The sequence below is a fragment of the Streptopelia decaocto genome, assembly GCF_964273445.1.
Source record: "Streptopelia decaocto genome assembly, chromosome: 1".
In the NCBI taxonomy this organism is placed as follows: domain Eukaryota; kingdom Metazoa; phylum Chordata; class Aves; order Columbiformes; family Columbidae; genus Streptopelia; species Streptopelia decaocto.
In genome coordinates, this window is record NC_138663.1 from 210,754,165 (window position 1) to 210,815,112 (window position 60,948).

A 60,948-nucleotide genomic window follows, 5' to 3' on the forward strand; every position below is an offset into this window, starting at 1 on the left:
CTGCGAAATCTCTTTTGAGGGCAAAGAAAAGGACACGTTCGGCATGTAAATGTAGTTTTTTTGTGGTGCAGGCTCGCTTGGAGAGCCCAAGCCTGGCTTAAACCCACCCAAGCGCCGTGAGGAAGAAGGGAACGATTTGGGGAAGTTTGATCTGGGCTGAAGGGATTAACCATGGAGAAAGGGATCTGTAAAAAGAATTATACATCTAAATGCACTTGAGAAGCACATGTTTTACCTCCAAATATTGAGAGAAAATGGCAAGAATTGTGAGTAAAGCTGTGGGTTTTCCTTCCTGAGCTTATTTCACTGCGAAGGGCCGATCCAGACCCATCGCTCCTTCTCTCAGTTCTGCTCTTCTATGTCTGGTCAAAGGCCTAATTATTTAATTTCCTTCTAATTAACAGAAACCCAACGAGGCTGCAGCATGGGAGAGGGCACAGAAAATATGTGGCCCACAAGCCGCAGTGGCCGGACAGCGCAGGCCGGGTCTAACCGGCCCTAGGTCCGACTTAAACCATCCAGTAGTTTGTGTGTTAGGGAGATACAGAGATAGAGATATATATATTACGGCATCATCGCTATAAGATCTCTCAAAATGAAAGTGTCAATTTGTTGAAATATAGTATTTAAAATATATAAATTTTATCCATTAAAATATAAGATTTCTTTTTTTTTTTTCCTTAAAAAAAAAATAAATCCAGTTCAATTAGGAAAAAAGCACCAGGGTCCTCGCAGAATGAAAAATAAAACCAGTTCCTGGCTTCTTTTTTAAACATTTAAGGTGGAGGGAGAAATTCAACCATTTATTAGATCGAGGAAATTGGGCAATGACCGTTCTCTGAGATCAGCTCCACCTGTTTAAACTGTGGGGACGCGGTTAAATTGCAGAAATTACCCCTCGTTATCAGCGAGATCATTAATACTGCAGCGAGCACCGAGCGTCCCCAGTGAATACTCTGCAAGGTGGCTTTCAAATACCAAGCTGAGTTGATAGTTTTTGAGTCTGATTACTGGAAATAACAGATAAAATGGTGTTAAAAATGACAACGCCGCGCCCGGGCTCTGAGCCAGCTCTGGTCCTTCCGATTTCACGCCTTTTTAAGTGGGAATTATTTTAGTGCATCGTTCACCTGAGCTTTTTTAGTGGTTTGAAGCTGAGGCCAGGCGGCTCGGAGCAGGGGCAGGGCTGGGATTCTGGCCCAACTCTTCCATTGCACGCCCAGGACAGGATGTTGGACACCTTGCGATGCCACCTTGGGATGCTCTGGGATGTGTAAAACCAGGTTTTAGCTGTGCCGAGAGATCTCTCAACCCAGCAGGAACGTGTCAGCAGGGAGAATCTCATTCCCTAAACCACCCGGACAGCGTTTCCCTTTCTACATTTCAACATTAGTGAAAGAGAGGCAGGGACCAGCTAGATCACAGCTCTGCTGCCCAAGAAACTCCACGTTCCTATAAGGCTTTTCAGCAAAAAAAATCCTTATTTTATATCTTTCTTCACTGCATTTGGCTTTTTACTTAAAGCAAGTAACCTGTGATCCGTACGGCCGGTGCGGAGAGCGAGATACATTCATTTGTAAGTACTACGGGTGGATCTATTTGGTATTTTTTAGCAGAAATACAGATCAACCTCCCAATGGCCATCGAGTCAGGTCATTGGAACCCGCTGCCATCAGTGACGCTCTGAGCGCCACAGCCAGGGAGCAAACGGGGCAGGCAGAGAGGAGGAGACTCTTTAGGACAGAAAAAGCCTATTTTCCTCTCCGCGGGTTGATTTTTTAAGTGGGAAGGCACGGAATGGACAAGGTCCTTATCCCGCACCCCACACAACCCAGCGTCCCTGGCTGCGTGTACGGGCGTTGCAGTGTATTCATGGGGACGACGGACACTTCTCTGCGAGAAAAAAGCTGGACGGGTTTGTTTTTCCCCATTCTCCTTGTTTTTGTTAATCTGAAAGGACTCTGGCTTCTCTCTGAACTGGGCCTGCAAATATCTCACCACCAAAATGAAAAATAAAATAACAAAACAATTGCTGCGGGTGGAAGTATGACAAAAAAATAAGTTTTCCTCTAAGATAATTTGATAAACCTCATCGTCCTCTACAAAGGCAACATCGTCCGGCGGCGCTACTTGGCACCCAGCGTGCTCTTGGAGCGCAGCAGATACCGATCGACTCGCACTTTCCGCCTCTCCACTGTCCTGTTCTCGCTGTCGAAAATGCGCTGCAGGTGCAGGGCCAACCTCCTGTCCTCCTCCTCCTGCTGGAGCTTCTGCTCCACCTCCCGCACCAAACGATCCTCCGGAGCCAAACCCGCCTCTCCCGCCACGTGCCGCAGTCTTTTGACGGAGCCGTTGTGCTCCAAGTGCTTCGTTTTGCAGCGTCTTTTGCGGCCTCGTCTCAGCGACGGGGTTTGCTCGCCGATGATGTTCTCCACGGAGTTGCAGGTGTTGTTCTGCACGTTGATCAGTTCGCTGTTGTTCAGGTATTTCAGCTGCTTTTTTCCTGACGTTTTGATGGGGACTCCCAGCGTGGTGTTGTCCGGCAGCGACGCGCTGACGCCCATGAGTCTTCTGCTCAGCATTTTTGCGCCAAGACCAAGACAGGATTTGTCCATGAACGTGTTCACTTTGAGGTCAGCAACTTCGGACACTCGCACATTTAGGGAGGTGACATTTGATCTCATGTCTGGTTCGGCAGCGCTGTCATCTGTTGTTAAGGCTTGTGACTCTCTGTTCTTCTCGCTCCCCCTTCCCAACTTGGTTTCACTGATGGAAGGGAAGAAATCCAGCTCGGGGCGAGCGTCTGCTGTGGTGTCAGGCGGAAGGTGATCGTCCCGAATTTGCAGCTGCTCTTTAGCGCAAGTGCTGGAAATGGTGACGTCAGGAACTAAAACGTCATCCCCAGGCTCCGAAGCCAAGGACGTAAGAGTCGCTTTTGAGAGAGTCTTTTTGATCTGGCGCTCCTGAAATATCTGCTCCCATTTTTTCAGTATTCTAGGACTGGCCTCGTAGGTGGTTGGTTTCTGCAGGCTCCGGTTTAGGTTTCTCGGGGTGGATTTGATAATGAGAGGGCTCAGGACTCTGCCGTCGGGGAGCCTCTTGGGAGGAGTACACGGGGAGCAGACGATTGGCTTGAAGTGGTTGAGCTCTTCCGAGATGCTGTCGTTGCTCTCGGGGCTGATGGATCGTTCTGGCTTGTGCAGGGCCGAGAGGGACGAAACGGGGTTGAGAACGGGGCGCTTCTCCGCTGTCAGGTCTGGGGCTGAGAGGCAGCGGTTGTTCTGGGTGGACGACAAAACTCCAACCAGCGGCGTCGATGTGCTGGTGATGGGTGGGACCTGCATGGATGCATAGAATCATTTTGGTTGGAAAAGATCCTCAAGATCATTGAGTCCAACTGTTCCCCCATCCCTGGCACTGCCCCATGTCCTGAGAACCTCATGTCCATCTGTCCAACCCTCCAGGGATGGTGACTCCAGCACTGCCCAGGGAGTGAGCCCAAATCAGAGCTTGAATGTTTCTGTTACAAACAGCAGGGCCTGGGCATGATTTAGGAAATGAAATGCAAAGACACACAGTACGCAGTTAGCACAATGGATTAATGAGATATTTGTTAAACGAGCAATATCCAGTCTGCGTCCTGCTGAGGAACTTCTCGGAGCTGATGGTTTAAGTTGTGCCCTGAGGGCTGACACTGCAGGGCTTGATATACCCGTGAATGAAGATACCACAGAATCATTTAGGTTGGAAAAGCCCCTCAAGATCATCGAGTCCAACCATTTCCCACCCCCGGCACTGCCCCATGTCCCTGAGAACCTCATGTCCATCTGTCCAACCCTCCAGGGATGGTGACTCCAGCACTGCCCTGGGCAGCCTGTTCCAATGCCCCACAGCCCTTTGGGGAAGAAATTGTTCCCCACATCCAACCTCAACCTCCCCTGGTGCAACTTGAGGCCGTTTCCTCTGCTCCTGGCGCTTGTTCCTGGGGAGCAGAGCCCGACCCCCCTGGCTCCAAGCTCCTTTCAGGCAGTTCAGAGATCAGAAGGTCTCCCCTCAGCTCCTGTTCTCCAGCTGAACCCCCCAGGTCCCTCAGCCGCTCCCATCACACTTGTGCTCCAGCCCCTCACCAGCTCCGTTCCCTTCTCTCAACTCGCTCCAGCACCTCAAGGACTTTCTTGGTGTGAGGGGCCCAAAACTGCCCCCGGATTGGAGGTTTGGCCTCCCCAGTGCCCAGCACAGGGGGAAAACAGATGGTGAATTCACTTGGTTTGCTGGACACAAGATGAAACAAGACCAGGGCAGCTCTTCCCATCGTGTGGAAGTGCAAAAGAAAGTGTCCTAAGATCAGGAGAGCAGTGAGTTTTGCTCTGTTTAAACAGTTTCAGAAAGAAAAGGAGAGAAAAGGGGGAGAAAGAAAGGATTTTTTTCTCAACTTTGAAAAGATTTTTCTTGAATCGGCTGGGGGATTCAGCCTTGAAAAGCAAATTAATTAGAAAACAAAAGCATGATGAGTATCCTTCCAACTTCCAATTATCCTCCGGTGCTAACGAACATCTCGGTAGTCTACTTTTCTGCTCGGTAATTTCTAACCCGGCAGGTTTTTATTGTGAGCTGCGAGGAAGCGATTGGCCCCACGGCGATAATGCAGCACCTGCAGCGCCGCAAACACGGTTATTTCATATCTCCAGATTACCGGCGCTGTGTAACCTCAGATAAGAACATCTATACATCGAAACCTTTTGTCGGTACCTTTGTTTTGTTGGCTGGGGCTGATCTCTGCCTGCTCTTTGATCTCTCCTGAATGGTGTCGTTGCAGCTCCGGCTCCTTTCCACCTTGGTCAGGTTCCTGAAAAGCACAGGGGTTAAAAAGGGGAGCAAGAACAACCAGCCCAATGGAGTTGGCAGGAGATACCTGTGGGGGAGGCAGCGTCCTTGGCATCTTTCCTCTGGAGGAGATTCCTCCTACACCCTCGGGGTAAAGGGATCCAGGAATTTTGGATCTGCCGCAGCGCCCCGGGCTGTGTTCATAAACACAATGACGCCTCCGCCTCGTAATTAACTGAGGTCAGAGCTAACGATGACGCTACGGAAACCTCCGCGCTTCCCAAGCGTAAACGCGATTCATTATTCCAGCGCGTCGTGCAATGGTTTTCACTGAGAAGCGGTTTTGGGGCTGATGCGAACTCTGAGCATCTGTGCTGGAGAAAGTGGATCCATCGCACAGAATTCTATATTTTAACAATTTCTGTCATTTAAATCTACAGGCAATGATTTTTCTGCCTCGTGGGATGAACACTGACTTTGTTAATGTTCAGGGTTTTAGAACAGGTCATCAGGCAGACGCTACATTCTACCAATTAGTTCTAAAATTCCATTAAAAATATTACTTATTTTGGATCGGGACAACCATTTTAACTTAAAGCATCTCAGGTATGTTTAGAAGAAGAGTCAAAAGAACATATATAATGGGCTTAAATAAAACCACAGCATCTTACCCTGAAAGGAAAGCAAAGGAGTAGGCGCTGGTCTTGGAAACAAAAGCCGAGCGATGCGTTTGCTTGCCCTGGAACGGTTCTTCGTTCTCCGAATCCGAGAGACGTTCAGGAAACTGAAGCCAATGAAGGGAGAGTTAGCTGACACATATGACAAAAAGAACCGCTTGGAAAACAAAGCTCTTTTTTGCAAAGATATTCAAGATTCCAAAGGATTAAACCTACAGGACATCAACTGCTCGTGTGGCTCCTTCGCTGGAGCTGTGACAGCTCAGAAATTTGGCCAAAAGCATAAATAAAGCAAAAATAAATATAGAGTTCCTATGTATAGCTGTCAGTCATCAAAGAAAGTTAATTTATTGATTGAGGAACGGGGAGAAAATCCTACATGAAAGGTACTATGGGATGTTATTCAGCACCCATGCGTCAGCCCGTCAGTCTTTAAACGCTAAAACGCGTTTCCTGCTGAGCTTCATGACTGAAATGAGAAACAGGCCAAGCTCAGCATGAAGAATCTGTTGGGCTACAGTATCGTACGCTGCGGAAGACTGGTGGAGATATGAAGACCGAGGATGCGCAAAGCACAGCGGTGACCTCTCCAGATGTAATGGATACGTTTGGAAAAGCTGCACCTTCAGCCACCAGTAAAGGGGGTAAAAAGGGGGCAGAAACCTCTAGAAGAACATCCACAAACCTCAGAAGACAGTTCTCATTATGATCTGTTCACTCGCAGCATTCGAGGGCTACGACAAAATCCATTAATTAACCCTAGAAAAGCTCCCTGTGTCCAAGGATGGAAGCTCAACGAGCAGGAAGGGGATACTCAGCTAGTCAAGGTCTTACAAAAACCAGTTCTAGCAGTGTTTCACTTGCCAGTGCCTACGACGCGGAAAAGGAAACACAATCTTACTTACACACTCTTGGTTCACTTTGAGCACTAAAGATTCATCTTTTTTCTGCTGTTCTTCCATTTTTCTTTTGCCTCCTTCCATGTCATCGAGAACAAACTTGTGAATCAGATCCTCAGAAGTTTTTTCTTCTTGTAATTTTTCTTCTCTCAGCTGGAAATAATGACAAAAAGAGACAGCGTGGTTAAAATGTTTTCAAGTCCTACGCTTGGTTGCCAACAAGCGGTTTTCCAAGAGTCTGGCCACAGCATTTAATTTCGTGTCTTCATTTCTCTGCTTCTCTCTGCAGCAACAATGTGAAAACCGGTTTGTTCCTACAGCGCCTTCACGTTCGTGCTCTCCACACAAATACCGTGGATATTTTCCCCTTGGCCAAACAGCGAACGGTCCAGGGTTTGACAAAGATTTCTCCGCCACGCTCTCCTCTAACACAGAGACAAAAGCTTTTGTCTACTTGTAGATAATCACGCTACAAATAAAATCATGCAAGCTACAGTGTTTCAGTTTTAGGCTTCAAATGGAGTTAAACACAGTAGACACAATTTGGCGGACATGTAGACTACATTAATAAATTAAATTGGTTAGATACAGCAATTCTCACATTGAAACCTACATAATATAAGAAATCTGAAACTGTTGAAACAGAGCAAAACTCACTGCTCTCCTGATCTTTTCAGCATTTTTGGTATCGCCTCCGACTAGCAAGGCTTCCCCTATGTATCTGATGTGTTCTTAGATGTTTTCTTGCTACATTTTACCACCCTGGCAATTAAAAGAAAAAAGCTGCGATGCTGCACTACTGGACCTTCCCAGCAGATCCTCTGCCCATCCTGGAGCGTGTGGAACTCCAGTAATATGGAGAGTGGGGAATGAGAAAAGTGGATTTCAGAGAAGTGCAAACACTTTGAGACCTTCAAGACCAGGCTGGACGGGGCTCTGAGCAACCTGAGCTGGTGAAGATGTCCCTGCTCATGACAGGGGGGGCACTGGGGGAGCTTTAAGGTCCCTTCAACCCAAACCATTCTGTGATTCTATGATTTGCCTTCCTTCCCTCACTCCAAAAGGCACAATCTACCATGTAGCCATCCCTTTTGAGTAACCAAGGTCAATCTTTAGTCTCCACAAGCTTCCCCTGGCCAGGCTCTCCCTGCAGAAACTTTTCTTCCTGAACTACAGGATCAGCCTGGAGAAGAGAAGCTCCGGGGAGACCTTAATGCGGCCTTTAAAGGGACTGAAAAGAAAGATGGGGATGGACTTTTGAGCAGGACCTGATGTGATAGGACAAGGGGCGATGGTTTTAAACTAAAGGAGGGAGATTCAGGCCGGACATGAGGAAGAAATTGTTGCCCTGAGGGTGGTGAGAGCCTGTCCCAGGTTGGCCAGAGAGGTGGTGGCTGAACCATCCCTGGAGACATCCCAGGCCAGGCTGGACGGGGCTCTGAGCAACCTGAGCTGGTGAAGATGTCCCTGCTCATGGCAGGGGTGGCACTGGGGGAGCTTTAAGGTCCCTTTAACCCAAACTACTCTATGATTCCATGATTCCACCCTCCTTTCCACCCCTTTTCCAAAGGAACAGGCTCTGCCATACGTACCTCAGACAGTCCCATCCCAGGACATCGCCCGGCTCCCTTCTCCCTCAGCTTGTCTTTCAGCTCTTCCTCAACTTCAGACTTGCACAAAGGCCATAAATACTCTATACGTATATACACCCAGTTCTTCCTTCTTCCTCCACCCAACCCCTGCGCATAATTCTGGGCCAACAAGCGTGACCTTTGATTGATAGATCTCCGTCACGCTGATGAATCACCGCTCGGGACAAGCACTAAGAAACCAAATCATTCTGTTTATCCCTCACGTTTGGGTGTAGAGATCCCAGTTGTTTAAAAAGCTGCTCTGTTACACTCCCTCTCTTCTCACACAATGTAATTTCCCCCTTGATTTCTGGGACAGTTTTGCTGTGGGACCCTCCAGGAAAATTCACGGCAGCGTTGAAACAACTCATCCTTCCAAAAATATTGAGTATTTATCTTCTGTGCCGCAAGATGGGGGGAAATAAGAAGCATGGACATGCGGATGACAAAGAAAACAGAGCTCACGATGAATTCCACAAAAAGCACATCGTTATTTTCAGGCTGGGAAGAACACAAAAGCTACTGAACCCAAACCCCCAGAGATGATGAAGAGAGAAGGCAGAAACCAGGAAAATTCCCCCTGATTGGCTAATTTGGGTGATTAGCAAATATTTTCTGACTTGTCTGACTTGTTGTTTAGAATTGTTTTAAAATGTATCACCTTGGAATTCCTGATTTATTAATAATCTCAGGCAGTAATGACGACACAAGGTCTGACTAATGCAGATTGCGGCCACACGATGCAGACATGACGAACAGTCCGCTGCGCGTTTCGTGAACAATATTTAAAGAGACTTTCGAAAGTATCATCTTAAAAACAAGTTAACATCAAGATTTATCATAAAGATCACAGAATCACAGAATGGACTGGGTTGGAAAAGACCTCAGAGATCATCCAGTCCAAGCCTTGGTCCAACTCCAGTCCATTGACTAGATCATGGCACTAAGTGCCATGGCCAATCTCAGCTTAAAAACCTCCAGGGCCGGTGAGTCCAGCACCTCCCTGGGCAGCCATTCCAATCCTGACCACTCTCTCTGCACAGAATTGCTTTCTAATCTCCAGCCTCAATTTCCCCTGGCAGAGGTGAAGCCCATGGCCCCTTGTCCTATTGCTGATGCCTGGGAGAAGAGCCCAATCCCCACCTGGCTAGAACTGCCCTTCAGGTAGTTCTAGAGAGTGCTGAGCTCAGCTCTAAGCCTCCTCTTCTCCAGACTAAACAAGCCCAGCTCCCTCAGCCTCTCCCCATAGGGCTTGTGTTCAAGTCCCTTCCCCAGTCTTGTTGCTCTTCTCTGGACCCGCTCCAGCACTTCAATCTCTTTCCTGAGCTGAGGGGCCCAGAACTGAACACAATACTCCAGGTGTGGCCTCCCCGATGCAGAGCACAGGGGAAGGATCACTGCCCTTGGCCTGCTGACCACGCTGGTTTGGATACAGGAGAGGACACCATTGGCCTTCTTGGCCACCTGGGCACACTGTTGGCTCATGTTGAGCTTCCTGTCAAAGATGACTCCTTTTGGCCAGCTGAGATACTTCTGTCCCTTCTGTATTTCTCACATGGAAATAAGCTCTACGGAAATCTTCACTTTTTTTGCCTAACTTATAAAATTCTCAGTTCTCAAATCTAAAGGCACAAGCATATGTAACAAGACACGGGAATATTTAAGGATTTTAGGCCAGGACACGGCACCGTTAACGGGAGGTGCAAACACAAGCTCTGCTGACAGTGGCAAAAGCAACAACAGGATTCCTAATTAACGAGATACGAAAATTCAGGTGCAGAGTTCAGGCTGTAAACAAAAGCTAATTCTAATGGTGACATTTTTACTAATCAAAATCATTTTAAGTAGCCTAATGGAAATTATCTCCCGCAGGATTTACTTACAAACGTGGCAACATTGCATTGGGACGTGAGGATGAGAAACTGAAACAAGCTGCTATGAAACATGAAGAAGCATCTTATATTATCTGAGCAGCATCTTTAAATCCTGGACGCAGCATCATCAGGTGTGTGATTATCAGATAATGTATTTTAACTTGTCTGTAGCCTTTCAGAGCTGCAGGAAAAAACACTCCACAAGCAATCCCTCATTTAATTCGCGTAAGAAATGAGAATGTCAGGAAGATTGTGCTTAAGACTAACATATATTTCCAACAATGCGCTGAGCTCACGTTTGGTACCTTCTTTTTGCTCAATAAACCGTGTGGGTTTGCTGGCTGGAAAGCTGCATGTCAGCACATGCCCAGGTAGGAGTTTCCCTCCTGGTTGCGTGTGGTCATAAGCAATAACACGGCTCGCAATAGAAAGACGCTTTAATGAGGCTGAGTGAGGCTTTTTAGGGGATATGGAAACACCGTGAGCGTATCGTCGGTTGTCAACAAAAATCACGTCGCCCTTTTCTCTTGGGTGATGACTCAGAAAATCCCCAGCTCGTTAAAACAAGGGTCATAAACAGCGAGTTTAAGTCGAAACGGGCAAGAAATCTTATCTGCCAGTGAGCAGAAAGAAGGAGGCAGCAGCCTGAACAGGAATGACATAAAAACCATGTCCCAAAATGCCAGAAATATGTTAAAATATTGCCTTTTTGTGGGGAAGTGAGAAGTGTTGGCACGTGGAATCTTTTTTTCCTGAAGCGGTAGATGCAAAAAACCTCTTCAGCTGCTTCAAATGTGCTTCATTGGACTTTATATAAATTGCACTTCAAGTTGGTTTAATGAAGTGATGGGGATTAGCAAACGGTGACAAATCCCTGCTTTGTCCTGCATGGATGCGATGCTCCTATACATTATTTAATGGATCATGGGAGAAAAGATGGTTTCATCCTTCCAGAAGATGCAGTTTTGCATCAGTTTGGAGACACTTGGAAGAACCAAGGAGTTCAAGGGAAATTCTGGATTGAAGATGTCGAGCGACAAGTCCAGCAGGAATTTGCTCCAATATCATAATGGAAAGTCTTCCGCTCACAGGGAAATCTATAAAACCCTAGCGAGGTTTATGGTTAATATCTATATAAAAAGCTTTATTTCTTTACGCCAACAATACCTTGAGTATCCTCATGAAGGTTATAGTGAAAAAAATATAAATGGCCAAATACAGTGATGCACATTTAATTAATAAACTAGATTTTTATACTAATAAGATTCCTGTGTGCTTAAGACTTATACCACTGCCCAAACCATTTCTCAACAAATGTTGCTAAAAATGCCACAAATCGCAAGACTTTATGCGCAAAGTACATGGAAGACACCTCGATCAGAGAAGTGTTTGCATTTCTTAAGACCAGTTAATGAAAGGGGACAAACTTACCCTAATGACCCATAGTAACACTGCCCATCGCTGTCGCTTTTAATTCAGAATGTCAGGGGTTGGAAGGGCCCTGGAAAGCTCATCCAGTGCAATCCCCCCATGGAGCAGGAACACCCAGATGAGGTTACACAGGAAGGTGTCCAGGCGGGTTGGAATGTCTGCACAGAAGGAGACTCCACAACCCCCCTGGGCAGCCTGGGCCAGGCTCTGCCACCCTCACCAGAAACAAGTTTCTTCTCAAATTTAAGTGGAACCTCCTGTGTTCCAGTTTGTACCCATTGCCCCTTGTCCTGTCATTGGTTGTCACCGAGAAGAGCCTGGCTCCATCCTCCTGACACTCCCCCTTTCCATATTGATCCCCATGAATGAGTGACCCCTCAGTCTCCTCTTGTCCAGCTCCAGAGCCCCAGCTCCCTCAGCCTTTCCTCACACGGGAGATGCTCCACTCCCTTCAGCATCTTGGTGGCTGCGCTGGACTCTCTCCAGCAGTTCCCTGTCCTGCTGGAACTCAGGGGCCACAACTGGACACAATATTCCAGGTGTGGTCTCACCAGGGCGGAGTAGAGGGGCAGGAGAACCTCTCTGACCTACTGACCACCCCCTTCTCATCCACCCCAGGTACCATTGGCTTCCTGGCCACAAGGGCCCAGTGCTGGCTCATGGTCACCCTGCTGTCCCCAGGACCCCCAGGTCCCTTTCCCCTACACTGCTCTCCAACAGGTCATTCCCCAACTTACACTGGACCCTGGGGTTGTTCCTGCCCAGATTCAAGACTCTACACTTGCCCTTGTTCTATTTCATTACATTTCTCCCTGCCCAACTCTCCAGCCTGTCTCCAGCATTCCAGAGATCAAGGCTTTGAAAATTGATTAAATCTATTGACGGACATGATGGCATTCCTGCACGAAATCCAGTTTATTCTGGAAGAAACCCCACGATTACGCCGAATACCGTACCTTCCTTAGCTGGCTTTCGTATTCTTCGCGGAGTTCCCCCGGTTTGCTTAGTTTAATGGGTGCTCTGAATATAAAGTCTGCAAAGAGAAGGGGAAATAAAAAACAAAAGGAAATACATTTTAGTGTATGAGGATCAGAGTTGTCCATTATTTCCCAAAATGGGCAAGTTCTCCAGGGACTGCGCGAGAGGTTATGCAGCATTTTTTCCAGCACATATATTTATGTGACGATACTGCTATCAAAGCTCTGTTTAACACACAGAAACGCTCGGAGGAGGGCGGCCAAGTATTAATAACACCATTGTGCGCTTCTAGAGTTTCTCTGGAGATTCTCAAGAGCTCTCGACGAGCCATCGGGGGAGTATTTAGGACGTAAACACAGATGTTAAGTTACAGCCCCGAGATGTCACAGGAAGTCTCAGTCCTAGAAATAAAACCAGGCTTAATGAGTCTGCTCCAGCCAGACACCCAGGAAACGCGGGCTGAGAGCAGCAACACCCCAAATCCACACCCTGCTGTTTAAGCCATCATCTTGAGAATATTATTTTCTATATAAATAACATTTTTACTCCTCCGTTTGCCGTCCCGCAGTGTGGCGGGTGCTCTCGACCCTCCCAGCCGAACCAGCAGCAGTTTGGTTCAGGTTCCAGAGGAGGGAAAGGCCTGAGCTGCAGTGGGGCCAAGAAATCCTTCCAGGAGACCCATAGGAAGCAGAACGGGAACCGAACCCCGATAACTTGTGGGCACGGGGAGCGTCGTGCAGACTTTTCCTACTGTGTGCAATCTGAATACAAGTCAACCTCTTCATTCTATAAATACGACAGCCTGGATGAGCCACTTTGAGCTCCCCCTGCTAAATAAGGGAGCTGCATGGCGATGGTTTTACTACTCACAGGTCAGTGGATGAGCCCAACTTAAGTTCAATATTAATCATTTAGCTTAAGTAGATGCACACTAAATATAATGAATTATTTAGAGATAAAAGGTTGTATGATTTTTAATACACTCTTTCCTTCCTGGATTTGCTAAAATTTTAAGCTGTAAAGGTCTGCTCATATTTACCAAAAGCAACTACTGAACAATTTTAAGATAAGGCCTATTTTGCACTTTGCTAAGAAAGGATTTATCCAGACAAAACAGCACCTTTAAGGCCATGGACCAGAAACAATGTCAACAGCTGAACAAAACAAAGGCCCACGTGGAATCAGAGAAAAAGATCCAACGAGAAGCAAGAAGACCCCAAAGTGAAATTTTGCTATTGGACTGAATCATGGTGTGAATGGTTTGTAAAGATATACAAGTCTGTGGTTTTCTATGCTCGGTTGGACCTCTGCGCAGGTTCCCAGTTGGATCCAGCCCTCCTGCTATTCTCTGCATTACATTTCTTATTTTTTCCTAAGAATTTTGTCTCCTGAAAGTCTGCTCTGCAAACAGTTATCAGGGAGAGAAGAATCCTGACAGTTTGCTTGGTGAACCGATACAAACACCTGGAGAAAAGTTCAGCAGCATTCGGTTTGCTGTATTTCCTCCATGCAGTAATAGAATGAACCCGCAACCGAGCTCTTTCAAGTCGTGCTTCTCTTCCTAAGGTTCTGAGCTTCCCCGAGGTCGCTATTTGGGAGCGGACGGGCCGTTCTGTCCGGCAGGAATTCCCCATCCTGCTCCCGTTTCCTCCCGTCCCCCTCGGGAATCCAGAAACCAAAAAGCTTCTTGGCACCGGGTTCTAGTTTAACCTCCATTGCTGGAGTTTGTTACTCCCCAAGCGACTCTTTCTATTTTCATCCTGTCGAGCTCCCGCTCGCTTCTGTGCAGCACAAGTCTGGGCAAGTTGTGGTACAGTCGGAGGAGCCTGGATGGAATAAGGAACAACCGGAATAAAACAATAAGCCCTGAGCAACCGTCTTGGCTCAGCTCGTATCCAGCATCGCTCATCATCCCAAACTTTGGGATGAAACAGGTATGAACAAGAAGGAAACAGCCGCTGTATTTGCTCTTCCCAGCTTGCTAAAATTAAGGGATATAACCTGGCAGATCCATCGCACACGTTTTGTTGAGGGAGCGTTTTTATTGCTCAAACACGTCGGCATGAAACGAAAAAGTTCACGGTGGGGTAAGGAAATCAAACAGACCGACTGCCCCGCGGGCATCAGGTTCACGGCGGCGTTTGCCTCCTCCCTGGGGACGCGTCACAGCCCCGGTGCCAAAACGTCCTGTTTAAACCCTCACAAAATCCTGTTTTCACCCATCAGACCTCCCACTAGTTCAATTATAAAAGTTCTTAGAGAAGAGCTGCGTAATTTCAGTCCCTCCCCACTGGTGAGCGCAGACTCGGGAGCTTCCGAGGAGCTGCGGAGAGGGAACGCCGGAGCTGAACAAATCATTGAATATTTCACAGAATCCCAGAATGTCAGGGGTTGGAAGGGACCTGGAAAGCTCATCCAGTGCAATCCCCCCATGGAGCAGGAACACCCAGATGAGGTTACACAGGAAGGTGTCCAGGCGGGTTGGAATGTCTGCACAGAAGGAGACTCCACAACCTCCCTGGGCAGCCTGGGCCAGGCTCTGACACCCTCACCGGGAACAAGTTTCTTCTCACATTTAAGCGGAACCTTTTGTGTTCCAGTTTGTACCCATTACCCCTTGTCCTGTCATTGGTTGTCACCGAGAAGAGCCTGGCTCCATCCTCCTGACACTCACCCTTTCCATATTGATCCCCATGAACGAGTCACCCCTCAGTGTCCTCTTGTCCAGCTCCAGAGCCCCAGCTCCCTCAGCCTTTCCTCACACGGGAGATGCTCCACTCCCTTCAGCATCTTGGTGGCTGCGCTGGACTCTCTCCAGCAGTTCCCTGTCCTGCTGGAACTCAGGGGCCACAACTGGACACAATATTCCAGGTGTGGTCTCATTTTTCCCCCGCCAGGGTAATAAAAGCGCAGGAGCTAAGCCGAGGGAAACACGCAGCGATAAAGAGAAGCCACATCAACTGCTTTCATTGCTTATGTGCATTCGGCAAGCCAGAATAGAATTTAAATAATGGAATAACATTTATCTCTAAAGTTGTGCTGGTTTAGCTAGTGGTCTAACATCAGGTAGACACATTTTTATGTATAGTGTCTTTATATAGAGCATATTTATGCAACCATTATAGATTTTATAGATGGGTCATAAGACAGAGACCCCAAATTTCTAACTCCACGTAGAAGAGATGAAAACATAAATGTCTGCACAACTGGATATCCATGCTTAGAACATCCCGTTATAGTTTCTGGGTTACAGCGGTGCAAATGGAACCAGACCAGTCCTCGCACTGGGATGCAGCTAGAGACGAAGAAAATGTGATCAGAGCATCACCTGTGATCCTTATGTGATCAAACATAAATACTACAAGTCTACTCGGCTGCTTTGATGCACGCTATGGCCTAGGAGAACAGCGGGAATGCGTAAAATGATGGAAAAAATGGCCTTTACTTGATTTTTGCAGCTTGCTGTGTGTCCACAGAAATGGTTTCTGAACAAAGGTGACTCAGAAAGGTCGTCGGGAATGTTGGCTCCTTCCAAACAGGGCGATGGCACCAAAACAGTCGCAGCGGCGGCGGCGTCAAACCCGACATCCTGCTCTTTTGTGTTGGCAGACGAGAGCTTCATCCTATTGTCCTCAATCTCGGATAAAAACAACTGATTTCTACGCTAGTGGAGAGGCCAAAACATCCTCTAATTATTTAACGCTGCTTGTCTTTATTAGAGACTCGTAGCCTTGACCGACTCCATCCACATTCAACGTTCGTGCACAGACGTGTGTGTTACACCATTAATCCACGCTCCCGGCCACCAGATTTTATATTTACCCGTGAAAGATTCAGAAACACCCATCTTGTGATGGATTCAGTTGAATAAAAAGAAGCTGAACTTGATTCAGAAACACTTCGGTTCCCCTTGTGTTGTTCAGAGGCTCCTGGGTTTCAATAAACTGATGCCATCCGGTGAATCAAAGCTCAAAAATCAAATCAAATCCTCCTCGTCCCCAGCAAACTCTGTAGCTCCCTCCTCTATTCCTGGCAGGGATGATCAAAATCTTGAGGTTCTCACTGTTCTTTTCATTTTAACTTCCAGCAGTTTGTGTTTATACTTGCAGATGAAGACGAGATCTTAATGTTTTCAAAACACAAACCAACAAGTTAGAAGTTTTCTGACGACTGAGAGTTTTGGAAACAGTTTCCCAACAAGAGTAGCTCCTCTAGTTCTTCTAAAAGGGTGTTAATTAAATTACGTTAGATTATGCCAATGGAAAATTACATATATATATATATATATATACATATATATACTTTGGCATCAGGGCATTTGTGGAAACAAGAAATTAAAACTTAGAACCTTCTGGCCACAAATCTGTAAATTTTCATAAGTGAAAGAATCAGTAGGGTTGGAGCTGTAGGAAGATTTTGGGCTGTCACATATGGGTACGACAACACGCGGCATCGCCAGCCCCATTTTCCTGCCCTGCACCTGTGGTCCAGCAAACGGGACACGGGGACTAAGACAAGCTAAGAATAATCTACTGATTATTCACCACCCTCAGGGACAACAACTTCTTCCGATGTGGGAGAAGACACAGCCACAAACTCATCTGCTTCTCCTTTTCCACAACATCCTTTTGTCTTGATTCTTAGGCTGTTCCATCTTCCTTGGGAGAAATGTGAATGTGCTTATTTTCTTACAAATCAGGTTGAGCACCTCACCGTGAATATGTTTGCTCTTTCTTCTTCTTCTTGGCTGGCTGAATCCTCAAACACGAGCCTCCCATCTGCTGCACCTATCTGCCTTCCAAGACTTTCACCAGGCAACTGTTGGAATGTAAAAAATCATACTTAGCGAAGTCTCACAGCCAGTATTGCATCTTGAGCTCAAAATCTGGTTTTACACCAACATCTAGGATGCTTTTCCAAGTGCTTCAAGATGGTTGGAGAGGAGGCAGAGGGGACGTGGGACCTATGAATCTCAAAGTGAATGACAAAAATTGAGACTTGAAACCGTGATTAATTAGCCAATTTAAGCTGTTATAGTCAAGGTACATCAAAAGGTCGTCCCAGGTCGTTTTTTAAGATTTTGAAGATTTCAAGCGATTTAATGAAATACATCAGCTTCTTCAGTGTTTGGTAACAGAATGGTTGAGGTTGGCAAAGACCTCTGGAGACCAAACCCATCTGCTCAAGCAGGGTCACCAGAAGAAACCTGGTCAAGTCCATGTCCAGTTGGGTTTTGAACACCTCCGAGGATGGAGACTCCACAACCTCCCTGGGCAACCTGTGCCAGGCGCCATCGCTCTCCCAGTAAAAGTCTTTTTCTTATGGAAAGCGAAACTTCTTGTGTTTCAGTTTGTGCCCATTGTCCCCTGTCCTGTCATTGGGCACCACTGAGAAGAACCTGCTTCTGCTGCCCTTACTGCCACCTCTCACAGATCTATAGACATTGACAGACATTGTGGTTGGACTAGATGACCTTTGAAGGTCTCTTCCAACCCAAACTATTCTATGATTCTACGATAATGTCCTCCCAGGGCTTCAAGAGGGTGTCAGTGTGGTTGTACAGGAGACAAGAGTCAAAAGGGTGGAAAGCAAATGGACGTGATGGACAAGAAAGCCTTCTACAAGGACATCAGCACCAAAAGGAAAATGTGGTTCTGCTGCTGGGTCAGGAGGATACCTGATGCTAAAGGGCACAGAAAAGGCTGAGATGTTCAATGCCTCCTTTCCTCAGTCTTTATGGTGACAGCAAGTCCAGAGAAGGCCACATAGATGGTCACAAGGCTGGAGCAGCTCTGCTGGGAGGACAGGCTGAGAGAGTTGGGGTGTTCAGCTGGAGAAGAGAAGCTCCACAGAGACCTTAATGTGGCTTTTCTAGACTTAAAAGGGGCCGAGAAGAAAGATGGGGACAGACTTTTGAGCAGGGCCTGTTGCCATAGGACAAGGGATGATGGTTTTAAACTAAAGGAGGGGAGTTTCAGCATAGATATAAGAAATTGTTGCCCTGAGGGTGGTGAGAGCCTGGCCCAGGTTGGCCAGAGAGGTGGTGGATGAACCATCGCTGGAGACATCCCAGGCCAGGCTGGACGGGGCTCTGAGCAACCTGAGTGGGTGAAGATGTCCCTGCTCATGGCAGGGGGGAAACTGGGAGAGCTGGGAAGGTCCTTCACACCCAAACCCCCCAAACCCTTCTGTGATTCTACGACCAGCTTCAGGAATCCCAAGGAACAACAACTCCTGGAAAGCATTTCCAGACTCATGAAGGAGGAGAAGAAGGTGCTTGGGAGGTGGTCAGCATAGATGTATGAACAGGAAAGCACACTTATCCAATGTAGCAGTCATCTGGGATGAGGTGCCTGGCTCAGTGGGTGAGCAAAGAGCCACGGATGTTGTTTATCTTGACCACCAAAGGGCCATGAAGATCATTAAGTGACACAGGAGAGGTTGACCCTGCTTTGAGGAGTGGTTGGATCTCCAGAGGTTCCCGCCAAGCTCAGCCTTGCTGTGGTTCTTCAATAAGCCTCACTAATGTCACAATAAACCACATCCACAGCTCCCTCTCTGCATGTAGCAGGTCACAATTTGTCACAGATCAACCAACTTTGATTTCCACACTATTAAGCCCAACTACAACATAAGTGGTCAATTACCTTCACAGCTTTTAGCCCGACGCAGCCGCCCAGCGCTGCTTAAGGACAAGCTTGAGCCTAGACTAGGAATGCCATTCAAGATTACAGATCATTTTAGCTTATCTCACTTTCTCTCACCTCATCGACTGCTAAATCAACCACTTTAAGCGCGATTTTACGGTGGCGAGGTCTATGGTATGAACCGCAATCACAGTATGTGCAAATACGGGTTAGTCCAGCTCAATTCAGAGTGCCCGTGACAAAGCTGTAATCAAGACTACAAGGTGGCACTGGAGTACAGGTGTCTGTCCGCGTTTGGGGGGCACCTCTCAGACACCCCACGATTCTCTTTGAGACATTTCCAGAGCTTTAGGAAGTTTGGGCAGGCGGAAAATTACAACTAACATGATCACCTTGCTGCAAAACACACCCACCTCAGACAAATCAAGACAAGCAGAGAATTAAAGTTAATTTTTCTTTCAAAACCACCCACCAAGGCACTGTGTACTGGCCCAGGTTGGCCAGAGAGGTGGTGGATGAACCATCCCTGGAGACATCCCAGGCCAGGCTGGACGGGGCTCTGAGCAACCTGAGCTGGTGAAGATGTCCCTGCTCATGGCAGGGGGGGCACTGGGGGAGCTTTAAGGTCCCTCCAACCCAAACCATTCTGTGATTCTATAAACATTCCAGCAGCATGGCTGGATATTCTCACCCAAGCCAGCCTGGACCAAGCTGAGTCTATTTAAGCACGACTGATACAAGTACCTCGGAGCGCAGATCGACTCAGGGAATTTTTGCTGTCCCTCCTCCGGCTGGCTCAGGGAGGAGGATCCGCTCCCGGCTCCCTCCGGCCAGCCCGTCTGTTCATCCATTCAGCAAATCCTCCTGCGCGGAAACTTCCCACTTCCCTCCCAGCAAAGGTCAGCGGGGTGAGTTCAAACCACCCATTTAAGCCGTTTAAGCTCATCCTGCCAATTTTTTCCCCCTAGCAAATTAGAGGGCGCTGACTCAAGCATGAACCGGCAGACCAGTAACACGCTGGAAAAGGGATGGTTAAGGCATGCCTGGGTGGCTAAAAGGACATTTAAGCCTTGCTTAAAGCCTCGGCTGCTCTGCGGGGCTCCAACCAACACGCGCCGCGGAAGATCCCGGCGTGCTGGGAGTTTTGACAGCGGTGAAATGGGCATCTCACGCGGCACCTTGGGAAAAACCAGCGTCGCCGGCTCAAATGAGGATTTATTCAAAAGGAAATAGTTTTCTAGGAGTCGGGGAAGGCTGTTGGGTTTCGAGACGGGGAGGAAATGCGTGACAAAAAGCTGTGAACTCGGGAACGACGGGGCTTTTTTCTGTGTGTTGACTAGGGAGCAGAATTTCCCACGGCACAGGAGCTTTGGCCTCCCACCGCGGCACAAACCAGCCTGACTTTTACCAGCCATCCAGACGGGTGGCACCGCCGCGACCGTCAGCTTTTTGGGCAACGTTAGTATCAAAATAATCATCCGCTCGCCATTTTGGGGTGAAGCAGAGGCCAGAGCTGCCCCGGGCGGGGTGTTTTGTTAAAACCTGCCCTTTACACCACTCCAGTGCTCTGTGGATTGGGGGGCAGCAGGATGGTGACCTCCCCTCTTCCCATCGGCGAGGGGAGCCCGAGCACACTCGGTGTGTGCAACAGATGCTGAGTGGAAGTGGGGAAACAAAACCCATCTCCCAACACTGTAATTGAGGGCGGGATCACACCCCCACCAACCCCGTAATAGCGGCTGAGCCCCCGCAAACTCAGCGCACAGCTGGCCACGCCCACTGAGGGGGCGGAGCCCCACCTGGTCACGCCCCCTCAGGGTTGAATCCGCCGCTGGCCACGCCCCTCAGGGCCGAGCCCCCCGCGCGACCCCCCCCTCCCCCTCCCGTTCCCCTCAGGCCGCCGGTTGGAACCGGGAGGGGGGGATGGGGAGGCGCCCGTCGCTGCCGCCGCCGCCGCACCTTGGTCCGGCGGCCGCTGCTCCCCGCCTCCTCCGGCGGCCGTCGTCGCGGCGGGCTCGGCGCGGGCCTGCTGGCGGCGGGCCCAGGTGGAGAGGCGGCTGCGGCAGAGCGGGCAGTAGAGGCCCGGGCCCTGCAGGCACCGCTGGAAGCAGGCGAGGCAGAGCGAGTGGCGGCAGGGCGGCGTCACCGCCTCCGCCAGCGCCTGCCGGCACACCGGGCACTCCACCAGCACCGCCTCGTCGTCCTCCTCCGCCGCCGCCCCGGCCCGCCCACGCCGCCGCCGCCCCCGCCGCGCCGGCAGCGCGGCCCGGCCGCCCAGGCCCGCCGCCGCCATCTTCTCACACTTTGAAGGGACAGAGCGTCGGGGCGCGCGGCCCCGCCCACCACAGACATAATTCATGAGGGGGCGGGGCCTTTCTGTGCTTCATGTTAATGAGCGCTGAGCGGCGTCGGCCCCGCCCCGCGTTGACCACGCCTTCTCATTGAATATTAATGTAGCCTGCTTATATAAAGAGGGGCGGCCCCATCGTTTCCTCAGTAGACGTGAAGCTGCTGGTTGTGCCGGCGGCTTCGCTCAGGGAGCTCAGACACGGTGTGATGGGGTGTATGGCTGGGTATGGGCTCCTTGCGGAGGCTCCCTGGTGCTGAAGGAGCCCTGCACCCCCTCCATTACTGCGGGGGGTGTGTGCTCCTTCAGCAAACTGCTGCTCTCTGGGCGTTTTGGTTGGAAAAGCCCCTCAAACTGGAGTCCAGTCGTTCCCCCAGCCCTGGCACTACCCCATGTCCTGAGAACCTCATGTCCGTCTGTCCACCCCTCCAGGGATGGTGACTCCAGCACTGCCCTGGGCAGCCTGTTCCAATGCCCCACAGCCCTTTGGGGAAGAAATTGTTCCCCGCATCCAACCTCAACCTCCCCTGGCGCAACCTGAGGGCATTTGAAACACTCCCCTGGTGTGTTCATCTGTTCTTTAGGTGTGATGTTGGGAGGTGTTTTGTGTCCCAGCGAGGCAGGTGGTGTGGATGCCCCATTGACCATCAGAACTAAACCTCAGAGGGCTGGACACAGCGATCCAGGTTGCTCCTGTGCTTCGATCCGGGGTGAGATCAGCTCTGTGTGCTGACAGGTACCTTCAGCCTCTTCTCGAAGATCTCCAGCAGTGGGGACCTTCCCAAATGATACATCCCAATCTTTTAATATCTCACACTTTTACCTGAATTTATCTTCTGGAAATTTAAGCCTGGGATTTGTCCGGTCCCGCTGGGATGTCTTCCCCCTACCTACCACCCTGTCTGCAAAAATATTTCTTTCTATGAAGTATCTCCATGATAAGTAGAGAAAGAAACCTCAAAATTGTGTTTCTTCTCACAGGGCTGCCCAAGCCATGGTCCAGCTTTGGTGCTCCTGGTTCCTGCCCCTTCATTCTCTGTGTTCTCCAGCCTGTCTTCTTCAGTGGCTTCTCCCAGGACGTTATTTTCTACCAGATGCATCTTCAGGTGGGCAAGAACTTCTTTCTTAGCCTTCAGTTTGGCCAGGGTGACTTTCTATCTCTCTGTTTATCTCTCTCTCTATCATCTCTTTATCTCTCTCTCTATCATCTCTCTATCTCTACCTATCTACCTACCTACCTACTTATCTATCTATCTACCTACCTACCTACTTATCTATCTATCTATCTATCTATCTATCTATCTATCTATCTACCTACCTACCTACCTACCTACCTACCTACTTATCTACCTACCTACTTATCTACCTACCTACTTATCTACCTACCTACTTATCTACCTACCTACTTATCTACCTACCTACTTATCTATCTATCTACCTACTTATCTATCTACCTACTTATCTATCTACCTACTTATCTATCTACCTACTTATCTACCTACTTATCTACCTATCTATCTATCTATCTATCTATCTATCTATCTATCTATCTACCTATCTACCTACCTACCTACCTACCTACCTACCTATTTTTTTTTCTGGGAGGACCAAAGGTGCATCAAGTCTGTGCGTGACTATTTTAAAGCCCTACAGAGCTTTGTCTTTCTGTGTGTTGCCTGAAACACAGATGTTAGTGCTTGGGCTGATGTCACCGTGATGTCTTTTGTACTCAGGGCTCTGAGAACATGACTTGGCTTTGCAGGTTTCTACACTCAGGACCTTGAATCAGCTTGATGAACTGACTTTTCGTTTTTGCATTTGGGTTCCGAATCCCCCTCCAGAGGACCTTGGTGCTTCCTTTGGCAAAGGAGCCGGTGCAGGGGGGTCTCTTTCTGCCTGGCTCGATTATGTGCTCACCGCATCTCCTTGGAGGCCATGGCTTTCCAGCAGGGTCAGTGATCGTACCAGCACCCTTGGGTTGTCTATGCGTAGGAAAGGTGAATCAGAGAAAATCAGAGGAGGCACGAGACTGTGCACTGGTTGCTATGGAAATCTATGTGCTTCTCTTCTATGTTCCATCTGTTTACTGGGGCACTAAAACAATCTGTTTTTTCACCATATTTTAGTGTCAGGTCCCTCTCTAATAATAGAATCACAGAATGGTTTGGGTGGGAAGGGACCTTCAAAGCTCCCCCAGTGCCATGAGCAGGGACATCTTCACCAGCTCAGGTTGCTCAGAGCCCCGTCCAGCCTGGCCTGGGATGTCTCCAGGGATGGTTCATCCACCACCTCTCTGGCCAACCTGGGCCAGGCTCTCACCACCCTCAGGGCAACAATTTCTTATATCTAGGCTGAATCTCCCCTCCTTTAGTTTAAAACCATCACCCCTTGTCCTATCACATCAGGCCCTGCTCAAAAGTCTGTCCCCATCTTTCTTCTCGGCCCCTTTTAAGTCCAGAAAGGCCGCACTAAGGTCTCCCCGGAGCTTCTGTTCTCCAGCTGAACACCCCAACTCTCTCAGCCTGTCCCCCAGCAGAGCTGTTCCAGCTTCGGATCATTCCTGGGGCTCCTCTGGCCCCTCTCCAGCAGCTCCATGTGTGTCCTGTGCTGATGAAGGCTCTCGGCTACCATAGATGTTGGGAAGACAGCAGAGAAAATGTGGCTGCAGAGGTGGAGGTGAAGCCCTAAACCTTTGGGCCTGCTTGGAAGACCTGCAGTTGGAAAGACGAAGGGAAGATCTGTGCCCAAGAAATAGCCTCTAAATATGTGCCAGGAACTTGCTAGATGTTATAATTTACTTCCTACCTCACCCACACTTATGTCTTTAGTAGTCTCTAGTTTAGCTGTTGAATGATTAAAAGGATATCATATAATAATTTTGGTTGGAAGAGACGCTCAAGATCATCGAGTCCAACCGTTCCCCAGCCCTGTCCTGCCCCATGTCCTGGGAACCTCATGTCCGTCTGTCCAACCCTCCAGGGATGGTGACTCCAGCACTGCCCTGGGCAGCCTGTTCCAATGCCCCACAGCCCTTTGGGGAAGAAATTGTTCCCCACATCCAACCTCAACCTCCCCTGGCGCAACTTGAGGCTGTTTTCTCTCATCCTACCAGTGCATGGATCCTCTTTGTCGTGGGGACCCTACCCGTGGGACAAGCTGCCGTGCAGAGGTCCCTAACAACAGCAGATATGGAAAAGGATGGCTGCCAGGTATCCTGCCCAATTACTCTTGCACATCCAGCCCATCCTGGACAGAACTTGGTTTCTGTATCTCCAACTTGTCTTCCAATCCAAACCCCTGCAAGGGGCAATGGTTTTAAAGTGAAAGAAGGTAAGTTTAGGTTAGACATAAGGAAGAAATTCATTACAGTGAGGGTGGTGAGAGCCTGGCCCAGGTTGGCCAGAGAGGTGGTGGCTGAACCATCCCTGGAGACATCCCAGGCCAGGCTGGACGGGGCTCTGAGCAACCTGAGCTGGTGAAGATGTCCCTGCTCATGGCAGGGCTGGCACTGGTGACTTTGAAGTTCCTTTCCAATCCAAACCATTCTGTGATTCCGCGATTTGGGATGTGCTGAGCTCCGCGCTGGCCTGCAGAGGGTATCCTAAGCCCATGCAAGGCTCCAGCCTCTCATCCCATCATCCCAAGCCAAAACCTCTGCCTTGCCCAGCCTGCTGGGGATTGTTTCTCTGCTTCTCACCTCTCTGGAGGAGCCGGCAGGGTTTTGCCACGGCCGTTTCTCTTCGTGGCCATCCCAGTGACCATGCTGGCCCTGGCCAGTCACTTGCCATGAGGTGCAGCTGGGTTGTTCTGCAGTGGCAAAGGGGGATATGGACAGGCCCAGGGCACTGTGCTCCCCCTTTTTCCTCTCTGTCCCCCCTCCTTGCTTTGTCCAGCCTCTCTTCACCCCTCTCATTTCATTACTGGTCTCCATCCCTGCAGGGGAATCTCTTACTCCTTGTCCTCTCTATATCACTGAGTGTAAACTATTGGCAACATGCTCAGACAGATTTCCCATTCCAGATTGGACTATGTGGTTCCATAGGTAAATTATCTTTTTAAGTCTTATAAGTCGTTGCCTTAAACCCCAAAACGTGCAGCTTTAGAGCTCTTGAAAGTCCTCCAGCACTCAGATTAATGCAAAAGCTCGCACTGCCTGCAGTATTTATGGCTGTTTGCATGGGGAACAGACATTCTCAGATGCTGGAGACCAAATGCTGGCTCATGTTCTCACAGGGTATGACCGGATCCTGTTGCAGCTCCACAAAGGGCTTAGGAACACACTTGGCATTCAAGGTGATGGAAGAAATTACTTTGCCTCCAGCACGAGTCTTGCAGGTTGTTCTCTCCCGTGGTATTTAGATCACTGTAGGGTGATAGATGTAAAGGCTTCTCCTTCCTTTCCCTGGAGCATGAGTCAGGAGATGCAGGGTGATGTCCTCTGCAGACGGTGTTTGCAGCTCGAGATGTGATAAAGCTCCTGAACGAAGCTGTTTCACGGGTGGTGCATTGGGCAGAGCAATCTCCAGGACTGTACCATGGTGAACGCTTTGCTTTAACGTCCTCCAAACACAGTTACCTTCAAGAGACCTTCAGGAGAAGCTCTCTTGGGCTTTAATTAATAAATCATAGAAGCATTTTGGTTGGAAAATACCCTCAAGACCATTGAGTCCAAGCGTTCCCCACCCCTGTCCCTGCCCCATGTCCTGAGAACCTCATGTCCGTCTGTCCAACCCTCCAGGGATGGTGACTCCAGCACTGCCCTGGGCAGCCTGTTCCAATGCCCCACAGCCCTTTGGGGAAGAAATTGTTCCCCACATCCAACCTCAACCTCCCCTGGCGCAACTTGAGGCCGTTTCCTCTGCTCCTGGCGCTTGTTCCTGGGGAGCAGAGCCCGACCCCCCTGGCTCCAAGCTCCTTTCAGGCAGTTCAGAGATCAGAAGGTCTCCCCTCAGCTCCTGTTCTCCAGCTGAACCCCCCAGGTCCCTCAGCCGCTCCCATCACACTTGTGCTCCAGCCCCTCACCAGCTCCGTTCCCTCCTCTGAACTCGCTCCAGCACCTTAAGGCCTTTCTTGGTGTGAGGGGCCCAAAACTGCCCCCAGGATTTGAAGTGCAGACTCACCAGTGCCAAGTGAAGCTGTGGCATGAAGAAGTTTGGATTTTCATAGAGTCATAGAATTATATATTTTGCTTAACTTAGTTATACCCCATGCAGTATGGTGGAGAGATGTCATCCCATTTCATGTCCATCTTGCTGGGATGGGAGGGCTCAATCTTCACTGACTCTAGCTCAGACCTCTGGCATGCTGACATGGGATCCATTGACTCCTCCTTCAATGTATGCCAAAAATAAAGGCTGAGTGTCATAGAATCACAGAATAGTTTGGGTTGAAGGGACCTTCCCAGCTCCCCCAGTGCCCCCCCTGCCATGAGCAGGGACATCTTCACCAGCTCAGGTTGCTCAGAGCCCTGTCCAGCCTGGCCTGGGATGTCTCCAGGGATGGTTCAGCCACCACCTCTCTGGCCAACCTGGGCCAGGCTCTCACCACCCTCAGGGCAACAATTTCTTATATCTATGCTGAATCTCCCTCCTTTAGTTTAAAACCATCACCCCTTGTCCTGTTGCAACAGGCTCTGCTCAAAAGTCTGTCCCCATCTTTCTTCTCAGCCCCTTTTAAGCACTGAAAGGCCACACTAAGGTCTCCCCGGAGCTTCTCTTCTCCAGCTGAACACCCCAACTCTCTCAGCCTGTCCCCCAGCAGAGCTGTTCCAGCCTCGCATCATTCCTGGGGCTCCTCTGGCCCCTCTCCAGCAGCTCCATGTGTGTCCTGTGCTGAGGACCCAGCGCTGGGCTCAGTGCAGCAGACACAGAGATCGGTGGGCTGAGCTGGCTGCGGGGATTGAACGGGGACTGTGGTTTTTGCTGTGGGATGGCTGATAATCGTGTCCACTTCTCCTGGTCCACAGGCACACTCTGGATCAAACGTCAGGGATGATGCTCTACAGACTTCCAGGGAAAGGTGCGATGTGCAGCCGGCTTCTCCAGCCTGGCCAGCTCACGATCTTGCCACGAGGCTGATGTGGTGGGCAATGTCATTGGAGTCCACGCTGTTTGTTCAGTAGTTTGTAGGAGAATCGCAGTTTTTATTTGAAAAAATCAAAACCAGGAATTATCTCATCTTCACCATTGCAAATAAAAAGGATCCAAGTTTTATTAATATTTGCAAGCCAATCCCCCGTTTTTTGGAGCCTGATTCAGGATCGCAGATGGGTCAATGCTGGCAGTGTCGAACTGCCAGCCAGATTCCTTTGCAGATGAAGATAAAAAGCCTCATTTTTTGCCAAAGGGTGAATGTATTCGTTATGAGACGCAATCAAGATGTAAGACGGCACCTTGCTCCCGTCAAGGCTGGCTTTTATTTCCCGGGTCTGCTCTTAGGATGTGGCTGCGCTTTCCCATAAGTTTGCGCCCTGATGTGAGGCCAGGATCTCCAATCCTGAATTCAGCTGTTGCTGTTGCAGCAGAGATGCAAAATAACTTCATTAAGTTGAGCTTTGCATCCCAATTTTTCTAAGTGCTTTCAGAGCTTGCCCACAAAACCTGTGTTACAAATGGGCTTTTCAAGCCTACCTTGTGCAAGGAAAGAGCTGGGAGTGGAGGTACCAGCTGCTCCTGGTGGGAGCTGGAAGGGACCTGCTGTTTAGCCAAACCCCTTTAATATATTTATTGAGGCATGAAGAAGAAAATAGAGGGTCATTGCTAGCAAAATTTGCAGGGAGCTGGAAATGAGCGGAGCAGCAAAACAAGGGAAGCTGGTTGGAAGAGACCCTCAAGATCATCAAGTCCAACCGTTCCCCCACCCCTGTCCCTGCCCCATGTCCTGAGAACCTCATGTCCGTCTGTCCAGCCCTCCAGGGATGGTGACTCCAGCACTGCCCTGGGCAGCCTGTTCCAATGCCCCACAGCCCTTTGGGGAAGAAATTGTTCCCCACATCCAACCTCAACCTCCCCTGGTGCAACTTGAGGCCGTTTCCACTCATCCTGTCGCTTGTTCCTTGGGAGCAGAGACCCTAACCCAAAGAGAAATGAAGGTTCCCCAACCACAGCTGACATCCCCATCCCAAACCTACATGGAGGCTGCAGAAGTGCCGACCCATCGCTAAGAGTAGAAGTGGGAAGTGTGGGCCGTCCCCCATCAGATTTTGTAACCCACAAGGGACATTGCTGCCTTCTCTAAAATCCCGCTTTGTAGTTTGTCCGGAAGATGTGTGGGCATGTCAGAATTGCCCTGAAATGCAACAGCAATTGTGCTTTCTGCCAAACGATGTGCAGAGCAGACCAGGGTTTTGGGCTCCTACGTTACCCCATAGTGACTCGGTCCTTCGGCAGAATCTTGCTTGTAATTCTCAGGAAAGGGCACTGAGCAGTGAAATTATTTTTAGAGCTTGTAAACAAGTAGACCGGTGCTGAGCCCTGCAGACGCCCCAGCTCTGTCCCCTGCGCTGTGCTTCTTGAGGATCACAGATATTCCCTTACAGGAGAGTCAAGCTGGGGTGAGGACTTGCTTGCATTTGCTAACCATGGTTTGATGATTGCCACCTTCTTCCCAAAAGATGCATCCAGCCCATGCGTGTGCAGAAATGCATCTTGACTTCTTGTGCTCAGCAGCTTAAAGAGAAAATAACAAAGCTGATAATATAATGTGTTATTTAAACAGGCTTTTTTATTACAAAGATTTCCCTCTCTCATGTCCAGCTCAGCAACAGGCATCTGCAGACGTGGTTGGGTACAGGGGGATGTGTCTGCCTCCTAGGGCCAGAAAAGAAGAGATGGATGGAGAGAAGAGTTTTTGCTGCAGAAATTCCCCTTGGCTGTTTCCTCCCCAAGCCTAACGAGGCACAAGCCTGGTGTGACCAGCATTAGGGGTTTGGGGCCACCTTGGAGCTGTTGGCAACCTGGTGGCTTCGCACCACTCCCAGGTGCGTTGTCATCAGGCACAAAGATCTCACACTCTGGAAAGCCCCATGCTAAGCTTGAATTAATGGAAGAAAACAAATAATAAATTGGCTGATGGAGATCTCCGGTTCATCGCAAGTGATGACAGTCTCTCCCTGGCCGGTGGTGTGAGTAAGCTGAAGGACATGAGGGTAACGGAGAGAACCCGAGATGTAGAGATGAAGCCATTTGCAAAGGAGAAACCCAGGGCTCCTGGGACCTCCATCCATCTTGCTCGATGGGAGAACATGGGCATGAAGGTGTCCAGCACTGTGTTACAACCCGTATTTCTTGTGCTAATAAAGTGTTTGGCTCTAAGCACCCCTGCAAGTATGAGATATGAAGGTGGAGCAGGAGGAATGGGTAAAAAAACAGGCAAATCTGTCCAAGGAAACTGCAGGAACCCATCTCCATGATGAAGTGGTGGCCCTGGGTTATTTTGGCCATGGGAACCAGCACCGCCCAACTTCTCCGTGAGCATCCTGAGCCACACGGACAGGCAGAGCTGGACCATTTTGTGCAGGATTTGGGGAGCAGCAAGAACGTGAGCAACGTGTCTGGAGGTGAGGTGGCTTCTCCAGGGTTGACCAATGACCTTCCAACTGATGCCGTTTCATGCCCAGCAGCTCCATTGAAGACGAAGGGTGGCCGAGGTTTGTCCCCACTCTTCTGGGGTGGCAGGGGGAGGATTTGGGAGGGTGGCTGGGGGCTGGAGGGGGGTTCCTGCAGGTGGGGGCTACACTGGTCATTTCAGATGGGTTTATGCAGCTGGAGGAATGTAAAGCAGCAGATGGGGAGAACAAGCTCCACCACTGTGTCTCGCAAACCTCTGCAGGTACACAGGGGATAGGGAAGGAAGGAGCCTCTCCATGGTGCTGGGAATGGAACTGGGATTTACTGGGAAGGGTCTCAGGGCACTGGGAGACCTCGGTGATGGAGCAGCGCCCTGGGAGGGGATGCTGCAGCCCGGATTTTTGCCTTGCCCCACTCGGAGCGTGGGATGCTCAGGGCTGTACCAGGACCGGCTTTGCATCTGCGTGGGCTTAACCCCAGCGCGGGGTGTTAAACCTCTCGCAGGGGGCGGCTCAAGCATCTCAGAGCCGGGTGTCCAGATGGGGTTTAAGAGGGAGAAAGGGAGCGGCCGGGCCGTGTGTGGGGGGTGACATCCCATTAGTGTCACCCCCCATCCCGGCAGGTCCTTCGTGGGCTGCAGGGACGCAGGGGTTAAACCTGCGGCTCCCGCACCCCCTCCCCGCCCTCCCTCCCTCCGCCCTCCCGCCGCCGAGGAATTTCCTACAACACCCCCAAAAAGTGGGAAAATAATAATAATCATTAAAAGAAAAAAATTAAACCAAGCAACAACCCACCACTCTGCGGGTCTATTCTCCCCCCCCGCCCCCCTCCATCTCCGCCTTTAATACCAACAAACAAACTCCTCGGCTCTCCCTAAAGGAGGCGCCTTTGATCGGAGCGAGACGAGCCCCGCCGGGCACCGGCACCGCGACACCCCCGGGAACCGGTACCGACACCTCCGGGAACCGGCACCGACAGCCCCGGGCACCGACACCCCCGGGCATCGGCACCGCGGCACCCCCGGGATCCGGCACCGACAGCCCCGGGAACCGACACCACTGGCACCAGCACCCCCGGCACCGACACCCCCGGCACCGGCACCCCCGGCACCGGCAGTCCCGGCACCGGCAGTCCCGGGCACCGATACTCGTGGCAACCGGCACCGGCACCCCCGGGAAGCGGCACCGCAGCATCCCCGGCACCGGCGCCCCCGACGCCGGCATCACAGGGCACCGACACCCCGGGAATCGGCACCGACATCCCCGGGCACCGGCACCGCTGCACCCCCGGGCACTGTCACCGGCCCCGGGGCATCCGACACCGGGACCAAGACCGCGGCACCGCCGGGCACCAGCAGCGGGAGCGAAGACCCCGAGCACCGGGACCGAGACATCACTGGGTGCCGCACCGAGAGCAGCACCGGGACATCGCGGGCAGCGACACCGGGACCAAGAGATCCCCGGGAGCAAAACACCGTCGGTCTCCGGGACCAGAACACCCGCAGGCATCGGGACCGAAGCCCCCAGGCGCTGACCACGGGCTGCGATGCTTCCCGGGGCGAGTCCCCTCGCCTTCCTCCTCCGGTGCCTGCTGCTCCTCTTCGCCTCCGAGAGCCGAGCCCGGGCTCGTAAGTCACCCCCGCTCCCCTCCCGGCTGCTCCGGGCCCCTCCGTGCCTCAGTTTCCCCATCATCAGCGTCCCCAGGAAGTTGTGGGGGGACTTTATGGGTACGGCTAAGGATACGGGGAGGCTCATTGCCATGGCAGGTGCTGGTCCTCCCTGGCCAGGGTGTCCCAGGCTATGTTGCAAGCTGGGTCACCCATCCTATGCTGTTGGCCACATGGCTGTGTCCCCGCTGCTTTCTGGGGATGTACAGCACCAAGTGTGTGCTGGTGAGAGGGCTTTGGGTTTTCGTGAGCTGGTGGGGCCACGCTGAAGGTCTGGGACCCCTCTCCCATGGGCTAGAAATTGCAGAGGGCAGGGGGTTGAATTGCAGCCCTTCCCCTGCACAGATCCCACCCCACACGGGTGCATCTTCCCTCTGAGGGTGGATGGGGACATGGGCACTTTGGGGAAATGACCCCCCCCAAACCAAAGCTGGGGACTTTTCTCCATCCCTTGTGCACCCCTTGTTCTGTCGTTGCTCCCTGTGGACTGACTTGGACAGATAAGATTTGGGATGGGGAACGAGGTTCAGCACTTTCTTGTATTAATACAAAAGGGCTTGAAGGACTTGGCCAGGGCTGTTTAGCAGCTTGGAAGGTGCTGGAGGTGTTAATTTGAGCCAGGTTTGGCTTGGGCAAAGCACTGGGACCCCATGAGTGGCTTCTGGGGGCCCCTACAACATGGCAAAGCCACCTGAGCACCGAGCAAACCAGAGCGGGACCTGTCGTGTCCCTACGTTCGTTCTCCCCTTTAATCTCTGAAATCCCAGCGGAGTCTGTCGGTGGCTGCATTAGGGTGATTTATGACTTGCCCGCTGCCAGCAGTGCATTAGGCACTCGGCAAATAATCGTCCTCCTGGAGCGCCAACCCAAAATGTGAGCGCTGGATTGCTTGTCCCAGCAGCAGGGTGTGCTGGGGGGGAAAGGCAGACAACTGGATGGGGCTGTGCAGAGCTTTGGAGAGCAAAATCCGGGTGAGTCTGGCTGCTTTCCCTTCCCTGGGCTCATCGAAAACCACTGAGAGCAGACCACAGCATCCGTTTCTTGTGCGAAGGATGTGGGTCTGGTTTGTTAACCGTGGTACCCACGTTGGGAGGAGGATGGAGATGTCTCCAGAAGGTGCTAAGCGAGGTGTTTGCTCCTCGAAGGCACCTGCTGATGGGGAGCAGAGCCCCTAAATCGGGCATAAACCGGGATAAATGGGGGTAGTGCGGGTTCATCTGCTTTGGGAGGAAGTGCTGGGGTCCGTTTGCAGGATTTATAATGGTGCTAAAAGGCTTGGGACTGTGGGACAGGGACAAAATTGGAGCAGGAAGGTCTGGGATCACCCCCCAGCTCTGCATCACTTCGGCTCTGCCACTGGGCGCATCCCACGGCGCTGGGGGGCTCGGCTGGCGCTCCAGATGCTCTGTGACCGAGGACAGGATGTCTTGGTGACAAGGTCCTGATCGAATCATGGACTTTTCCCCACTGCCCACCTCCACAGCTCACTGCCTCACATTTTTCCTGGGGCTGAACACTCAGGGAGAACGAAGACAGGAATAAATTAGTTACGAGCAGGCTCATCAGCCAAGAGACCTACAGTGTCGTGGCTAAAAATAGGTGAGAAGCAGAAATGCTCAGGCTTGAAGGCAAGTCAGAAAAGAAGAATTTGCCCACAGAAACAGGCTATTTTAGGGGATTTACACTCTCAGCTGAAAAAATATCGGAGGCACAGGTTACAGGGCCGAATGTGCTGCAGCCTGGCCACTATGAGTAATTCAGCGGCAATAGTTGCACGCAACGATGTTTTGGCTGGAGGCTTTTAAACACCAGCATCTCTGGAGACCACGGGGCAGTGGTTTTCCCCAGGAGCTTGGAAGCTGCCGTTTCATTTCTTTTTAACGTGGTTTGTGGGATGTGTCTGTCCTACAAGTTCGGATCCAGCGTGATGAGGGATTGAGTGGTCCAAGGTAGGAAGGACCGGGATGAAGGCAAATCCTACCGGTGGCCATGGTAAGGGAGAGGTGAGGGTTGCACACCCCAATTTATACAACTAAGCATCCCCTTGGGAAGAAGTGGATGAAAACGGGGCCCCATGTTCTTCTCGCTGAGCCCATGGGGATGCTCTGGGTGCGGGACTTCACTTGGCTCCTGCACCCTGGGATGCTCGATGATGATTTGTGAGCCTGTGTTTGCAGAGCTGCAGAGTTTTCCAGGCTCCCAAAGCCCCGAAAAGAGATTCCCAGCTCAGGAGTGAGCGAGACGAGTGCTTGGGAAGTGATGTGGACGTGAGTGCAGCCGTTAAGATGCCACATGTCAAGGGCCCGGTGTGTTTTAACCAGTCCCTTCGCAGCTAAGTTGCACTTTAAGCCCTTCATAAATACAGGGCTGTCATAGGAGCGCCTGGACTTTGTGTACCAGACAGTGCTTTTTACACTTTATTTATGGCCGCTCTTAAAAACTCGCAAACTGGTTTGCATAAACACACCCCCGCACGCCTGGCGCGGCGCTGGCTGGCAGGTGCGTGACCTCCCAAAAAGCTGTCGGGGTTGAGAGCCCAACTCAGACGTGCCCTGCTTGGGGAGAGCTGGGGGGGACGCAGAGGTGGGAGAAACCCCTGTGGTGTGGGATGAAAAGAGGGAGAAGTGGGGTGAGACCTGCGGGATGTTTTGGCAGCATCTTTGTTGGAGCCAGTTTGGTGCCTGCTAGGGAAACTGAGGCACGGGGCTTTCCAGGCTTTTGCATTAGTCCCTTGTTAGTCCTGAATCAAGGCTTTACCTGCAGCAGGGACTCGCCTCTGGTGACTCCTTGGTGTCCTGTAGCGGGGAGATGCTCTAATGTATAGAAACATACAACAGTTTGGGTTAAGGGACCATCAAAGCTCATCCAGTGCCACCCCTGCCATGAGCAGGGACATCTTCACCAGCTCAGGTTGCTCAGAGCCCCGTCCAGCCTGGCCTGGGATGTCTCCAAGGTCAGGATTAAGGTATGTTGATCCTACATGTGCAAAGACCCAGCTGGGTAATGGGTGTGTGAATGGGAGCCGTTCCCTGGGCTGATGGAACAAGTGATGTAAAAGCAGCTTAAAACCTCCCATGACCCAACAGGACATGCTGCTCAAGCCTGGAAAACCCTGCCATGAGAGTAGGGGGTATTGGGGCAGGGTCTTGCACATATGTGTATGTATGTGGCTTGACTTTGTTGAGCTTCAGTTGCTATATCCAGAGGGAGGTGATGTGAGCATGGTTTAGCTGGAGCCAAAGGAGGATTTGGGAGCAGAACATGATATTTCAGTAGCTAACATGCATGCAAGTTTAATATCTCACCTTGGTTCCAGCTGCTATGCTCAGGATTGGTGCAGGAGACCATCTGACTTGTTTTGGCCCATGGTCAAAGTCTCCAGGCAGTGGGACAAGTCACACCACCTTGGGAAACCCATGGGGATGTCCTTGTCCACTGTGGACATGGAGGGGTGCAAGACACTGCGTTGAATGGGCTGCACCAGTGGGTGGGAGACCTTCAAGGGACAGGTCTCACGAACGTGTTGGCCTGAGGGGACTTTTCTGCATCCAAGGCCAGGAGATGTCTGGGGGCGGTCTGACCAACATTGGCCAGTTTGATGGTTCAACAAAGGCTGTGGGGGTCTCCTCTTTGTTCATAGTCTCTTGCTGGGTCTAGAGCAGGTCATGAAGACGTAGGATGGCATCTTGTTGGTGACTAATGTATGAAGCTGTTGAGATATGTCCTAAAGAGGTGTCAAAGCCATTCTAATGGTGTGAAAAATCAGCAGTCACTGAATGGACCGTAGGATAGGTTTCTCCATTCAGTTTGTCACCATGGATTGATGTTTCTAGACCATCTCATGAAGATGCTGCTCCAGTGGGTTCATAGAGTGTCTCAAAACCTCCGCGACAGCTTCTGCTGGGGTTTAAATCCCCTGGCAGCTGGAGACCTTCCCACAATACCTGTCCTGAATCTTCCAGGCTTTGCCTCAGGCTGATTGCTTCTTCTTGTCCCTGCCATGCCCTTTTTAACAACCCCCTCTTACCTCATCCTCCCACTTGCACGATCCATCTCATATTACATACCTTTCTTGCTGTCCAGGATGCAATTAGTGATAATTAGTTACAATCACAATCGAAGTAAAGCAGGGTCTGGGTACCGCCTTGAGCGCTGACCCGGGGTGTCCAGGCTCTTGCTGTGGGTGCTCTCCCCAGCATGGTGTTGACAGGTGCCAACGTGGGCTTCAACAAATGCCTGGGGACAGCTGGGCCAGGGTGGTTCCAGCAGGTAGATATGGACATGAGCTGGTCCAGGCCACCGGCCCCAGACCCTGGTCTGGGGTATTCAATGATTTGGATGTAACCAGGTGGTCCTCACCCAAGAAAACACTGGAGCCACGGCAGAAAACAGCTATTGGATGGGGAGGCAGGGAGAAACCTTCCTCTTCTGTGATGTCCCCAGCGGAGACCTTTGGAGTGGGCAAGGTAGAGATGCTTCCGTGTGGAAGAATTGCTCTTCACAGCGCCTCATAGAATCATAGAATAATTTTAGTTGGAAAAGACCCTCAAGATCATCAAGTCCAACTGTTCCCCCAACTCTGGCACTAACCCATGTCCCTGAGAACCTCAACTCCACGTCTGTTCAACCCCTCCAGGGATGGTGGCTCCACCACTCCCTCTGGACACAAGGCCACAGGACTCGCTGCTGGGTGGCATAGGAATCACTTCCACATCTTTCAACTCTTTTCTTGTTCATAAAGCTCATACCACTCTGAAGAGCAAAGTCTTTTATTGGGGGCTTCTTTTATTTGGGAAGAAACTGGTAAGGTGGGACGTGTTCTTGGAGGTGTTTGCCCCTTCCCACCTCTGCTCTTCCTTCGAGGTCCCACAGGGCCACGTCCAAGCGTGGAGCCTCTGGCTTGCAATCAGCAGGCTCTGGTTGTGACTCCAAGGTGAGGTGGACCAGGCTGGCCTGCTGTTTTCTCCTGCCCAGGGATCGTGTGGTTCTTGGGATGGAAAACTAGGTGGATTTTTAGTACTGCAGCCTTGAAAACTCTCCACAGCTCAAGAGCCTTCTCTGGAAAACAAGCAGTAAAACAACGTGACTTTTGTGAGCATGCTGTTGCAGAAGACGCAATAAATAAGGAGACTGAACGGCACGGGAGCAATTTCGCTGCCACAAATGTCTTTTCACTCCGAGTGAAGATTGGGAAGATATCCAAAGTTGGACCTCTGAAAATGAAATTATTAACCTGGCATGGGAAAAAATGATCCAGAGCCTCCAGCTTTTTAATCCTCCTCCCTCCATCCATCCTCAGCTTGCTTTTAACCAAAAAATGACGGTGCCTCTTGCCAAATATGCCGCAAAGTGCTACTGAGATGCGGACAAGTGTGTGCTGCTGCCCCGGCGCTGCCAGTCGGCTTTAATTTTACCAGCGGGCCCTTTGCAGACATGAATCAGGCTGCTTTCGAGGGCTGGACCCAAACCAGGGCTCCACTTGTGATTAAATGTTTGAACGACGCAGCCAACTGGCACGGGAGCCGGCAAGCCGAGCGGGGCCCGCGTCACACGAAGGCAACTCCATTTCTTCACCCTCAGCGTAATTCATGAAGATGCTGCAAGCAGGGGAAAATGAAGCAATTTTCTCACCCTTTTACAAAACAATATTTTATTTTATTTTTATTTCAGTTTTGTCATTTTTGTTTTCCTCTCTTCTGCGGTTTCCAGCCACGTGCTCCCCATTCTTGCGTGGTTTGCTGTAAGCTCGTGTTGTGCGTGGCCAGGAATATGGGTTTGCTGACTTGTCGGGAGGTTTGGAGCAAGCTATGGCGACAATGTAAAGGTCTGAGTAGGGAAGGGGAAGGAAAATGCCCCTGCCTGTCCCCTCTGATGGCATCCACCCCCAAATTGCTGCAAATCCCCACCTCTGCAGACGCAACGCTGGCCCCACGCTGCTGTGCTTGGGCCAGGTGGTCTGGGCAGCTGGTGGCTGCCTCCTTTGAAGGTACAACTTGGGGAATCATGTGCTTGAAGCCATTGACTCACTGAGGAGTTCACGGCTGCTGGCAAATCTGTACGGCTTGAGTTGGAAGGAACCCGTAATTGAATCATAGAGTCATAGAAACATAGAGTAATAGAGTCATAGAATCACAGAATCATAGAATGATTTTGGTTGGAAGAGACCATCAAGATCCAACCATTAACCAAGACCCTCAAGATCCAAGCATTAATCAAGGCCCTCAAGATCCAACTTTTAATCAAGACCCTCAAGATCCAACTAAGATGCTCAAGTCCAACCATTAGCTGGATCATCGCAGACCCGTAGGGCCGCCCTTCCTGATGGCCACAGGGTCTGGCCATGGTAGAGCATCACATGGGTTCATCCTCAGGATGGTCAGAAGCCCACCACAGCGTGTTCATGTGAGTTTCAGAATCACAGAATCATTTTGGTTGGAAGAGACCCTCAAGATCATCAAGTCCAACTGTTAATCCAACCCCATGTCCCTGAGAACCTCATCTCCATCTGTTCAACCCCTCCAGGGATGGTGACTCCAGCACTGCCCTGGGCAGCCTGTTCCAATGCCCCACAGCCCTTTGGGGAACAAATTGTTCCCCACATCCAACCTCAACCTCCCCTGGCGCAACTTGAGGCCATTTCTTCTCTTTTGCCTGGTCAGTGGGAGAAACAATTGTGCTAAGCAGGTATCATCTCCAGCTTTGGTGAGGTGGGACAACATCAGCTGCGCTACCTAAACCTCTGCTTTGCCCCTGATGATAGAGTGGGGCATGGGGTGGCTTTTAGCATCATTGGGGTGATGAAGGCCACCGAGCTTATTTTGGGGACCCTCTACTATTCCTTAAGGAGTCCTTCCAACAGCATAGTGGGGTCATCACCCACTAGCTTGTCTGACTTTGTGTAGCAAGAGCTGGGCACCATGCCTTGGAAAACAGTCGTTTCCCCTCTCCCCACATCCCCAGGGTGTCACAAGGTTTTAAAAGACCCATAAATGCTTCAGGGAGTGTAAACGTCTCTGCTGCCTTCCAGCAACGTCATTGCCCAAACTACCTCAAATCCCCTCGATGACATAACCTTTTAAATCACCTGTTTTAGTGGGGCTGTAAGCACCGAAACCACTAATAACGCATGCGGGCAGGTGTGTGGTTGTTCACCAAAGAGTTTAACCCCCGGTGCGTCCCTCTGGCTGGTCGGGGATGGGGACACGTCATGGGTAAGCGGGAGCAGCTGCTGGGCTGTGGTAGGAGTTATGGGGTCCAGGTTCCTACAGGTCCAACCAGGGTCTGAGCTTGGTCCTGCAGAACCAGGTGATGCTTTTTGATTTGAATGTTAAGAATGGCTGAATTGGGCTTTCTGGCCAAAGCCCTATGGGGTTTTTTTGGTGGTGATTGTGGCCACGGTTTGTCCTGCTGTAGGCTGGCCTTGTCCTGTAACCAGGGGCTTGGAGGTGGAGAGCGCTGATAGGGACCTGCTAAAACTCTGGGAGAGCTGAAACTCTTAGGGAGAGCAAAAGGTTTTCCTTCAGAATGCGTTTCTAAGCCCAAAATGTATATTTTTTAAATTCTTTTTTTTGGGTAACAGTGAAAATGTCTCCTACACTCGGGCTCTGCTGTCCCCACCCACCACTCAAAGCCCTTCTGGGGAAAATTCAGTCCCATAGCATCACCCTGAAATCACCTGTCCATCTTCAAATGGGCATTTCTACTGACTTATTTTAGAGGTACAACTCTAATTTATGCCTCAAAACCACCCAACATGTTCCTTGCCTGCAAAGGGAAGTCCAGCTTGCACAGAGGAGCTGCCAGTTGGTCAGATGGGTCCCAGGCTAAGAAATTGTGGAAAGAAATGGCTTTTGGGGAATGTATTTAATTTAGGGGTTGGTGGATGGGATGTGGCCATCAGGTGCTCATGGGGAACAGCATGAAGGCACCGAGCTGTCGTTGGAGAGCGAGGATGCATCTCCCAAGGACCATCCCTTTCTCTCACCTAACTTCTCTGGGTTGACTTTCAGGGCCGGACATGTTCTGCGACTTCAACGGCAAGAAGTACAGCCCGGGCGAGAGCTGGCACCCCTACCTGGAGCCGCAGGGGCTGATGTATTGCATTCGCTGCAGCTGCTCCGAGGCACGTCCCCCGCACGGAGCCGCGGGAGGTGGTGGGGATGCTCCTGACATGGGATGTCGCTTTGGCAGCTCTTAAGCAGATCTGTTCTGGTGTCTAATTCGAGCAGATAAACCCTTACCAGTCCTGTAGGGATGTTGGATTAATCTCCTTCCTTTTGAAAAAGCCCCACGTCCCACTGGGATTGTTGGGTTGACCTTGTGAGGGAGCTGTCTCAGTAGCATTGGTGGGCTGTGGGTGGAGGAGGCTCAAGGCTGCTATGGGACCTTGAATGATCTTCGATGATGAGAGGTGAGCCCATGAACTGGCTGGCAAGAGGATCTGAGCGGGGAATGGAGACATCCTTGGCTGGGTGAGGTACAACAGCAAAATCCATCATGATAATGGAGCCACCATACAACGTCTACAACTATCTGAAGAGAGGTTGTAGCATGAAGGGTGTTGGTCTCTTCTTCCAAGTAGCAAGTGACAGGATGAGAGGAAACGGCCTTAAGTTGCACCAGGGGAGGTTGAAGTTGGATCTTGGGAACAATTTCTTCCCCAAAGGGCTGTTGGGCATTGGAACAGGCTGCCCAGGGCAGTGCTGGAGTCACTATCCCTGGAGGGTTGGACAGATGGAGATGAGGTTCTCAGGGACATGGGGTTGAGGGAATGGTTGGACTCGATGATCTTGAGGGTCTTTTCCAACCACAATGATTCTACACTTCTATGATCTTCTTCCTCATGCAGGGGTGAACACGTAGCTGACCAAACCTTCTTTCTCTCTTTCTCTCCCAAGAATGGCAACATCAGGTGCTACCGGATCCAGTGCCCAGCTCTGCAGTGTGCCAGTCCCGTCACGGACCCCCAGCAGTGCTGCCCGCGGTGTCTCGGTAGGTGGACATCCCACGAGGAAGGGGGTGACAAAGTGGCCACGGTCCTACAGGGACCTTCAGTCACTTGAGTGGTCACGCTTGGAGCTGCGCAGCGATGCTGGGTCTGGTCGCGCTCACTGTATCACAGCAGCAACAGCTGCTTGTGTTGCTTTTTTCCCCCAAAAAATGTTATTTGATAGAAAAGGGCTCTTTACTAGACCACTTTCTCCAAGTCCCCCACATCACAAGAAACTTTGTGGGGACTAAATATCAGATCACAGTTCGGGGACAAACCAGAAGCTGGCACTTCATCCATATCGTTTGCCAGCAAAATGTGTTGGATACAGGAAGAACAAAAAAACATTTCCGAATATTTTTAAGGAAATTATTGAATTTTTCTCTCCCCTGGATGTGATGACCTCCAACATCTGGAGTCAGATCTAAAGGATTTCTCCCATAGGTAATTAGCTAAAAATTAAAAATACTTTTTCTTTTTTTCCTATTTTTTCCTAATTTCCTAAATTGTCAATGGTTTTTGACTGGCTTTGCCAAAACTCTGGCGTACCGTGGGATAAGATCTCGGGAGGTCAGACTTCCAGTTTTACCTTTGTGCTGCGCTCAGTGTGGTCAGGCCAGCCCCATTCTCCAAAAGTTTTTAGGCACATAAATCCCTGTGGGCCATGGGATGCCCTGGCTGCTTCTTTGTGATAACTGTAGTATGTGGAGTTCTCCTTGTCCTTCTGGGTTAAGCTGGTGGGGAATCTCCTGAGGATCCATGCTATGTCAGGGCCAGACAGGGGCTGGATCTCATCCTGTTGCTTTCTCATCTTCTTCTCCAGAGCCACATTCCCCTTCTGGCCTCCGGGCACCCGTCAAGTCTTGCCAATACAATGGGACGACCTACCAGCAAGGCGAGATGTTCACCACCAGTGAGCTCTTTCCCAGCCGCCAGCCGAACCAGTGTGTGCAGTGCAGCTGCTCCGTAAGCTACCCGAGAGCCCCTGGGAGGTGGGGAGGGCTTGGGGTCTTCTTCTGCACCCCAATAATATCCCACCAGGCTAAAAACCTCATGAAGACCATTGAGTGGTACCAGCCCATGGTGGGATGGTTTATCGTCATGATCAGGTTATCTCGTCCTGGACTGGGCACTGGTGAGGCAGCACCTTGAGTCCTGGGGTCAGTTTTGGGTCCCTCACATCAAAAAAGCCCTTGAGGTGTTGGAGCGAGTTGAGAGAAGGGAACAGAGCTGGGGAAGGGGCTGGAGCACAAGTGTGATGGGAGCGGCTGAGGGACCTTGAGGGGTTCAGCTGGAGAACAGGAGCTGAGGGGAGACCTTCTGATCTCTGTCACACCAAGTTGCAATGACCTTTGCGGGACCATCGCGGGACCATCTTCCTCGCTGGTCCTGGTTGCCCTACCTGAGGGCTACGACAGTGGCCAGGATGCCATGTGGTCCTCAGCATGCATCTCTGCGATGGATTGTGATCCACTATGGTTGGATTGCCAGCACTGGGGGGATTTTTCTTCTCCGTGAGCCTCCAGCAATGCCCTGAGCCAGGCCCTGGCTCTGCTCTGCCCAGCCCTCTCCTGCAGGCTGGAATCCCGCTAAAAACTGTCAGAAACCGAGTTCCAACGCTTCGCTCGGGAGATGTGAGGCAGCCTGGCCGACTGTGATGGCGAAGGTGTGTGGAGCGTGAGACCACGCGTGCCAGGAGCTGAGTGTCGGGAGATAAATGGAGCAGCTCCTCCTCCTCAGGAGGGAGCGAGGAAGGGGGATAGAAACTGCTGACGCTGGACTTGGACGCTGTGGGGAACTGCTCACGGCAGCTCCAGTCTCTGCCATAAAAAAGAAGAGGGTTGCAGACTTGGCTTTCACCACCCATTATACAGAGCCCTTGGATGGGACCAGGCTCCACCGGTCTGTGCTTTGCTTGCAGCAAATAAGCTTTGCCAGGAAAGAAAAAGGAGCGAAAGGACCCAAATCACCTCACTCTCTCATGCCAATAGCATGTACACGGTGGTTTCCATCAGCTGGTGCTTGGCAGTGAAGTATTGGTGATATCAAGATAGCTGTTCTGAGCTTTTGGTGCTCGTGCATAATTTGGAGCTGGGTGGCTTGGAGATAGGTGGCAAGAGGAATAGAAATAGACATAGATATTATACAGTTTTGGGGCTGGTTCCTATCTAGGAACCAGGCTGGGGGCAAAGTTGGCACTGGTGAAGCTGCATCTTGAATCCTGGGGGCAGTTTTGGGCCCCTCACACCAAGAAAGGCCTTAAGGTGCTGGAGCAAGTTGAGAGAAGGGAACAGAGCTGGTGAGGGGCTGGAGCACAAGTGTGATGGGAGCGGCTGAGGGACCTGGGGGGTTCAGCTGGAGAACAGGAGCTGAGGGGAGACCTTCTGATCTCTGAACTGCCTGAAAGGAGCTTGGAGCCAGGGGGGGTCGGGCTCTGCTCCCCAGGAACAAGCGCCAGGAGCAGAGGAAACGGCCTCAAGTTGCACCAGGGGAGGTTGAGGTTGGATGTGGGGAACAATTTCTTCCCCAAAGGGCTGTGGGGCATTGGAACAGGCTGCCCAGGGCAGTGCTGGAGTCACTATCCCTGGAGGGTTGGTCAGATGGACATGAGGTTCTCAGGGACATGGGGCAGTGCTAGGGGTGGGTTAATGGTTGGACTTGATGCTCTTGAGGGTCTCTTCCAAACAAAACAATTCTATGATACTAAACACCAGGAAGGAGCCCTTGAATCCATCTGTACGTTCCCCCCTGGCGCTGCTTTCCCACCCCACTTGCCACCATCCCAGGAGCCTGTGGACCCTCGTGTCCCCTCAGAGGCACTGGCTTTCACTCAGCCGCTGTTTATTCGGCAGGATAGTGCCTTGGATACGAAGGGAGAAAAATAAGAAGATGTCTGTGGAGCCTTGCAGCAGCGGGGTCTCGCTGGGCTGTGTCTGATGTTGTCAGCTGCTAGAACAGCTGCGTGAACAGCTGGTCTAAACCTCTTCAAAAACCACCCTGAGACCAGAGCCTCTGGGATAAATCCTGCTTTTTATGACATTTGCTCTTTCCCGCTCGAGGCAGGTCTTTGCTATGAGCTGCTGATCTGAAGGAGAAGGAAGGAAGAAGCTGCGTGGCCAAACCCTGCTCTGTGCAGATCTGGACCCCCTGGAGGTCCCTAAAGTGAAGAGCAGGATTTGGTCTGCAGCGACCTCCACCAGATCCTCTCATTGACCAAACTTTCTTCTCATCTTCATGTCCCCTGCACAGCGTTTTGGCTTTCTGATGCTTTGATTTGGTTTTCTAAGGAAGTCCTTGGTTAACCTCTTGGTTTCAGTTGACTGAGAGCTTGGGGATACCCCAAAGGAAAATGCTACATGGAGAAGAAGACCTTGCTGTTGAGGTCTGGCAGCTACTGGGCTGCTGAACGACCTTTTTTACCCCTCTGCAAAGCAGCAAAAACATAACTCTGCAGCAAACAGGTGCAAAACCATCGACTGAAGTGGTAGTGGGATGCACTGAGGTCAAGATTGGCCTTGGCTCATGGTTTTCAGCTTGAGTCACTACAATAATGATGTTTTCCAAACTAACTACCAAGCTAGGAGAAGAAGTTCACTGCCCGAACGTCTGCCCATAGCACTCGACCCACTCTCATTGTGTGTTTGGCTCTGACGTTATCAAATAACCCAACATAGAAGTAGGGAAGAGCTGCGATGTGGACCTGGGTTCAGCATCATGCTTCCCTTTTCCACCCATCTCCTCCAGGTCCTCATCCTGGGGGATGCCAGAGGAAAGGTCCTTGCTCCACTTGGAATTGGTGGGTGTTATACTAAATTTATTGCTGTGTGGTGGCTGTTTCAGATCCAGCAGCACTTTTTGGAGAGGACCACTCCTCTCAGGAGCAATTGGTGGACCAGCCATGCTGGGACAGGACACCATCCACCGTGCGGCATTCCACAGGATGGAGAGCATGGCAGGGATGGATTTTCATCTTTCATCAGTCGCTAGGTGATGGGTGATATTTGAAGAAGAACTATAGAATTTATGCTAGATCTGCAATTTGAAGTGCTGAACACCCCAACATGGGGGATATATGGTCCTGTATGACCTTTATGATGCTGACAATGTATTTTTTGCTCCTGTCTCCTAGGAAGGCCAGATTTACTGCGGCTTGGTGACATGCCCAGAGCTCTTGTGCTCCTCTCCCCTAACTGTGCCGGATTCCTGCTGCCAGGTCTGCAAAGGTAACGAGGGGCCCAGGAGCTGCTCCTGAGCAAGGGCTGGGTGACAGAGGTGTTGCAACCAGCTGGCCGGAACCATTTCAATCCACTTTTGCATGATTTTGGAAGCCTGTGTTGTAAATCAGGCCACTTGGTCCGTCTGGGTCCCACCAGACAACAAAAGACAAGGGCTCAGTTTGCTTTTCCTGCATGTCTCCCATCCCACATCTAGTCATGTCCTACACACCAGCCAGGGCTGAGCTCTTTGCCCTGCCATTGGTGCATCATGCAAGAGATGTCACCTTCATGGAGGGCAAAGTCCTCCAGACCACACATCCACCAAGATGGACGTGGTTGTATGGACCATGTAAAGATTGGTGTGTGCTACTGTTGCTCCAAGGAAGTTTATAGGACAGTCAGGGGAAAAAACCCTCTTCCACCCCAATACAGCATGGCAAAGTTTTGCTCCCACAGCTCTGAGTGGGGGAGAAACTCTTGAATTTGCTGCTTTTTCCCCGACTCACACCTGGGAGAGTGAGGAGCGAATCCAGCTCCATGTCTCCAGATGAGACAGACTCAAGAGAGAATGGGCAGGTTCATACCCTGCCAACAATGGAGCCACAGCATAAAATGACTCTTCAAAACAAGCAATATTTATGAAACTGGAAGGCCGTGGTGGTCTCCTGGCCATGGACACAGAATGACCTCCTACAGGTGCCTCCTCCAATTTGTGTTCCTCTCTCCAAATTTTCTTTGGTGCATCTGGGACATGTCATTGTCTCAGAAATGTCTTTGGATTTCTTTTTAATGCCTGATCACTCCCCACGTCTCATAGTCTACCTCCAGGATGTTTTCATGCTGCCTAACTTCAGAAGCTACAAGGCCACATCTTTCTTGGAGCTGAGATCTCCTTAATAGTCAGTGGGGATAAAAGGGTTTTTGGGATATGACTCCCATTTGCTTTGGGTGATGTAAATCACACCTTGGAAGCTCTTCTCTCTCCAGACCTCACAGGCGGGCCAGCACCTGAAGAGAGCTTCTTTTAGTCAGTTGGACCCCAGAAAGCAAATCCTCATCCATGCCCATGGCTTCTCACAAGACAATGTTTTTCCCTTGCAGATGGCTCACAGGAGAAGTCCGCGGAAGAGGAACCCCTGCAGTTAAACAGAGGTGTTGTACGTGACATTTACATTTTAAAACTCAGATTACTGCTTCTAGCAGAGGCCCCTTAAAGAGCTCAAAGAAAGCCTTTTGCCCTTGGCCATAGTCTTCTACAAAGAAATGACCCACAGCAGCTCTGGGGTCTAGAGCGCAAGAGTGATGGGAGCAGCTGAGGGACCTGGGGGGTTCAGCTGGAGAACAGGAGCTGAGGGGAGACCTTCTGATCTCTGAACTGCCTGAAAGGAGCTTGGAGCCAGGGGGGTCGGGCTCTGCTCCCCAGGAACAAGCGCCAGGAGCAGAGGAAACGGCCTCAAGTTGCACCAGGGGAGGTTGAGGTTGGATGTGGGGAACAATTTCTTCCCCAAAGGGCTGTGGGGCATTGGAACAGGCTGCCCAGGGCAGTGCTGGAGTCACCATCCCTGGAGGGCTGGACAGACGGACATGAGGTTCTCAGGGACACGGGGTAGTGCCAGGGGTGGGTTAACAGTTGGACTAGATGGTCTTGAGGGGCTTTTCCAACCAAAACAATTCTATAGTTCTGTGATTCTAGGAGGGTAGTCAGTTCCTTGGACATCAGAACCATGCAACCTGTTTGAATCCTCTCTTGGCGTTGACTCTAGGTGAGGGCTATCAGCATAGGCTGAGACCTCAGACCACCAGGGAGAGACTCTTGTCCTCTTCCTCTGAAGCATCTCTGGTGTCTTTGGAAGAGCAAAAGACCTGTGGGAACTAGAAATCTTGGGCAATTCTCCACCTTGTTGGCCAACATGACTGAGGTTGGCCAGTGGGTTAAAACAGCTGAGAAACAGGGACAGAGCAGACTCAGAGGTGACCAATAGCCAGATGTGACCCTCACCCATAGAGTCACATGGTCCAAATCTCTCTTTGGGGGCTTTTGCTTCAGGAGATGGTGTCTTCTCTCTACCTTGGGCTCAAAGGTGTCCTGCCTTCCAGGTGTAGCTCCCACAGACCAACAAGTGCTGGAGTTGGCCACCAATGTGCTTTCCCGAGGCTGTTTGTATCGACAGCCCCAGCAAGGAAAAAGTGACTTCTTGGCTGCCGAGGGTTGATTCATGGTGACATTTCAGAGCTGGGTGACCCATGCCAGGTCTGTGGGATTAGGTCACTTAACTGCTGGGTGAAATGCCAGGGTCACACCTCCCACCACCTATAAAACCTCCAAAATAGACACAAGGGGACCCTTTGTGCTGCACGTCTTGTCCCAGCAGTTTGCTCTTGGAAGCCTGGGATGTTCCTGGGATTTCAGTCCTGCTGGCTGGCAGCCCCACACCAACCCTCCTGGTGCCAGCCAGGTGAGAGGGCAGGATACGGCCCGTCCTTACCTCTCTGGTCCTGTCTAGGTTGCATAGATAATGGTCCTCAGTTTCTCAGGAGGTATCTAGAAGTGAGGCCACATCTTGAGTCCTGACATCAGTTTTGAGTCCCTCACATCAAAAAAGCCCTGGAGGTGCTGGAGCAAGTTGAGAGAAGGGAACGGAGCTGGTGAGGGGCTGGAGCACAAGTGTGATGGGAGCGGCTGAGGGACCTGGGGGGTTCAGCTGAAGAACAGGAGCTGAGGGGAGACCTTCTGATCTCTGAACTGCCTGAAAGGAGCTTGGAGCCAGGGGGGTCGGGCTCTGCTCCCCAGGAACAAGCGCCAGGAGCAGAGGAAACGGCCTCAAGTTGCACCAGGGGAGGCTGAGGTTGGATGTGGCGAACAATTTCTTCCCCAAAGGGCTGTGGGGCATTGGAACAGGCTGCCCAGGGCAGTGCTGGAGTCACCATCCCTGGAGGGTTGGACAGACAGAGATGAGGTTCTCAGGGACATGGGGCAGTGCCAGGGGTGAGGAATGGTTGGACTTGACGCTCTTGAGGATCTCTTCCAACCAAAATGATTCTATGATTCTATTTCCCTGCTCGTGTTAGTGATGTAGGACCTGGGGTTGAGCATGGGATGAGAAGGGTGCTGCCCCCATGAAGGTGACCCACACGCAGCATATAGAGGACACCAGTGTGGGGCATTGACACAAACTGTTCAGCACCCACATTAGAGGGTGGCAGGCATCAAGATAGCTCATCCCTGTGATCTCTGGACCCTCCTCTCCTGATGGAAGGTGTGCAGGACACTGCATGGCTTTTTCCATCATGTTTTGGAGAGAGAACAACCCAACAGCCTGGGTTTGAGTCCCTTTCCTCTCTCTGACTACTCGCAGCGGCACTCACAAGACCAGTGCTCAGGGGAAGCGATGGGCAGGAAGCCACCTGGAACCACCGCATCCACCATTCTCAGTTCCTCCCTGGAGTTCATCCCCAGGAACTTCAAACCCAAGGGAGGAGGTGGCACCACGGTCAAGATCGTCATGAAAGAGAAGCACAAGAAAGGTAAGGGCTGGAGGGGCCAGGCTGTTTGTCCATAACCTCAGGTGAATTCTCCAAGGAATCTGCTTCAGGAGCAGGTTTCCACCACCAAGTCCTACTTCCCACTCCTCCACAGCCACACCTCCTCACCCAGCTATCTCAGCCCTGTTGACCCACAGCCCCTTGACTGCACAAATCTACCGCTTTCCAAAAAGTGTTGAAAGAAAATTGGTCGTTGGGGTGTTTTGGAGATGTGGGACCTGGGAAGGGAGGTGTTCAGCTGGAAGACTCCACATGGTCCTGCCAAGGTGGTGCTGCATAGGGGCAGGATGTTTCTCCTTGCTCCCACCCACCACGGGCTGGGTCTCTCCCAGTTCTTTGATATTCCTACTGGAGGAGAGAGTAGGAACATGAGACAAGGAGGCAACCACATGGAGCCAAAGGGGAAAAGACAGGTCCCTTCTCCTCTTGAGGGCTCTCCCACCACTGTGTCTCCAGAAGGGCTCCCTCCAGCCCTTGGAGATGAAGCCTTGGAGGAAATTTTAGGACCTTCAAAAATTTTCATGGAGGAGTCAGCAGGTGGCACTCTTCACTGTGCTTCATGCCTGTGACAGCCTCGGAGAGACCCTGGGCTTGCAGAGACTTGGAGGCAGGTGAGGTCCTGCCCACACTTACCACTCGCCCCTACCTGAGTGGTTGACTCCAGAAGCGTCCATCTACTAGATCTGGTCCTCCTGCCCCATGGCACCTCCTTGGTGGGCTGGCTACAATATCCCCGTGTCCACTGCTGCCAGAGGACCATGTTCCTCAAGACAGCAGGGACACCTGTTTCCAAGGTGGCGAAATGTGTTGAGCTCCACCACGCCTTGGGTGTACAAAGAGGAGGAGGGTTTATTTCCACCAGCAACTCTTTCCTCTCTTTCCTCCAGCTTGTGTTTACAACGGGAAGACCTACTCCCACGGGGAAGTGTGGCACCCCGTCTTCCGGCTCTACGGCCTCCTGCCCTGCATCCTCTGCACTTGCAGGGACGGCGTCCAGGACTGTCAGAAGATCACCTGCCCCAAGGAGTATCCGTGTAACCACCCAGAGAAAGTCGATGGGAAATGCTGTAAAATATGTCCAGGTAGGTGACATTCCACCTGCTCCTGTAGCTGCCAACCAGTTCCTTTAACCTTGGTGTAAAGCCCAGAGCAGATGTGTAGATGTTCACATCGCTGGTGGCTTGAATTCACACCAGGTGAGTTCAGCACTTATGTAAGGGTTGGTTTGGCTTGGAGGGCAGCGGGACTGACCCAAGGTGAGGAAGCTGCGCTGATCCCAAAAGGTTTTATCTGTTGGGTGGGTGTCGTCTGGAGAAAGATGTCCAAGCAGAGACACACTAAGAGTCCTTGGAGAGGTAGAAGATGCTTTCTAGGGAGAGGGCATGTTCTTTTCTCCAGACTTCCAGCTGGGACAAGAAGTTGTAGGGTTAAATTGTGGCAGCTGAAATGTGCGTTGAAAATTAGGAGGACACTTTCGTGTGGGGTTGTCTGTGTCACTCATGGTTTAGTTTCAATGTGCATCGAGGTCCATGTGCCTGGGAGGGGAGGTTTAGGTGCTCAACTATTGAAGTGGACCAGATAGAACTGGGCTGGTACTGGGGCTGGGACGTGGTGGAGAGGAAGGACCTCTTTATTTTCACGTTCAACGGATTTTGGGTCTCAGCCACTTCTTGGCCTTTGGAAAGTGTTTACCTCAAGCCAGGCAAAGATCACAGAACCATTTTGGTTGGAAGAGACCCTTAAGATCACTGAGTCCAACCATAAAGATGTGGCAGGGCATGAGATTTTCTCCTGTTCCCACTGGAGAACGTTTTATGGGTTATACCTCTCTGTGCCATCATCCAGCAGTAGATGTTTAGATGGTGGACCACCCACTGCTTCCTTAGAGAGTTTAAAGATACCCATGTCTCTTTAAGCCTGATTGAAGATGCAGCCATCTCTGGGTGATCTCCTTTGATATGCATCTTCAAGGTGGTTTCGTGGAGGGGGTGTCACCAGGGGGAACAACCAAGGGGTGTTGCCATGTTCAAGAGTTGGGGCAAACAGGCTGCAAAATAATTTCAGGTGGGGATTTTCGAGGTTTTCCAGCCTCTGTGCAGGGAGGTTCTGGGATGGCCTCCCCGGGGGAGTGAAGGGCAGAAGCTCAGCTTGTTTTAATAAGGTTTCTGATATGTTTATGAGCAGGATTTATGACGTGGTGCCTGGTGGGAATGGGGTGTGATGACTGAGCAGGGCCCTTCCAGTCTTGCATTCCCATTATAGTGGGTCTTTCTGGTTCAAAGTCTATGACTCTCTCTGCTGGGATCTCTTGTCTGCTCTTCAATCATCATTTATTTGCAGTTAAACACTCTGACCCAGCCAAAATTATTTTCTTCTTGCTTTCCAGTACTCACAGATAACGATCACACACACATACACACTGCTCAGCCAAGTTACAAGCTTGTCCTTTGCTTCCTTGCATGGAGGTTTAATCCACCGTCCTTTTTCCAGGCAGTTTCCACCACTGTCCTCCTCTTCCTCCTTTGTACCCAGTATCTTGGAGAGAAACGCTGAGCTATTGCTATTTGCAAAAAGGGATCCCAATCAAAGGGGAATTGCTATGATGCTTTGGTTGGGTGGGGACACCATGGGGCTTCTGGGGACAGAGCTGGTGGCCAGGACCCCTGGGTTGTCCATACTCTTCCTCCCCAACACCATTGGCCATCGAGTGGCTCAAGCACAAAGGTCCGAGGTTGTTAAATATCTGTTGTACCTGCAAGGACATGTGGTTCCTCCTCTGTCATGAAGGTGGAGCTGGCTCAATTGATGCAAAGAGCAGCCGTGGAGTGGGTGAAGTTTCACGGTCTGGGATGGAGGTTTTCACCCGTGGTGACACTGATGAGGGTGGTGGGCTGTGGTCACCTCGCTTCGTGTCACTTTGAGCCTGCGGAGCTGAGCACTTGTCTTCCCATTGTTGAAAAAACACTTTAAATTGGGATTTCCATCCCCCCTTGAAGAAAAGTAGCTCAGGACCATCCCAGAAAGAGCAGGGGAGAGCAGAATCAGGCCTAAAATAACTGTCCTACTAAAATAAACCCCACGTGTCTATTTATAGCCAGACTTTCTTTCGAGTAGTGTAAAAAGCTTCAGCATCCAAAATGACGGGGAGAACAAGGCTAAATTCAGCAGAGCTGGGCTCCTCCGCCTTCCAAGGACCACAACCAAAGGCAATAAATCTCCTTCCAAAAACCGTGGGGGATTCTTAATTACTCCAGATACACAAAGGAAAAATTAAAAAATTAGCAGCTCTCCTTTAGCAAGGGTGTTGAAAAAGTCACGTAGGGTCCTGCTGGTGCCCCCGATGTGGGTCTTCACACCGTTGCACCCCGTGTGGGGTGGGGGCTTGGGCTGAGGCTGAGCCCACCCGTGGGGCTGAGCCGGGCACGTTGCCCAGCCACGGCGCTGGCTCCTGTTCTGCGGGCTCATCCCTTCGCTTTGCTGACGTTTCTCCTCCGAGATGGCAACGGGAGCGAGATGGGAAGCGGGGAATTCAGCCTGGGTGATGGCACCAAGGTCTCTGTGTCAGGTAGAGGGGATCCAGGTGGAGAAAATCCCCCTTCCCTATCCCCTGCTGGCATAGAGGCCACCAGAATCAAAGGGAATGGAAAATATGGGAATGAGCAGCTCCACAAATCTGTTATCATCTTCCTTCACTGCCAATCTCAGCGCTGGTGAGCAGACCCTGGGAGCCAGGGTCCCATTCAGAGACCCAACAAGATGCCTTTCCCTTGACTTGAGTGCTGAGATGCTCCTCCAAGCTCTGTCCTGCCCCTGTTTAATCAACTCTGTCCTTTTTCATGTCCTAGACATGAGGAAGGAATTTTTGACTCTGCGGGTGGTGAGATCCTTTCCCAGGTTGGCCAGAGAGGTGGTGGATGAACCATCGCTGGAGACATCCCAGGCCAGGCTGGACAGGGCTCTGAGCAACCTGAGCTGGTGAAGATGTCCCTGCTCATGGCAGGGGGGGCACTGGGGGAGTTGTCAAGGTTCCTTCCAACCCAAACCATTCTGTGACTCTTGTTTTTGCCTAGAAACCAGGGTGAAACCCACTGATGAAATAGTCACCACCCGGTGTGGCAAGAACCCCAACCGTGTCCTGGTCTACATGTTTGTGCCGCCAAGCTCGGAAACCTCCAAGGAGATCCTCAGGACGATCGCGATTGAGAAGGAGACAGCAGAAGATGTGGAAATCTACAACTGGAAGCTGATTAAAGGTGAGGACCGTAATGAAACCAGCCAGCAACGGAGGAGGTGTGTGTAGAAACCCGGTGCTTTCCAAGCTTTGTTCAATTTTTCAGGCTTTTCTAGTGGTGCTCCAGACCTCATGTAGTGACTTGAAACCTGCTGAGAGCAGGTTGGCTTTTCTAACTCCCCCATTTCGCACTCTTTTGCCGCAGTTGTGTGCATACCAAGGGTTGGAAACCACTTTTGGCCCCAGTGTACCTCGTCATAAGATGCAACACCATCCAGAAGCACAGCACGTGGGCAAACAAGGCAAGGGCCACGGGGCTGCTCCTCCAACCCTGCCCGCTTCCATGCCAAACACACATGGAAAACTAAACAAAAATTTGTTCTAGACATTCCATATTTCTGCTTTTGCTCTTTCCCCCCTGCCCAGTCTACTCATCACTGGGAGCAAAGCTGCAATGGTGCACACAGAGGGGGATGAATTACCCCCGGCTCACTTTTTGGATGGGTGGATTTGGATGCTCCTGTTGGGGTGTCCTCCAGAGGTCAAAGCACAGCAAATACACCACAGCAAAATGGCACCAACCTCTTGCTCTGTCCCCATACCTTTAGCTTTCCAACGCTTTTACGGACTAGAGGAGCCTATCTCCACTAGGAACACTCCGTCCAGTAGATATTTGTGTTGTGTTTCTCTTGCTCCCCGGAAAGGAAGTGGCAGGGAGGTTTAGGTTGGATATTAGGGAGATGTTCTTCACCTAGAGGGTGCTGGACACTGGAACAGGCTCCCCAGGGAGGTGTCACAGCCCCAAGCCTGACAGTGTTCAAGAAGAGACTGGACAACCTCCTCAGAGACATGGTGTGACCTGTGGAGTGTCCTGTGCAGGGACAGGAGTTGGACTCGATGATCCTTGTGGGTCCCTTCCAACTCAGGACATTCTATGATTCTATCACAGTGCCCCAGACCTGAGTCTCCATTGGACAGAATTTGTGCCTTGAGCACTTGAGGTTGGTCTCATCGCACATATGCCTTCAGCGACCCTCAGCCCCTATAGCTGGGTGTCTTCTGGACATGTGTGGGCAGATATTCTGGTCTCTTGGGTATGTTTGTGTCTCATCTCACACCCTAAGGAGACCTCAGCACTCCTGGGGCTGGCTCTTCCCAGTCGCCAAGGGTGGACACATGTGGATGGTAGCTGGAGAAGTTAAATCCAGAGATGGAACCCTGGCTGCCACCATATTTCCATCCTCCCCCTCCCATCCTCCATCCTCCATGGTGCCCCTCTCCCCATCCTCCCCCCCTTGTCGGCAAATCCTCCTTCACAATGGCACCTTGTAGCTGGAGGACAGCTCTGAGCCCGCACTGTCTGGGCCCCACCATTTCCTCTCCTAGCTCCTTGGCAGAGGTCACCACCCAAACCTTCTTGCCACCTTCTGAGGCCAAAAGCTTCATGTCTGCACGGAGCTCCTGAGCCCTGCCAGCCAAGGACAGGGGAGGCCCTTGTCCCCGAGGCCAACATAGCTCTTTTGCTTGGCAGAGCAAAGTGTTACTGTTGGGAAGGAGCATGAGCTCAGGCACATATGGATTCCACCTCGCCATGGTCCATCACTCTACCAACAGAGCAGCGTGTGTGGAGAAAAGAGGCTGCAAGTCACGCCTGGAGCCCGTCCATCTGCCTTTGTAAGGGCTTGTGATACCTACGTGGCTACATCTATTTCTGTGCCGGGATGGTTTCCTCCACAAGGCAGGAGTTGGGAGGAGAAACCAATGCCAACCCCCAGCTGAAAGCTTTAACCAGCTCACTGGTGATGCACAACCAACTCCCAGATGAGTTGTGGTGGGACTTCCCTACGATTTTCAGGGGTCTGATGACCTCAGAAGTTTTGAAACGTGACTCGCTGGTGTTTTAGAGCAGGAATTATCATGGGGCATGATGACAACAAAGGCACAGGCACGATCAGAGAGGGACCAGCAAGGTTTGGAGACTCTGTTGTTGACTTCACCCTGCCTTGCTGGAGTCCTGGACTATACTTGGAGGTGCAGTCCCCTCGTGGACCTCTTTCCCACATTTAAGCTGCCAACCTGTTGATTAGACATTGACCAAAATATTCCTTTCTATCCTGAAAACCTGCAGATCTGAGACCGGCCTCTGTCATCTCTTACAGTTTCAGCAGTTGATTTTTTTCAGTATTTCCTTGATGTCAGAAATTTCTGCTCCTCTTCTGGTCCTTCCCATAGCTCTGCTCTGGACTCTGTGTCTTTCTTGAAGTGCAGAGCCCAATACGGGGTGCAGGACTCTAGTCAAAGGTTGTGTCCTGCTGGCATGGGTTTCATATACCCACCTGGACTCCTGATCCTGTGTCCATCCACCTGACATGACCTTATTTTGCAGATGACTTAGCAAGTCCCAAGACCAGTTTTTTGAATTAGACTTACTTAACTGCCCAGCCCAGCATTGAGTAGGGTGTTTAAAGAGCCATGTTGGTTCCGCATGTAGTCAGTGGACAGAACCAGTTATGATATGTCCCGTCCACCCATATTAGGATGGACAGAATGGCACTGTGGAAGAGCCTGTTTCTTACTTGTCTCTTCAAAATTAGGAAAGATAGAACCACAGAATCATAGAACCATTTTAGCTAGAAGAGACTCTCAAGCTCACCGAGTCCCGGCATTCCCCATCCCTGGCACTGCCCCATGTCCTGAGAACCTCATGTCCGTCTGTCCAGCCCTCCAGGGATGGTGACTCCAGCACTGCCCTGGGCAGCCTGTTCCAATGCCCCACAGCCCTTTGGGGAAGAAATTGTTCCCCACATCCAACCTCAACCTCCCCTGGCGCAACTTGAGGCCGTTTCCTCTGCTCCTGGCGCTTGTTCCTGGGGAGCAGAGCCCGACCCCCCTGGCTCCAAGCTCCTTTCAGGCAGTTCAGAGATCAGAAGGTCTCCCCTCAGCTCCTGTTCTCCAGCTGAACCCCCCAGGTCCCTCAGCTGCTCCCATCACACTTGTGCTCCAGCCCCTCACCAGCTCCGTTCCCTTCTCTCCACTCGCTCCAGCACCTCAAGGCCTTTCTTGGCATGAGATGAATTCTTAAGATGAAAAACTCCCTTTGTGATGGCATTGGTCCTTAATTCCTACCTTGTGCTCTGCTGGACTCTGCTTGTTGTTTGTTCCTGAAGCAGTGCCTAAAACATATAATCATGGAATTGCAGAATGGTTTGGGTTAAAGGGACCTTCCCAGCTCCCCCAGTGCCCCCTCTGCCATGGCAGGGAGATCTTCACCAGCTCAGGTTGCTCAGAGCCCCGTCCAGCCTGGCCTGGGATGTCTCCAGGGATGGTTCATCCACCTCTTCTCTGGCCAACCTGGGCCAGGCTCTCACCACCCTCAGGGCCAACAGTTTGTTCCTCATGACTCACCTGAATATCTCTCCTTTAGTATAAATCCATCACCCCTTGTGTTATCGCAACAGGCCCTGTCGCCATCTTACAAGCCTCCTTTAGAGCACCAAGAAAGGTGGTAATTGCCCGACAGCCCCACCACCTCCCTCCATCTCATCCCAAACTTTGCCAAGAATGATCCTTTCTGCTGGGTGGGATCTGATCACCAGAAAACAGCATCAGCCTTTACCAGCTCTATCCCATATCTCCTGTTTGGTGGATCGCAGTCGCCCTGCGGCTCTTCGTGCTCTTCTTGTTCGTGCTGGAGCATCGGCCGCATTCCTCCGCTGTTCCCCAGCTCCTGGCATATGTCAGAAACAACCATCCGGGGGCCCAAAGGTCTCAGCCAGCTCTCTGAGGGCTCTTGGGTGAGCGTTATCTAGGTCGGTTGATTAAAAGATGTTTATCTCTTCTGGCTCTTGTTTAAAATATCCTCTTGGTTACTAATGTACTGGAAAGTGCTTCATCAGCCATGGGGACTATAAGCACACCCTCCTGCTCCTTTCTAAGTATAGACCAGGAGGATTTATTGAACACTTGTGCCTTTCTTGCGTCATTAACAGTTTTATTATCTCCATCCAGTCTCTTCTTTTGTTACTGGTAGGACTTCTTCCCTGATCCACTTCTAGGACTTATTAATAGTCCAAATATCCACATATTTGTCCGGGTGTCTTTGACTTCCTATATTAATTTTCCACAGTGTGTAACATCTCATTTATATGGATTACTAGCCGGTTCCCGTTCGTTACATACTCTTTTTATGTGTAATTGCTGCTGGGAATTGGGGAAAGTCTCTTCACCAAATAAGGGGGACCAGGACCATGTTGTCTCTCCCATCTGCTGGCAGAGAGTGGCTGGACACACGGGTGAGAGGTGGGGAAGGATATTCCTAACATACCTGCCTGGTTTGTCACGCGTTGTGAGCGAATACAAATATCATAACCCTTAATCCCGCAGAAAGGTCGCTTCTCTTGCTTAATGCAGGTTCTGATTTTCTTGGGTCAAACGTCTGAGTCAGGCACCTCCACTAATGGGATGATGCTGGCACGGACAGAAATATCAATCTCTGCTGAGGTCATTTGTGGCTTTTTTCCTATCCTGGAGGAGTTTCAGGGCTGGGGGCAGAGGGATGGAAAACTTCGGTCCCTGGTTGCTTCCAGGAAAGGAAAACATCTGAGGATGGAGGGGCCTTTGCGGTTGGGGGTCAAGAGTGAGCAGAGAGGATGGGGATCCCGTTGGTCTCACCTTAATTTCTCTTATGGTATTGAGGGAGATGAGAATTCCTCCAGCACAAGATGCTTCTCAAAGCAACAAAATCTTATTGTTTTCACCTGCTTCACGGTGTTGTCCCTGCCGCGTTCTGATTTAACGAGCAGTTGCTGTTTCCAAATGAGATTTCTCCTGGTCCTTGGCCAGCCCTGGATTCAACCCCAAACTCCCACCAGGTTTCGGCAGCAGGTCCCACACCAAACCAGGACCCCGGGGCATTTTGTGCAGCCCCATTTTACATCTCAGGAGAGTACAGAAAAACGTGCATCCAAACCTGTCTGAGCCTTAATTTGAGCATCATGGAGTCTGATTCCCTCTGCAGGAATATTTCATCTGATCCAGACCAAGAAGATCAGCAAACTGGAATTCAAGCAAGAAGCGCGGAACTTCAGGCTGATCACCAGGACGAACGAAGGTAGGGAGAGATAAATCCCATTTCCCTGCTCCTTCCAGCAGACCCTGCGCCTCAAAAACACCCGTGTTTTGCTGTTGTTCCGCTGTGTAAATCCCGGCTCAACCGTAGGGAAAAGGCTTGTGCAAACATAGCTGGGTCAGGGCTGACCTGTTTTCACATGTGTATGCAACACTCCTGGTTAGCAGTCACATTTTCACTTTACGGTATCAGAAAGGGCAGCCAGCTTTCTAAAAGTGGATGCACGCTTGTGAAATCCAAAGGCTCCGTCTCTCCAAAGCCCGTAAAAATGTTGGGTTTTTATATCTAATCCATCTGGCGTTACGGGGCCAAAAAAAGAAAAAAAAATTATGCAAGGGATTTGAAAAATATAAACTCTTGAAATATTAAAAAAAAAAAAAAAAAATCGTTCTTAATGTTTTTGGATGTGCGTAAATGTTACAAAAAGCAGGAATGCCGGCGCGCGTGCCGAGAGTGCCTGCGCGGAGCAAACGGCTGCGCTGCCTCTTCGCCTGGGCTGGTGTTCGAGTTTAACGGGTCGAGTTTGGATCGGAGCCGCTCCGGAATCATCCGGCACCCCCGGGTCACCAGTTCAGCCGGGAACGGGGCCGCTGCCCGGTGCATACCAGCACACCCAGTGCCCCAAGGGGCGTGGAGATGTGTTTTCACCTCCAATCCCTTCCAGACAACAACTCTTGAGCAAACCCTGGGGGGATTTTCAAGCCCCTGCTCCCAGGTTGGGTTTCACACCCTGATGGGGTCGCCGGCACGTTCACCCTTCTTCTTGCCTCAGTTTCCCCAGACAAATAACCCTGTTGTTGTGAAACCGTCCCTCTGCTGTTGCCACAAGTTCTAGGAAAGCATTGGCCGGTGATTTCTTCACCACAGGAGATTAATTCAGCTAGAAAATATGCCCCCCTTGGGGATGACAACATTAGGGCTGCATGATCCTCGCCGGGATTATGGGGGAAGAGGCGACCTGGAGCGAAAGCACCTCCTGCAAATACAAGGATGCTGATGTTTTGGGGGAGCAAGGAGAGGGATCGGGATGCTTTGTGCTCATTTTTTGGGGTGTTGCCCAGCTTGCTCCAGTGCGTTTGCTTTGTGGGGAGTCTGCAGCTCATCGGCGAGGCTGTGGGGGCATCTGTTGGGGGGGTTTTCTCCTCCTGCAGCAGGATCTTCACCAACTGTATGTGGTTGCAAAGCCCCACACGAAGAGCCAAGGCTGGGGCAGCAGCAGAAAATCAGTATAAAGCGGGAGGGTTTAGCAACCCACCGCAAAGAAATGAGGCTGACAGATGGGAGGATGGAAGCAAACCTGCCCATGGCCCAGAAAATGTGAATTTTAGCTTTCTGATGATGAGTTGGAGGACAAGGAAGATGCTTTTCCCCCCTGAGAGGCAGAGTCAACCCAAATCCCAGACACACCGGGGAAGACGTGGCCCTGCCCTTCACATTAAAGCACCTTTGAGGAGGCAGAGTGGGGGATTTATCCCCATTCCAGCCTGAGCTCCTTTTGTACTTTCCAGTACTTTCCAGAGAAAGCGCTGGAAATGCCATTGATTGTGCTGTTAATTGCATTGTGGGACGTATACAGGGTCCCTTAAATACCTTTTGAATTGCAAGATGGCAAGGTGTAGGGCTGAATTATGGGGCCACTGATGAGCTGCTCTGGCCAGCGTTGCAAGTAGACGTCTCCCCCAGCGTGATCCTCCAGTGTGGAGATGCTACACATGGTGTAACTTGCGTTTTCCCTCTCCAAGCGTAATTGCCAATGAGTGTCTTGTCTCTGCTCATCCAGGTCACTGGAACATCTTCCGAGCCCAGACGTCAGAGCTGAGGATGACAGAGAGCCCAGAGAAAGAAACAAAGAACTTGTAAAGCAAATAAAACCCCAACAAACTTTAACCTAGCTATTGATTTATCTACACACACACACACACATACACATATATACGAAAAAAAAATGCATTATTAAATAGACTGGCACAGCAATAAAGGATACACTAGTGTAAATTACAGAAACTCCAGCGAATGAACCAAATTGAACCGCGTTGAAGCCGCAGCCGTGGAGGTGCCTCTCTCCAGAGATCCAAAGGTGTCGATGGTGCGGAAGGAGGAAGGGGACACGGCAGGAACGTGAGACCTGGAGCGACGTGAAGAGGTGGGACACGTCCCTGACACCCCGACAGTTCTGAAGAGCATCAGGAGCTAGCAGCAAAGCAGAAAATGACCATGCTTTTTACCACCACCGCCATAAAGATGACCAGCAGGGAGAGAAAAATCATCCTTATTTCCTCTCTTGTGATCTACAAAGGGTTTCGTTGGCTGAATACCCTCCAAAGGGTATTTCATGAAAAATCTTGGGGTTTTCTCCTCTGTTGCAGCTGGGAGGATTCTTTTCCCTCCTTTGCAGGTCACTTGAAGATGTAGTTTTTGGGAGGACCCACCTGCTGACAGGGTCTGAGACCCCAAACACTGCACTAAGGTCGCTACTAAGCATGTTATTATGCAATATACTTATATATATCCTACATAATATCTACTGGGCTGTATTCACAGGAGGGGCATCTCCCAAAGGGCGAACAGGACAATTTCTGCAGTGAGGGGAGGAGGGTGTGCAGCAGCATCGCCCTCCCCCTGTCTGGAAATAGCTTTGGGGGATTTTCAGGTTGTTCTGGTACATGTATTTATCCCTGGTTTCTTGTTTTATTCTGTTTTGATAAATCTATTTATTTGGAGATCGAAAGCTGTCTGATAAATCTGATTAAAGCGCCTTCTTGATTCAGCCTCCTGCGCCGGCTCTTCTTTCCATGTGGGGTCTGTGTTATGACTTGGGGACCCCCATCCCAGTGGCATGGGACCCCCATCCTGGTGGGGTCTGATCCTCATCCTGGTGGGGTCTGATCCCCTCAGGAGACACCTCGGGGTTGGGATGCAGGACCGAGGCGAGCAGAGAGCATCCCACAGATGCTTTGCTCATCATCAGGGGATCATCCCGCCCCACTCGCATCTGTTTTGGGGCTGAAAATGGAGATTGGAGCTGGCAGCGGGCACGGGGGTCAGGCGAAGGTTGGGGGCAAACCCGGGCCAGGAACCAGGAGGTCTTGGCGTGCTGGACAGGAGCCCAAACAAGCTGCTAAGTGAGTGCAGGTGCTGCCTCTTGGACAGGCAACTGCTCACGTGGGGCTATAAACAGGTCGATGTGAGCAGCTCTCACCCCGGCATGGCCGTGCCTTCTTCTTCTCTCTTCGTTATTCTCCAAAAAACAAAAAAAACAGGGGTTGCTGCCATGCAATGTGGATAAAAACCAGGTCTGT

The 60,948-nt window shown here is 50.9% G+C and overlaps 2 protein-coding genes and 1 long non-coding RNA gene across 3 annotated transcripts in view; 2 read left to right on the forward strand and 1 right to left on the reverse strand.

Moving 5' to 3' along the window:
- The window catches only part of RNF169 (ring finger protein 169), a gene marked incomplete at its 5' end in the record, with an annotated part of 23,388 nt that extends 2,134 nt beyond the window's left edge, over positions 1-21,254 (reverse strand). The window contains 6 exons of the mRNA XM_082043598.1: positions 1-3,338; positions 4,750-4,846; positions 5,496-5,608; positions 6,407-6,553; positions 12,293-12,369; positions 20,921-21,254. The exon at positions 1-3,338 is cut by the window's left edge and continues 2,134 nt beyond it. Of these exons, the coding sequence (XP_081899724.1) occupies positions 2,127-3,338; positions 4,750-4,846; positions 5,496-5,608; positions 6,407-6,553; positions 12,293-12,369; positions 20,921-21,254 (1,980 nt within the window). The 3' untranslated portion in view covers positions 1-2,126. The remainder of the gene's footprint in view (positions 3,339-4,749; positions 4,847-5,495; positions 5,609-6,406; positions 6,554-12,292; positions 12,370-20,920) is intronic.
- Positions 21,255-21,474: 220 nt separating this feature from the next.
- LOC309435412 lies at positions 21,475-29,495 on the forward strand. Its single transcript, XR_014183163.1, has 4 exons — positions 21,475-22,044; positions 22,290-22,414; positions 27,274-27,326; positions 29,063-29,495. It is a non-coding gene; the product is annotated as an uncharacterized lncRNA (long non-coding RNA).
- A 1,925-nt stretch (positions 29,496-31,420) lies between these two features.
- On the forward strand, positions 31,421-60,417 carry CHRDL2 (chordin like 2; the record flags this gene model as incomplete). Its single annotated transcript, XM_082061489.1, has 11 exons — positions 31,421-31,502; positions 39,551-39,663; positions 40,439-40,532; positions 41,354-41,496; positions 44,660-44,753; positions 45,849-45,904; positions 48,104-48,272; positions 49,178-49,372; positions 52,361-52,543; positions 57,539-57,631; positions 59,430-60,417. The coding sequence occupies 11 exons, from the start codon at positions 31,421-31,423 to the stop codon at positions 59,507-59,509; spliced, it is 1,302 nt and encodes a 433-aa protein (XP_081917615.1). The 3' UTR covers positions 59,510-60,417.
- Between the last annotated feature and the right edge of the window lie 531 nt (positions 60,418-60,948).